This window comes from Mus musculus, chromosome 3 (assembly GCF_000001635.26).
Source record: "Mus musculus strain C57BL/6J chromosome 3, GRCm38.p6 C57BL/6J".
In the NCBI taxonomy this organism is placed as follows: domain Eukaryota; kingdom Metazoa; phylum Chordata; class Mammalia; order Rodentia; family Muridae; genus Mus; species Mus musculus.
Window position 1 is genome coordinate 138,299,102 of NC_000069.6, and position 71,658 is coordinate 138,370,759.

The following is a 71,658-nucleotide window of genomic DNA, read 5'->3' on the forward strand; positions in this document are numbered from 1 at the left end:
TAACCAGTGCCCATGAGGGCTCATAGAGACCAACCAAAGAGTACTCGGTGGCTGGGCTTAGCCCCCCTACACATTTGTAGCAGAAGTGCATCTTGGTCTTCATGTGGTACCCCTAACAATTGGAGCAGGGCCTGTCTTGGACTCTGTTTTCTGCCTTTGGATACTCCTCTCTTACCTGGACTGCCTGATGGGGCATCAGTAGGAGAAGATGTGCCTAGTCCTGATGTTCCTCCAGGTTGGGATTGTATGCAAAGTTAGGTTCCCCTACTCTGAAGAGAAAGGGAGAAGATAATAGAAGAAGAATTTGTAAGAGTGGTATTGGGACAAGAGGAGGAAGGCCTGTGATCCCAATATAAACTATATAAAAAAAAATTATTGAAAAAAAAAATCAAAGAGATGTGTACTGAAATAAATAAATAAATAAATCTGTCTTAAAAAATAAAGTAATAAAGTTATATCCTTCAATTATGAAGAAACCTCCTTTACATGAATATTCAAAATAGAAATAAATAATTTGAGCCGGGCAGTAGTGGCGCCCGCCTTTAATCCCAGCACTCGGGAGGCAGAGGCAGGTGGATTTCTGAGTTCGAGGCCAGCCTGGTCTACAGAGTGAGTTCCAGGACAGCAGGGGCTATACAGAGAAACCCTGTCTCGAAAAAAAAAAAAAAAAAAAGAAAAGAAAAGAAATAATTTTACATTTATGTGGGATATAGAACTGTCTGAATATTAGATGTGCATAATCTTTTCTGTTTTGAGTTAGTAAGTAGCAATGTGCAGTCAGATTCTTCTGTGCCTTCCCACAAGTCAAGAGCCTAATCCCACGTGCCGTCTACACCTCTACATCCCTGTCTCCTTTGTGTCACTGAAAAACTTCACTCTCTCCTCCCTGAAGATTTTTCTTACAAATTGAAAGTGATGCTTTCTAAACATCCATGCTTTCACAGAAAAGTGAAATTTGTAAAGATTGAAAACCAAAGACAGCTACAAGAGGTTAATCATATGAAATATTTTCTTCAAGTGCACATTAGTTTTCTGTCTCCAAGTGAAAAGTGCGTCATCCAGTTAAAGGTTACAGAGCACGCCTGTTCATTGCCTTTTTTAGGTCAAGAATCTGGGCATGGTAGAACTGGTTTCTTTATGGTCTCGAGGTGTACCCTGAGTGGCCTGGATTGCCTCCTAGAGCTCAGGATCTCCTGCAGCGCACTGACACTTGCCAGTTCAGTTAATAACAGAAACTGTGGGTGTAGACTTATCCAAAGCAGAATTTGTTCACTATGTCTATGTTGCTCAGAAGCTCCAATTCTCTCGCTGGCTGTTAACCATGGAACATACCTCAACCTGCTTGCTCCGTTGCATAACTCCTACACGGCCATCTCGTGGTTCCGCTGTCCATCCTGCCTGCAGGGACACAGTCTTATATCATGTAATATGGTCATGGCTGTGGGAATCTTAGCAGCATTTGGCCCAAAACATAGCCTAAGACCCCAACCCCACTTAAGTGTGAGATGCCACAGGGGCACCCGTACAGGGAATTGGAATCCTGGAAGTCATCTCAGAATTCTGACTTCCACTCTGTCTTAGCCTGGGTTGCTATAACAAGAACAGCATATGCTGTGTGTATTAAAGGAAGACATCTATTTCTCACCATTCTGGACACAGGTTCAAGGTGCCACCACAGCCAGTGTTCACTAAGGCCTGGCCTAAATGTTGACAGAAAAGAGATCAACCAGTTCTACTCAGGAGGACTAGAGTTCCTCCCAAGATCTTAATCTCAAATTAGGAATCAACATACGAATTTGAGCAAGACACAACCATGTTTGGTTTTCAACTCCAGGGACAAGGGGCCGAGGTGCATATTTTATATAGCAACGCAGACCTGCCCTCCAGGTTCTCCCAGCATCCCTCAGTCCCTACCTGGCATACCCTGCCCCCAACCTTCCCTATATAATCCAGGCATTTTTGTGCTCTCTCTCTCCCTCCCTCCCTCCATCCCTCCCTCCCTCTTTCCCTCTCCCTCCCTCTCTTCTTCTCTCTCCTCTTCTACCTCTTCCTCTCTTCTTCATTCTCTTCCTCCTTCTCCTCCTCCTCTTCTTCTCTTCTCTCTGTGCATGTGCCCTTTCTCTCTCCCTCCCCTCATCGCTTTTCCCCACAACAACTTCCCAGGCTTTGATTCTGGGGTCCCAGTGAACTCGCCAACCCAAGAGCAGCTTCCCAATAAACCTGCCTTTAATGTAATCTAATCTGGCTTGAATTGGCTCAGTTCACCAGCAGAGGATTGACCTATCAATTTCCATAGCCCACTCTTGACAAGAGGATGTGTGAGGTATCTTTACCATCAAATTCTCACAGACGATTACAGACTATGGTCAACAGCAGCTTGAGTGCCTTACATTGAGTGTCTTTCATGGGAAGACGATGTAATACTGTTTTTCCTATGGGGAGAATGGTTGAAATAGGTTAAACAACTGTATTTATATGTACATGTATTCCAACCTAGAAACTACTGGTTAGTTCTCAGTTGGCTGTTTTCACAGAAGTGAGTTGTGTGGTTGGAACACCAGTAGCTTCATGAGTGGCGAAACACAGTTATAGGAGTAACAGACATAGGAGTGCAAACGACAAGAAACTGTCCGTGGTCTGAGAACGTATTGCTTTGATTCTTTGACAATTTGTGACTTAACTCAAAGTGGGAGATTAACTTCAATAATCTTACACACTTCTCCTTGTATCACACCACTAGTCAAACTCTGAAAGACATGCAAATTTTGCTATAAACAAATAAAACCAACCAGATGATGTAGCATAAACCTGCAATTCCAGGACTCAGAAGGTACGGACAAGAGAATCTGAATTTGGGGCAAAGCCGGGCTATATCGCAAGGTCCTATCTTAAAAAGAGAAGAGACAGAAAAGGAGATAGGGTGGGTGTGGGGTGGGGAGACAGGGACGAACAGAGGGGAAAGGAAGACCGCATTGTGCAAAGGACAATATTTGTAACATCTGATTGGTGAATCTATCTCTAATACCTACATGTTTGTTCATCTAGGACAAAAAAAAAAAAAAAAAACCAAACCCTAAATAGAACTGAAGCTCCTTGTGAAGGGAAGTCCGTGTCTCAGGAGCATAGAAAACGGTGTGCTGAGCCCTGGCAATGAGAAGGGCCACATCACCAGTCGTTTGCTGGCCCTTGTTCCCACAGACATGTGACTCAGCACAGGTTCTAGCAACCGCTTAGCAATAGTTACTAAACTATAAAAGCATGCATGTCCACTTACTTCCCCAGCAAGGTTACGCTCGGGGAATAACTCTATAGAAATAAAAGTATCTACGGAAACAGAATAAAGCACAAGGCTATTCACTTCAGCTGTTTGTTTGTTTTTGTTTTGTTTTGTTTTTTTATAAAGTAAGAGTGATCCTTGAACAGCGTAACCGGAAGAACAAGGAATTCTAACTTCCTGTCCAGAACGGCCAGGGACTCTTCAGACAGAACAACCTATGTCTTGAACTCTGGTAGGGTGACTCTGATGCTTCCCCAACCATGCATGACCAGGTTCGAATGATTCATCGGATCATCCAATTCTTGTGAAAGTCGGAACAGCAAATAAAAACTCCCATTTATTCCCATGTAGCTTCGTGTCCTATGGAGAAAGGTACAGAGAGATGAACAGAGTGTCCGCACCCCATGGAGAAGAGTGAAGAGACTGAAGGGACTTCCTACATGCAGCTGTTTTGTGTCACCTCTACAATGGCATTCCTGAGGCCATCACTTAACGCCTCATAAAGAAAGTGCAGAGGAACAAAATAAAAGCTCCACATGTCAACACTGTGAAATAGCTTTGAGACACTGTAATTGCTTTTTGGGGGTGGGGTGAGGAGTGTTTTCTTTTGTTGTTATTTTCATCTTCTGGCCAAATAATTGTCAAAATAATATTAACACCCTCCCCCAGATGTCTAAAATCTCAGGGGAAATTGTCAAAAATATTTTGTCTGTGTATCACATCCCTCTGAATCATAAAACTGCTCTTCTCACTGAATCATTTAGGAACCCAAGATTATCAAAAGCAGATGCGTGCACGTCTTATGTTATATATGTAGGTACATATTGAACATTTTCTCACAGGCCTTATGAGAAAACATGATATTGTATTAGTCAAATAGGTTTTTGGATTTTAGTTTTATAAGATTAATACAAATGAACTTTTTTGGAGTCACCAGGATAGTTCTAGACTCTGTCATTTTCTCAGGTCGTTTTATATTTGGATTTTCAATTGCTCTCTTGAGCCCCCAAATGCCAACATCTGGGAAGGTATTTTTTTCACACAAGCATGCACAACACACACACACACTCACACACACAAACACACAAACAAAAATCAACTTTAAAAGTGTCTGTAATAACTCTGGCCAGCCCAAGAAAACAAACCAAAATGTACCGCTGCTTGGATTTTTCCAAAAGTAGAACCCACCCAAAAATGCACAAATCTTGCAGTTCTACCTCCCCTGGATCCTTCATTCAGATCAGCCCTTCCCTCCCTGTTCCCAAAGCACTCAAACCTGACAGGGCACTTTCCAGACAGGCCAGCATTCATAAATGTGTGTATCAAAGCACCTTTTCTCCAAAGCCACCAGCTTCACCTGGGGCAAGCATGTGTTTGCGCATGCTTGTGTGGGTGGGTGAGTGTCTAGGCCAGAGGACAACCGCAAATGTCATTTGGTTCTAGAATTAATGTGCCTTCACAGGGAGAAATCACCTTGCACCCTTAGAGATTAATAAAGGAAAAAAGCTCTTTCATATAGCATACATCCATCTCTGGCTAATGCTCAAAGAGGAGCCAGCCATGAGGAGAAGATATTACTAATTTATATACCTTAGGCGTATGCATTTCACAAACACTGTCATCCTTAAATCTCTTTTATGCCCTGGCCCCAGGTTACACTTTGAACCATTTACACAGAGACAGGAGACTGCAAGTCTGGCTACTTGGGCAGATGGGAGATTGACACAGCAGAGAAACTGCCAGACTTGTTTCTTAAGGACAGCAGCTGTGTTCTTTTCAATAAGTTGTTACAGGGGCACATCCTGCCCACCTGGCAGAATTATACTTTCCCTGATAAGAGCATAGGACTCTTAGTGGCAGAACAGGACTTAATGGTTGCTATAACCCTGCGCTGACCCCTTGAGCTGCCCTTGGAAGTACGCTCTGTTCTGTAGGGACAGGCCTAATAGCAGGTTGGAATGCAGGGCTATCTCCTTTCCTTCTGGGAATGGAGCCTAACTGGAGGTAAATATTGGTGAGCAGACACTAGCTTCCTGCTGTCATAAGTTTTGCTTCTCTCTAACAGGCCTGGCTAGCACACTACCTATTTCCGGGGCATTTCGGAGCCAGGGTTCTCTTAGCTAAATTTAACGTTGTGAGAATTAATGGCTTAAGCAAAAGTATTAGTAAATTCTGTCTAGCACTAATTCTACCACTTTCAGTCTCTCCTACAGCAGTCCTTCTGGAGTAGCCCACCTTGGTGTAGCCTCCCCCAGCCTTGAGCAGGCTGATTCAGACCTTGCTACTACTGTGAATGAGATCACCTAGGGTGGAGCCTTCCGACATGGTTCTATTGTTCTGTCACCTACTGCTGCTCTTCTCTGCTGAGACGCTGAACTTGTCTTCCTGAGATATTCCTGAGACAGCTGACAGCCTGTGGAATTGGCGACCTAATGCTAACAGCTCTGACAGACTGGTGCTAACAACTTAGCAACAAAGCATCAAGAAGCCTGGTTGGGGGTGGGGAGGGGATGGGCTTTCCCCCTTTACAAGCACAGACTGCGAGTAAACATTGGGCCATGATCAGAAATTTGTCTTGGTCTCTTTACTTCTCTCATGGTTCCCTCCGTTACATCTCAGGCCTCCCACTCAGGAAACCAGTTCGTGTGGCTGCAGGCGACTACACCTTGGTTTTTGAGGTAGGATCTCTCACTGGCCTAGAACTCATCAAGTAAGTTTGGCTGACTAGCCACTGTCTCTCTCACACTGGGATTACAAGGACAAGCGACCATGTTTGAGGGAACAAGCCCAGGTCCCAGTCCTTGCACCACAGCAAGTACCTGACCGGTAAAGCCATCTCTCTGTCCCCAGCTTCATTTTAAAGATACTGCCTGCAGCTAAAATTTATTGGTGGTGGTGGTGGGGGTCCTCTGAGATGGTGCCATACTCTGTAGATCACATTTATTCACTGAGTTAATGCCGCACCACCACCACCACCACTGTAACAAATCCCCTAGACAACTGAGAAAGAGCAAAGGTTGCTTTCAGCCCGTGGCTTTGGATGGTTTACACCAAAATTGACAGGCTCCATTGCTTGGGCACGTCATCACTCAGAATGAAACATCACTCAGAATGAAAGAATAGGCTGTACCTGGGATCCCCCACTACCCCAGGAGGGCACACACGGCCCCAGCAGCTAGACCCTGCCTGATAATGTTTTTACCACCTTCCACCTTCCAGTAGTTATCCAAGCAGCGACTCAGCAAGCACCATGTGCCATCACAGACCATTCCAGATGGCGAGAGAACGTTCCTGAAAAGAAGCTGTATGTGCCAGGGCTGACTCAGTGAGGGTAGAGGCGTTAGAACGCTGCCAGTTCAAGGCCCAATTTAAAGTGTATTACAGGGATCTTTAGCCAGCCAGATAGCCATTCCTTGTCACTGTGTGTCAGCCCTAACATCAACAGAGAAAAAACTTTGGAATGTGCTGGTGAAGCCCTATGCCCCATCAGTGGGAGGTTAAGAATGCTGTCAAAGGACCCCCGAGACCTGTCTAGCTGGCTGTGACCTGCATCTCTGCATTGCACACCAATGAGCTTTCAAGTTGCCTTGATAGATCTGTGACTTGATTTATCCTGCTACTATAAAACCTCATGGAACTATTTCCATGCAGGAACCTGCAACCCGGGCTAACCTAGCCTTGTGATACTGGGCCTGGCTCTCTCAGATCTGGCTCTCGAATAAACATTTGTCTTCCCTTTGAAGTGAAAGCTTTGTTTCTATAGCAATGAGATTCAAACCCTTGCAGGACAGACAGTTCCTTGAAGTGGTTCATTTATCCATCCTCCATCTTACAGGTAAAGAAACTAAAGCAAATAGAAGTTAAATAAGAAATCTCTGTTCGCACAGCTAGTTAGGAACCCAGTCTGTCTGATCCACCCAGCTGTCTTTGACACATATGGTGTGGATTGAAAGTTGGCATGTAATGCAAACAGAAGAAAACAGCTCTGAACTGACTGACCTGAGGGGAGAACGTGAAATCCACGAGGAAGGAGATAAGGATTTTTATGCTGGCAAATATTTAACCTAATGTAAGCAATATGTGACCTAAAACTGGCTGCTGTAAGCAATGCCAAGGTCTCAGCTACTAAGTGAGCACGCTTTGCAAGGAGACGTGACACTTACGGATGAGCACTGCCGTGCTTTAGGGGCTCCAGAGCACGCACGCTGCAGACTGGGTTGTCTTTCCTTTGTGCAACCTCCAGGAATGCAGAGAGGGCAGAAATCCCATGCCAGCTCCAGCAGAAGTTGATTATCCAGAGTGTAAGCAGATCATACGGAGAAATACAGAGTTGCAGAACGGCTCGCTGTGTTCAAGTTAGGGATGATAAAGATGTGCTGACTGGCAAAAGGAATCATATTTAATATAAATGTAAATAGTGGATTAATTCAGCAGATGGATTTCTTTACCTTTGCTAGTCCCCAATAACCACACAGAGAAACTAAGATTTACCTCATACTGTGCCTCAATTTCTGGGCAATATTGATTTATATTAACCCCCTAAGCTAATTACCTCCCAGTCGTGATATCATGATTCTTGCATATGATTATTGATCTGGCTCTTTGAGCTTCTGATTTTTTCCCATGATGTCTTTTCAGATCCTCTCCTCCTCATAGCTGATCTGAATCTCCCTCCCTCTCTCCCTCCCCTGGCTGTCAGAAGTTTCTGTCCTATTCTCTCTTCTGCCTAGTCATTGGGTGATCAGCATTTATTGACAAGGCAGAGAATAGATGGTAAGAACTGTTTACACACATTTCAGACAGGAGATTCTAGACATAAGCATTATAATCCAATGTCCATATTAAAACAAGATATCAGAGCAGAGAAATTAGCATTTAACTAACACAAGGATAATCTTTACACAATGCACAAAAACATTATGCCTACGCTGACTTGTGGCAGAGACAGTTAAAAAATTATGCAGCATGTAAATCTGTAAAATAATTTACTGAGGTTTTATTCCAAGCCAAATGTGATTGGATTAACATATGTTTTGTTTTTAAGAGTAACTAATTGTGAAGTTGTCTTTATATGAGGAAGTTAACATCTATTAGGACTATTCTTTGAAGTCTTGAAAGTGCACATTGACAAATGGTTTTCTGTGAGTGTTTAGTCTCTAATGACATTGAATGGATTCTCTGAAATTTCTTACAGAGCCATCAATGCACATCGGGTCAAATATTAGAAATGCCATAGCTGCACAAGTTAAATACCATAAGCTATGTGTGAAATTCTGCATATGTATAAAATGTGAGATTACCCACATTACAGTACCATGCAGGGTTTTCCCAGAGCTTCCATATGTAGCAGATTCCCCATGCTGAGGGGATGCTTGTATGCTACAGCCAATGGTAACTCATGAGATTTGCACTAAAAGCATACATTGCACTTTGACTTTATGTACAGACATGCTTGTGAGCAAACTATTCACATGTATATCCTCAAAGCTCAGAAATGGGTTTTGCTGCTCCAAAGACCCCACGGCTTCTCCAGCTCCTTTACTTGTTTTGTTAGAAATTAATTTCATAACAAGGACAATTCAAGTCAGAGTGCCTAGGGGCCCTGACAAGATCCAAAGGCACAACAGGGTGGGCAAGAGCAGATAAACTGTGAGTTGTCCTCAGTTGTCTTGTCCAACTCTCCTTACATAAACACTAACAGGGAATTCTGGGTAAGGTAGAAAAATGAATGGCATAAAGGAATATCAAAGGCCTCAAATCTTGTCTGAGAAGACAGAAGGAAAGGGAATAAGGCAGTAGGCAGTGTGGTGGTGGTGGTGGTGTGTGTGTGTGTGTGTGTGTGTGTGTGTGTGCGTGCGCACACACAGGGGAGGTGATGACATCAGGGCTCCCTCACTCCTGTCTATCAGCTACAGCAAGCATCACTGCATTTTCAGCTAACATCTTCACATCCATTTATTTCTCTGCAAAGAATAGCCATAATCCAGGGCATTGGCACGAGGATCAAACTATTCTCCTCGCTGAAGCAAACAGGCACATAGGAAAGACTGGTGAGCATGGGCTGTTAGCACTACCTATTCTGTACCTTTCATGTACCATTTAAAGGGCACCTTTGGATAAAAGTAGGAATAAGACTTTGGAAGATATAGTCCAGATTTGTGGGTCGTCACATGGGAACACGCCTTTACTCGGAACCCCAGTCTCTGTATCTGTAAGGCCCAGGATTGTTATTTTTTAATCAGTTTCAAAACGTGACAGAAAGAGCTCTTTGCAGGTTGTGCTATGAATAAATTGGCAAAAGTCAATCAGCTCCTTCAGACACTTCTGGGCACACTGAGCCCCGTCAACCCCACCCCCATGGGAATGCTTCAGTTGCATTGTGACATGGAAGTAGGAAGTGACATGACTTGACATATTTCACTGATGCTCAAAGCATCTAAGTCAAATTAACTGCTAGACGCGGTCACCATGCAAGTTCTCGAAGGAGGGATTCAAACCTAACACAGAGAGGAAGAGGAAGAGAAAGAAGAAGAGGAAGAGAAAGAAAAGGAGGAAGAACATGGTGCCATTTGGTTTTGACTTTTGGGTCTCTAAACTCCAATTTAACCCAGAGGACAGTGTTTCCATCAGAGACCGCGTGTGCGCGCAGGGTTGGGTGAGCTGTAAACACAGAACAAAACCTGCCCCTGAACCATTGGGGAAGTGAACAGAGGGTGGCAGACTTGGAGAGAGAGAGAGGGAAGCATCCTCCAGTTGGACAGAGAAAAGAAGCAGAGAAACTATAAAAAATATTGAGACTGATCACATAATGGTTTGGTTGAAGCAAAAAATGGGACCCAGCAGTGCAGTGGTTTGAATACAGCCAAGCCTCCAGAGATGAGCCGGTTCAGTCCCTAAGGTTTCCTGGTAATGGCAGCCTGGGTGAGAAATGGAACTTGACTACAACAGCTAGAAGTGAGATCTGAGGCCATCAGGGTAGAATTTCCATGCTTGAATCCTGATAACATTGTAAGGAGAAGGTGACATTCAGACAGCAAATACATATCTGCCCCCTCTTTGATGTGATACATATGGCTCAGCAGATAGGAGGGTGAGGAGAAGAGCCGGTGGGGTAGGCCTTTCTCATGCAGATCACGGCAAAAATAGACCTCTTTTCTCTCTAAACAAACTCGTCACATGGCTTTTATTATAGTAACGGAAAGCTAGGTAAAGCAAGGACAAACTTAGACTGTATAAGCATATGCTGTATGCTTTATTGACATGTAGGGAAGCTAGAGCTATATTGACATAAACTGTACGTAAGTAACAACTCCTAGGACTGCATTAGAAAACACCAGGAATATACATCTTTGAATAAGAATTATAACAGCTTGAAATTCAACTTAATCTCATTATTTTATTGTTTTAACTATGTGCCTTTTTATTGCTTCTTTCTTACTAAAATACTTCATTGATTCTATAAGCCAGTGGTTATTTTGCCTCGTATCAATTGAGCATTGCATTACTTTCCAAGAGTTATGCAAAAGTTGCTTCTACAAACGTGTCTCCTCACGCGGACCTCTCTACACCTTGGCACACTATCTTCTGGAAAGGACACCGTGTACATTGATATGCGGTGCAGAGTAATCAGACTTGGCCTCATCTATTTGCATCTACAGGAAAGGCAGGCTTTCAAAGCAAGGCTTGGCCTTTGGTTGTCTTCAGTGAGCGAGAACTGGCTGAATTGCTCTGAGCACCCCGCCCATTCTCACCTTCTCAGAGGCATCCACATAGCTGCCCGTGATGCTTGCCAAGTTCTTACCCAACCCCACAGGTTTTTCTAGACTTCACAGGGGCAAGAGAACACCTGATCCTTGTGAAGAGAGGACAGCCTTCCTTGCATTTTGTGCACTTAAGAGGAGAGAGATAAGAACTCTCTGAATGAAGTTGTTAAATTTAAAAATCGGGTGTTTTCTCCATGGCTGTATTCCCCACCACAGGGCAGAAAGCAAGTCGGTGCTGAGGAGGAATGAAATGAATGCTCTGAGAGACACGGTAGTGATGCTGATGGTGATGATGATAATGGCGATAAATACTTACACAGAGACCTACTACGTATGAGGCAGGATACTGAGTACCTGTGTATGATAACTGACTTGGTGCTTGGGGGAAAACCGAGGAGGTGAGGTTACTTGGTTATATTAGCTAATATAACATCATCCCTTCATTGAGAGGAAACCTGGTGTTGTAGTTCTTATGTCTTAATAAGTTGGAGAAGAAGGTAAGATTTGGACCCAGGTCTGTTAGCACTGGCATGGCACTCCTAACTACCTTACTCTCACACCAGAGAGCGGAAGTCCTGTCAAAGCCAAACGGGTTCAACTCCCAGGGGCATTTGTGACCTTGCCTTTCAGCGTGCATCCCTTCTAAGGTTCCTGTGAGCCAAACACTTTGTTTTTTCCCCTAAGTTTATTGCTGCTGGGAACAACTTGACTAAACTTGACAGAAACCCAGTCCCGGAAATCACTGGCTCGTTGGCACTTATCAAAGGAGCACACTGACTGGGCCGGGAGCACACTGGCTGGGCGGGGTCGGAGGGAGCTGTCAGGAGTCCACCTTGAGTACCAAGACTCCTGGCGTCATCTCTTAGGATTCTGAACCTTGTGCCCAGTCGAGCTCTAAAGTTAGAACATTTGGTAGGAAAAAAAAAAAAGTAAAGACTAAAAATTTCCCAGGTGGGGCTGGAGAGCCGCCTCCATGGTTAAGAACCCTGGTTGTTTTTCCAGAGGACCCGCATTCTATTCCAGCCCCCAATGGTGGCTCACAACCCTCACAACTACAGTTCATGGGGATCTGGTGCCCTCTTCTGGCCTCCAAGCGTACCAAGCACTCATATAAATAGAAAGACACGCAGGCAGGCAAAACACCCATACATATACAGATTCTTAAAAACAAAAAGCTGAGACAAAAGGATGGACCATCTAGAGACTGCCACATCCAGGGGTCCATCCCATAATTAGCCTCCAAACGATGACACCATTGCAGACACTAGCAAGCCTCTGTTGCAAGGACCGTGATATAGCCGTCTCTTGTGAGACTAGGCCGGGGCCTAGCAAACACAGAAGTGGATGCTCACAGTCAGCTATTGGATGGATCACAGGGCCCCCAATGGAGGAGCTAGAGAAAGTATCCAAGGAGCTAAAGAGATCTGCAACCCTATCGGTGGAACAACAATATGAACTAACCAGTACCCCCGGAGCTCTTGACTCTAGCTGCATATGTATCAAAAGATGGCCTAGTCGGCCATCACTGGAAAGAGAGGCCCATTGGTCAGGCAAATTTTATATGCCCCAGTACAGGGGAACGCCAGGGCCAAAAAAATAGGAATGGGTGGGTAGGGGAGTTGGGGGGGAGGGTGTGGGGGGCTTTTGGGATAGCATTGGAAATGTAATTGAGGAAAATACGTAATAATAAAAAAAAAAGAAAGAAAAAACCTTAAAGTTCCAGGTGGTGTCACAAAACCCAGCAAGACCCCTATAGGGTGGAATATAGGGTGGAAAGCTCACATCTGGACACTGCCTCAAGGTGTGGCCTTTCTTAGTAGGCTGCTGCCAATCACATGGAACTTTACTGAACAGGGTCAATATGTCAATATGTAGGACCAAAGAGGAGGAACAAGGATGCAGAAGCTGTAAGAATGGAGACACTTACAAAAGGCCCTTTACTGAGTAGGTTTCCGTCTCTCCCTCCTGAAAAGTCTTTCTTGGACCATTTCTAGGTATATGAAGATGATGCTTCCCCACTTAAACCGCTGTCATCACGATGCCTGCCTAAAAGTATCCTTTAGGTCAGATTTTACGGCAGATAAACCAGACTTCTCTGCCCTAATCCCAGCTCTGGCCCAGGAGGAAAAGGCGGGTCCTGAGATCTTCTGAGTAGGATGTTCAGATTGATCTCTTGCTAGAACATCTCCACACCTAGAAACCTGTAACTGCCTCTACAGACTTCTGTCCCCAGTGGCTCTCTCAGCCCTGCTTCCTGAGACTGAGCCCCACAGTATAGCAGTGGTGCACCTTGAGAATAACAGGCTCTAGGTATTAGCGAAGAGATGACAACGGGGGCCTCATCACAGAAGTTCCCGGAGCATGCTGGGAATATAGGATTTCCAGATGTGAACGGGAGGCAAACACAGCAGCAGCCAGACCTTGCCCGCAGTTGGATTATGACCGCCTGCTCTCATGTTTTCAGTTTTCTGTTCACAAACTTTGAACATCTCTCCCTGCCCCCATCATCAGCATGGCCTCCTTATTTCACTTCACCTTGATTGACTTGGCCACCTGTTTTGGATCCACACCCATTTCCTGCTTTTATGTAAGCTCCCCCCCAACAGCCACAGTTTGACCTGTGTGAGACTCTTTCATAACCTGTGACTTCATCTTCAGCATTCCTCATTGGCACAATGCATTTCTCAGGTTAAATTATCATTCATAGGGATGCTTGTACATTTTCATTCCTCTGACTACAGGCAACCCAGGCTTAAAAGGTATTTGTTGTTCGTTTGGCAATAGCATCTATCTAATTGCCCTTCCAGAAACCCTGTTGGCTGATTAGCAGGCGCTGTCTGGCGTGTTCCTTCTATGCATGTCTTCCTGCAGTGTCTCTTAGCCCCATTGCCTCCGCCTCCTCTTCAGGCTGACTCTGCCCCACCTTGGCTGTCAATCTCCTCCTTCATTGTCCTTTCCTGGTCTTCTGTCCCCTCATACCATGGCTGTCACTCTATTTCCTCCTTTATTGTCCTTAGCTGATCTTTCATTCCTTCCAGCCCTCCACTTGCCCTTCTGGTAGTCTCTATCTTGATAGGGTAATTACTTTTAATGGCTTTCGGTTTCATGAACCCTATAAATACTTGGCCCAAGTTTCTAAGCTTCAGAGTCAAAGCTTATTCAGAGAAACCACAAAGGACACACACGAAACCAGGAAAGTCACCATGAATACCCTGGGAAAGGTAAGTGAGCTGCTCTGTGATGGCCCCATGTCACCTTCAGATTCTGTGCTCTCTGAACAGATTATTGTCAAGTTTTTTTTTAATTTTTTATTAGGTATCTTCCTCATTTACATTTCCAATGCTATCCCAAAAGTCCCCCATACCCACCCCCCCAACTCCCCTACCCACCCACTCCCCCTTTTTGGCCCTGGCGTTCCCCTGTACTGGGGCATATAAAGTTTGCAAGTCCAATGGGCCTCTCTTTCCAGTGATGGCCGACTAGGCCATCTTTTGATACATATGCAGCTAGAGACAAGAGCTCCGGGGTACTGGTTAGTTCATATTGTTGATCCACCTATAGGGTTGCAGATCCCTTTAGCTCCTTGGGTACTTTCTCTAGCTCCTCCATTGGGGGCCCTGTGATCCATCCAATAGCTGACTGTGATCATCCACTTCTGTGTTTGCTAGGCCCCGGCATAGTCTCACAAGAGACAGCTACATCTGGGTCCTTTCAGCAAAATCTTGCTAGTGTATGCAATGGTGTCAGCGTTTGGAAGCTGATTATGGGATGGATCCCTGGATATGGCAATCACTAGATGGTCCATCCTTTCGTCACAGCTCCAAATTTTGTCTCTGTAACTCCTTCCATGGGTGTTTTGTTCCCAATTCTAAGAAGGGGCAAAGTGTCCACACTTTGGTCTTCGTTCTTTTTGAGTTTCGTGCGTTTAGCAAATTGTATCTTCTATCTTGGGTATCCTAAGTTTCTGGCCTAATATCCACTTATCAGTGAGTACATATTGTGTGAGTTCCTTTGTGATTAGGTTACCTCACTCAGGATGATGCCCTCCAGGTCCATCCATTTGCCTAGGAATTTCATAAATTCATTCTTTTTAATAGCTGAGTAGTACTCCATTGTGTAAATGTACCACATTTTGTGTATCCATTCCTCTGTTGAGGGGCATCTGGGTTCTTTCCAGCTTCTGGCTATTATAAGTAAGGCTGCTATGAACATAGTGGACCATGTGTCCTTCTTACCGGTTGGAACATCTTCTGGATATATGCCCAGAAGAGGTATTGCGGGATCCTCCAGTAGTACTATGTCCAATTTCCTGAGGAACCGCCAGACTGATTTCCAGAGTGGTTGTACAAGCTTGCAATCCCACCAACAATAGAGGAGTGTTCCTCTTTCTCCACATCCTCGCCAGCATCTGCTGTCACCTGAATTTTTGATCTTAGCCATTCTGACTGGTGTGAGGTGTAATCTCAGGGTTGTTTTGATTTGCATTTCCCTGATGATTAAGGATGTTGAACATTTTTTCAGGTGCTTCTCTGTCATTCGGTATTCCTCAGGTGAGAATTCTTTGTTTAGCTCTGAGCCCCATTTTTTAAAGGGGTTATTTGATTTTCTGAAGTCCACCTTCTTGAGTTCTTTATATATATTGGATATTAGACCCCTATTCGATTTGGGATAGGTAAAGATCCTTTCCCAATCTGTTGGTGGTCTTTTTGTCTTATTGACAGTGTCTTTTGCCTTGCAGAAGCTTTGCAACTTTATGAGGTCCCATTTATCAATTTTCGATCTTACAGCACAAGCCATTGCTGTTCTATTCAGGAATTTTTCCCCTGTACCCATATCTTCGAGGCTTTTCCCTACTTTCTCCTCTCTAAGTTTCAGTGTCTCTGGTTTTATGTGGAGTTCCTTAATCCACTTAGATTTGACCTTAGTACAAGGAGATAGGAATGGATCAATTCACATTCTTTTACATGATAACCGCCAGTTGTGCCAGCACCATTTGTTGAAAATGCTGTCTTTTTTCCACTGGATGGTTTTTAGCTCCCTTGTCAAAGATCAAGTGACCATAGGTGTGTGGGTTCATTTCTGGGTCTTCGATTCTATTCCATTGGTCTACTTGTCTGTCTCTATACCAGTACCATGCAGTTTTTATCACAATTGCTCTGTAGTACAGCTTTAGGTCAGGCATGGTGATTCCACCAGAGGTGCTTTTATCCTTGAGAAGAGTTTTTGCTATCCTAGGTTTTTTGTTATTCCAGATGAATTTGCAGATTGCCCTTTCTAATTCGTTGAAGAATTGAGTTGGAATTTTGATGGGAATTGCATTGAATCTGTAGATTGCTTTTGGCAAGATAGCCATTTTTACAATGTTGATCCTGCCAATCCATGAGCATGGGAGATCTTTCCATCTTCTGAGATCTTCTTTAATTTCTTTCTTCAGAGACTTGAAGTTCTTATCATACAGATCTTTCACTTCCTTAGTTAGAGTCACGCCAAGGTATTTTATATTATTTGTGACTATTGAGAAGGGTGTTGTTTCCCTAATTTCTTTCTCAGCCTGTTTATCCTTTGTGTACAGAAAGGCCATTGACTTGTTTGAGTTAATTTTATATCCAGCTACTTCATTGAAGCTGTTTATCAGGCTTAGGAGTTCTCTGGTGGAATTTTTAGGGTCACTTATATATACTATCATATCATCTGCAAAAAGTGATATTTTGACTTCTTCCTTTCCAATTTGTATCCCCTTGATCTCCTTTTGTTGTCTAATTGCTCTGGCTAGGACTTCAAGTACAATGTTGAATTATTGTCAAGTTTTAATGACAGCAATACTCAAAGTTTTCCAAGATGTGGAAAAGCTTCCTCCACTGCTTGGAGAATGAATTTCTGACACGTTTACATGGGATCATTTGCTAATATTGTTGCAAAAATCTTTAAAATTTTGCCTACCATTTTCTCTGGAAGTTTAAGGGGCTGATATGCTATCTGCTGTGCTATGGAGGGACCTTGATCTGGAAACAGAGCCCAGTAAAAGTGTCCCTCCTGTATGTTCTTAGGAACAGGTTGACAGCATCATGGTGAAGAGAGCCTGGGTGGAAGCAACATCTGTGGAATATTAGGGAGCTGAAGTTACAATGTGTTAAATATTAGGGAGCTGTGGTTACAATGTATTAAATATTAGGGCGCTATGGTTACAATGTATTAAATATTAGGGCGCTGTGGTTACAACGTATTACTCAGTGAACCTTAAGTGGTCAGTAAAGATCACCTGAACATTACTCATCATGTTACACAGAACATCAAGCCTGTGTCCAGAGTGCTCAGTGTGGTCTCATAAACCCACAGTGCACACAGAGAGTTCCGGTTAAAGAACTTGCCCTCTATTGTTAGCAGTGGGGAGAGCTGGATGCCAAGTTTCCCCCCTTTGCTCCCCTCACACTTGTCTGAGTTTTGAGTTATGTGTAAATTGCTTTCAAAATAAGGAATTCTTCCCCTAAAAGTTACCTTTTATGAAACTTTTGAGTGAAAGCACAATTATTCTAATTATATTGTTCTCAGACAGAAGTACTATTTTCTATACCTTTAGTTGGACACTCTTGTGACACCTTTTTCTTTCCTTTATATGATAAACTCCTGTATTTTCTCTTCCACTGGAGTCTTAATTCCTCAGAGAAACAACAGATTTACTCCACTTTCAATTACCAATGCAGAAGTTCTACCTACACATGGAACACATTTCAAGTTATACAAAGTTATACGAGTATTGCCGGGGACTAAATCTAAAAGGGAAGCTAGTCTACTCATTGAAGAAGTTGCTGTAAGAATGCACATCCAGGCCAATAGAAACAGCCTCAGAAGAGGAACCTGGAAAAATAAGAATGTGTTCTGCAGCAACAATTCTAGTGAAGGAGAAAAGAAGAGAATGGTAATCCATGCTAGCCTGGGACAACGCATTCAATTCTAGCTTCACATCATACAACACAATAATCATCCGTTAAACATGAGTTAAGTGATTAAAAATCAAACTGGAAAAACTTCAAAGAGAGGATAAGAAACATTTGTTACAACACAGAGAAATTTTAGACTGCAGAAATGGAATAAATTACCAAAGGAAGAGACTGCTATAAACAAACATCACAAAACATATGCATAATTTCATACAACACTGATATGAGCAAAACAGCAGAGGAAAAAAGTGGGTAAGGTCAGTAGACAGGCAGCAAGTCACTCCTTTGATGTTTGAAGATACATTTGCATTAACAAAAGCACCAAGATGCCAATAGTTCTGTAAACACAGGACCAGGCCTTTCACAACTCTTCTAACTGTACTGAATACCCACACCCATACACTGAACAATACTAATGAAGATACCAGGTTTTTCTGCCTGTCCAATATTTTGTTTTACAATATAGTCAATGCTAAGTAAAATGAAATACATGATAGCATAGACTATTTATTATTCTGGGGAGTGCGTCAAGGGATTTAATCTTTCTGGACAGAGATTTGGAAATCAGCACAGCACTAACAATGATTCCATTCTTCCGAAGAAATTTTCACTTAAGGAAACAAACTAACCCAGAAAACAAAACAAAACAAACAAAAAATCAAAACAAAAAACAAAAACATGAACAAACATGTTCACTGCAATACCCTTTGTAAGATAAAAGCAATAGAAATACTCCCATATCTAGGTAATTATTAAGAAAATTAGGATATACCCAAATAAAATGGTTGTAATCTATGACTACAACGAAGTTCTTCAACGTCAAGAGAAATTCTTATAAACCTGACAGTGGTGGGTAGAGGTTCAGTAACTACTGACTGTTTTAGAAAGAAGACAAGGATGAAGTGAGAGGAGGAGGAGAAGAAGGTGGCAAGTGTCCTTATATGAAATGATGTCAGAGCAATTTTAAATTATTAAAATTTTTAAGTAAAAGCATTTTGAAATATCTAGAGGAAATTTGTTAAATTCACAGAAGTTTACTTTTGAAATGCAGGACTTATTTGTATTCATTTACTTTTGGCTCTCTCCCTGTGACTTTCATACTTTGACAAATAATAGCAACTGTGATCAGAAAAAAAAATGAAGTTTATTGTAACTGCCATCTTATTTTGCATCTGTTAGACAATCACATGTCGGGCAGCCATTGCCTGGGCAAAAAATTCTCCTCTTTCAATTGAAGAAGTGCAAGTTGAGCCACCGAAGTCTGGAGAAGTTCGTATTAAGGTAAGCTTAAGTCAGCCAGCCTTCACTTTTCAAGATAAAAGAAAATAATGAATGCTACACCTTAAAAATAGATGTAGGGGCTGAAGAGATGGCTCAGCAGCTAGGAGCACTGGCTGCTCTTCCCGTGGACCTAGGTTCTGCTCCCAGCACCTACAAATGGCAGCTATTTGTAACTCCAGCTTCAAGAGAACCAATGCCCATGCTGGCCCCCACAGACACAGTATGCATATGGTCCAACAGCCAACAGTGCAGGTCAAACACATAGACACATAACATAAATCAATCTGTTTAAAAACATGGGTAGGCATAGACATGTACAAATGACAAGCATTTTTGCATATCACTCTCCCCACCTTTCTTAATAAAACAAAAAGATTTTAAAGTAAATAAAGAAGATCGTTGAATAATTAGAGCTAGTTGCTTGTTTGAGACAGAATCTCAATATACAGCTCAGGGTGTCCTCAAACTCACAATCCTCCTGCCTCAGCCTCCTGAGACTTCACGCTGTAAGCACATGCCACCACAGTCCAGGACAATTCCTTTTTTAAAAAAAGATTTATTCTTTAGTTTATCACTTAATTGTCAGTCTAAAAAATATGCTTATATATGCATGTCTATATGTGGGTATGTGCACATATTCTTAATAACTTTAAGCATTGGCAAACATGTTACCTAGGATCATTGCTACAGTAACTCTAACTTAAACTGTGTATTGTTATAGGCCTATGTATTTTTCAGTGTTATCCAAAAGGCTTTTTTTTTTCCAGTCTCAGTGTCTTTTTTCATTGCCCTGCTCTCATGATTTAAGCCTACACACTGTATTAGCCTCTAAAACCCGTCTGGAAAAAGACACTGGGAGGCAACTTCATCTTCCAGAAATAATGAGGACTGAAAGATTCATGGTTTCCAAAACTCAGCAGATACTGCACAGAGCTTAGACAATGTCTAGAAAAGCAGGCTCACCAAAACTCCCTCACCACTTTCCAGTCAAATGTTTAACCTGTCATCTCAAATTCCACAAGGCCATTTAGTATTAAAGATTGGGGATATGTTGACTAGACTCCAACAGCCTGTGGTGTTAATTTTCTCTCACCATTACTAGATACCTAAGATAATTAACTTAGAAAGACAAAAGGATCACTCTGGGTTACAGAGCGTTCAGCCCAGGATCTGTTATTCCTCATTGTGTTTAATCTGGGATGAGGGCATCTCAGCTCATCTCAGCAGAAGTGCCCAGCTCAGCAAACCCACTCATGTCGCAGCCAGAGGGCAAAGGGACAATTCTCTTCAGAGGCATTCACCCAGTGATCCAACAGTCCCCAGCTAGGCCTCCTGCCTGAAAGTCTCAGCCCCTCTCAGAGTATCTGGGGCCAGCCCTTTATCACATGGGCCACCAGACCAATATGTTTAACCACACGATAACACACATTAAATTCACCTGTTTATTTTACTTTTACACAGGAAATTCAATACTAGATACATGGAGTACAACAACTTCAAAAAGGTACATAACTCTTGCCCATAACAGCTCAACAGCGTAGGGCAAGATTCGGAATGGAGGTCAGGGGTTACAAGAGGAACAGAGAAAAAACAAACAAACAAACAAGCAACAAGCAACAATTTAATGTGTTGGCAAGATACCAGGAAAGAAAGAAAGAAAGAAAGAAAGAAAGAAAGAAAGAAAGAAAGAAAGAAAGAAAGAAAGAAAGAGAGAGAGAGAGACAGAGAGACAGAGAGAGACAGACAGACAGACAGACAGACAGACAGACAGACAAGAAGGTTCAGTGAGTATTACTGCTAATCCAGAGGACCTGAGTTCAGTTCCTAGCACCTAGGTTTAGTGTCTCAAAATCGCCTATAACTCCAGCTCCAGGGGATTCCACTCCGTTTTCTGGCCTTCACAGGCAGACATATTTGTATGCACATATCTCTACACAGATAACGCATGCACACATATGGTTAAAAATAAAGCTCTTGGGGGCTGGAGAGATGGCTCAGCAGTTAAGAGCACTGACTGCTCTTCCAGAGGCCCTGAGTTCAAATCCCAGCAACTACATGGTGGCTCAAAACCGTCTGTAATGGGATCCTATGCACTCTTCTAGTGTGTGTCTAAAGAGGACAGCTCCAGTATATATATATATATATATATATATATATATATGTATATATGTATATATATATATATATATAATCTTTTTAAAATGATTTAAAAATAAAACTAGGAATTTTTAAATACTAAAAAATAAATCTTGGAGGGAAAGAGAGAAACAAAAGGGCAGATGAAGGATGGAAGGCAAAAGAGAAAACTAAGGAACTCCCACTGGTAAATTACCAACACCGTGGCCAGCAAGTGTGAGAGAGACGCTGAGAGAAAAATGAGCGTGACAGGTGTGGCAGGGCACATGGTTCAATAGTGTCCTTGTGTTCCTCACAAACCCGGGCAGTACTCCGTGCATACTCTTGTGTTGAGCGCAGTTGAGTCCCCAATGCTTCCTAGTTACCTGGTTGCTGCTCTTAGGCTGCTATCCTCCTAACTCATAATGACTATAAACAAGATCAGTCATAGACTGCCCCACCAGGTCAGAGACTTCAGCATCAAGCAGGAAGCATTATCACATTGAACCCTGGATATAAATCTAAGCTAGTGACTGGATATGCCCTGTATACCCTTCTAGCTTCTTCTAGGAACCATGGTCACAGACAATCACATATTCTCATTTGCTGTACACAACAAACTTACAGGGACATGGAGTCTCCTCTGTATATAAAAAGCATTTCCAGCCTTTGGTAGTATCTTGAAGCCATTTTAACACAGTGAGGACCCAAAACCTGGGCATTTCTCTCTGGCACATCTTTTCTCCCACTTGCTGAATGCAGACCTGGCTTTTCCCGGTGTCCTAGCCAACACTTCCAGCAGATGACAGAAACCCACGGACTGCTTTTCTGCATTCTTCTAGGACCTGGAAGACATAGGCTTTTGTGGATATGACACTTCATTTGGAAGGGCTAATATAGATGGGTTAGGCAAACCAGAGACAAGAGATCTTAAGTAATTATCTAAGAAGTTTTCAAATTTCCCAGGGACAGTTAAATATTGCAATACTAGCTTATTTAACTTACCCTTATTTTACAATATTGTCTCTTCCCCCACTCCTATTATGTAGCCCTGGCTGGCCTAGAACTCTTTATGTAGACCAGGCTGGCCTTGTACTCATAAAAGATCTGCCTGCCTCTGCCTTCCAAATGCTAAAGATACCCTGGCTATAATGGAACTCACTCTGTAGATCAGGCTGGCCTCAAACTGAGATCCACCTGCCTCTGCCTCCCAAGTGCTGAGATTAAAGGTGTGCGCCATATGCCCAAAGAAAGCCTTAAAGAACCTTTTAATGTACAAGTTTAAAATTTTGAAAATTGATTTACCCAAAGCATTGAACTTCACAATATTGTACCTAAACTTCTATGTTTCTTGATAATGGTGGCTATTATTAATATTTCCCCAAATGAAAACAAAACCTTTTTGTTTCAAAAAATCTTTATTGCATGAATAATATAGACTATATTTTAAAAGACTTAAGTTAATACAAGGTCTGAGCATGAAGCTATGTGACATTGGAGAAGTCATTCTAAGCCTCTGGGTACCCCTTCTCCCATACCTAGATTGCGGGTAAGTCTTTCTCTGAACTTAGTGTCAACCATAATAAAAGAAGCAATAATAAATTAGCAGTGGTCAGTCCAAAGATGCAGCTTATTGGGAGAAAGGGCTTCAGGGCCATGTTCTGGCTTCAAGGTTGCAGGGGCGGGATGTTACACAGAAACAATGCAGTATACGGACATGAAAAGAGGGAGCCTTTAACAGAAACAATCCGCTAAATGGAAACATGATGGAGACATAAAGGGGAGAGATTTCTCTTTAGAGCCTGAAGCGACACTTCATCAAAAGTAAAAATGAGAGAGCTTGGAAGAGAAACAAAGAGCAACCATGACAGGAATGGCAGGGAGGCCAGAGCTGCCCCACAGGGAGCAGTCTTTAGGGTACTCCCCAAGCAAAGACCCCTGAGAAATCTCTGTGCCAATCCCCCTAACAAAGCAAAAATCTGGCTTCTATAAGTCTCGGGGTAAGGGGGGCTGATGAGGAGTTTTATATCACATGATTTGGTTCAACATGGTGGACAAGACAGAGAACACAGAAGGACTGTGGTCTCTACACTCAGTCACAGCACGGGCTGCCTCTTACCTCTGTCACAGAGAGAGATGCAGGGAGGCACAGGCAGGGTCTCTGCAGGCAGTGGGGTCTGCCCTTTTGAAAGGGATCTCTCTTTTACTGGCAGGTTTTGTTTTAACACCTGAGTGTTGTTTTAGAGACAAGTGAGGTCATTTGTATCAAACAAAATTAAACTGAACATTCAGCCACAAAGGCAGGAGGAGTTTGAGGCCAGCCTGGTCTACAAAGTGAGTTCCAGGACAGCCAAGGCTATACAGAGAAACCCTGTCTCCAAAAAACTTAAAGCAGTTGCCTTTTGGTCACTGAATTTCTATGCAGATGATCTCGTCAGGGATCTGTGGTTCTGATGATCACGTGCTGAAAGGAGAACTCGTGGTGAACTTTCCTTTAATTCCGGGTCATGAAGGAGCGGGAATTGTGGAGAGTGTTGGTGATGGAGTTTGCTCCATGAAACCAGGTAGGAAATGGGAAACTTGCGATCCACGGAGGAGGTGCTCTGCCTGCACTATTGGTATAGACAGCAGAAAAACAAGTTAGGTTTGCCTCTAGGTTCTTCTAGTTGACGAGGTATCATGTCATCAAATGAGGCCAGTAATCCAAAGAGCCACCATCGCTGTCACCTCTTTTCTGATAAATATACGGTGTGGAGAACAGTTCCCGGGTCTCTACCCAAAGCCAACTACCGATTGATATAAGAGCAGAGACCCTCTAAACAGGTTGAAAGATCCTTAGGCTTAAGACCTTCTTATGTTTTGATTTCCCCAGAATGTTTTAGATTAGTGTTCATTCCAAAGTTGGAGCTTTTGACGATTGAGTGAATGTTTTAGTCAACTAGAACGCACTGCTTGGAAGTCACAGGGCAGGATGATGGCTCCATGTCAGTGAGTCTTTCCCAGCTGTATCTTCAAGGATCTTGACGTTACTATTCTTAGCATGCCCACAACAATCGCAGTGAATGAGCAATTGCTCATCGATTATGGCGACTTAGAAACACCATAACTTGGGACCAGCCGCAGATTGAGAACTTAAGAAAATGCATAGCAAGGCCATTCATGGCCGTCAAGTGTATTCACAAAAAAATGGATAGCAATTATGAGATGCCTACTGTGGATCGAGGAAAAAGCACAAGAGTAAAGGGCTGAACATGCATCTCCCGGAAGGTGGTTTAAATGGGAGAGTTTATAGTCTACCTGCTCTTCAGCCAGATAGATGCAATGGGGGATTTTGTGGGAGCCAATCATGAACACCAAAGGAAAAGGATAGTTAGAACCTCTTCCGGAGATCTCGCATCTAGAAACCTGTAGAGTCAATAAAGGTAAGATGTGCTTTACCTAAACTTAAAGAGATTTTTAATGCCATCTTAAGGAACTCTCCTACACTATAAGCCTGGCTAAGGGCGCCGTGCAGAGATGTCACGGTCGACCCTGACCGAGTCTTCTGTAGTCTGTGAAGATTGAGTAGGTTAAGCTTCTTCCCACCCCCACTCAGTGTGACACTATAAACCTCGGGATGTGAGCTGATCCAAGATTCAAACTTGATCAAGATCCTCTCCAGAGCTCCGTGGCTTTAAAGCTACCTTTCATAGTCATTGTTCCAGGAAGAGTGAGAGACAGAAGCATTTTCCCCCCTGAAGTCGATACAGCTCAGAATTCCAGTGAGAACCAGTGTGGAGGCCTGCTGAATATCAGTGTGGACCCGGGCGGGGGTGGGGGTGGTTTGGAGGGGGCGCAGTGTCGGTGGGAAGACTCAGGAGGAAGCTCTGAGAAGGCTGGGTCACTGTGAACAGGCTACAACCAGCAAGGGGATGGATTTGTCTTTTTGACGACTGCATTTTTTAAAAAAGATTTATTTATTGATTATATGTAAGTACACTGTAGCTGTACAACGGATGGTTGTGAGCCACCATGTGGTTGCTGGGATTTGAACTCTGGACCTTCGGAAGAGCAGCCGGGTGCTCTTACCCACTGAGCCATCTCACCAGCCAGACGGATTTGTCTTTTTAATGGAAAGCAAAAGAATTAAACCAGATGACTCTGAGGCTCCTTCCTGGTTGTATTCTATTTTCTAAGCAGTCCTACAGCTATCTACCCAGCAGGCAATGTCTCCTCATCTTTAACAATTGATAAGGATCCGAAAAGAGGTAAAAAGACCTATGCTTTAAAATAACGCAAGACGTCACCCTGGCTGCTGTCATCTGTCCGTAGCATGTTTTCAAGAGAATGGGTAAGATTTTATTGTATTTTTATTCCATCAATAATTTGAAATGTATTGGTTCCTCTTTCCCCTCCCCCACAGGAGATAAAGTCCTCATCCTCATTATTCCACAGTGTAGAGAATGTGACGCCTGCTTGCACCCCAAAGGAAATTTCTGCTACAAGCAAGAGTTAGTAGATTTGTTCCTAGTCCTTTGATCAAATGGCTCACATGGAATGTGCCTAATAGTGACCACTTCTTTCTTTTCAAATCCTCATGATTGTGCCTGTACGTGGGTGTCCGTCTGCGCCTCTGTGGAGCAGTGTTCTGCCTTGTTCTGGGGTGATGCTCGACGGGACCTCCCGGTTTTCCTGCCGAGGACAGAAGATTTATCACTCGTTCCGAACAAGCTCATTCACAGAGTACACTGTGGTGCCCGAGATCGCCGCGGTAAAAATTGATGACGCAGCTCCTATGGATAAAGTTTGTCTCATAAGCTGTGGCTTCCCTACTGGCTACGGGGCTGCTGTTAACTCTGCCAAGGTGAGCATGGTATTTGCTGTTAGTTCACAAAGCTGGCCGGACTGGCATTGCTGCTTAAACAGAAACGTAAACTGGCATCCCTCAGAAACCTCATAATGCGGGTTTCTGTTCATCAGGAAACCAGTGATGTCCCTTTTTCGTCCCCAGTAGCAAAGCGTATCTCGTTCCTTATTGACCCAAACAGCCTGTATCATTTTAAATTCCCCACACTAACTCCTGCCTCTTTTAGCCCCCATCTACCTCCCCTAGAAACCTACCCCAAAAAAACCTACAAGGCTTTTGCCACTTTGGCTGCCCTCCAGCCCCCAATAAACCTCTTTCTACACATGGAGTATTCTAGTTCAGCCGTTTGACAGCATCTCACTTAAATTTGTGTTATCCATATATTACAGTTATTTGCACATGGGGCAGTGGCGGGAGGTGGAGGTGGAGATGGGATGGGGAGTGGGGACTAGGCTGAACCTGTCCAAATGATCAAAGTAGCATACCTAGGTTTCGAAAAGCTCACTATTTTTTTTTTACTCGCTGTTATTTTTTTTTTTATCTGCCTATGCCCAGCTTTGAAAACTAATACAAACACATTTTATGAATCTGTAGGTCACCCCTGGCTCTACCTGTGTGGTTTTTGGACTCGGAGGGGTCGGCTCAGCTATTGTCATGGGCTGCAAAGCCTCTGGTGCATCTAGAATCATCGGGGTTGACATCAATGAGGAGAAGTTTCCTCGGGCAAGAGCCTTGGGGGTCACCGACTGTCTCAACCCTAACAAGCTGGAGAAGCCTGTGCAGGAGGTTGTGATGGAAATGACGGGTGTCGGTGTTGACTTTGCCTTTGAGGCCATTGGACTGGTTGATACCATGGTGTGTTTACTGGGCACAGTGGGGATGGGGGGCATGCATAATTTTAAACTCTCTGTGCCCCAGATGAAAAATGGAATATAAATTCACTCCACAGCCTTATTTTATTATACAAAAACACTGTGTATGAAGAGATACAACTTTTTTTTTTTTTTTTTTTTTTTGAGACAGGGTTTCTCTGTATGGCCCTGGCTGTTCTGGAACTCACTCTGTAAACCAGGCTGGCCTCGAACTCAGAAATCCGCCTGCCTCTGCCTCTCAAGTGCTTAAAGGGATTAAAGGTGTGAGCCACCACAGCCCGGTTATTGTATACCAAATTTTTAAACACGCAAAGAGCCATAAGATCAGTAATTCTCTTTTCTCAATTCTAGTTACTTATACCTGAATAAGATCATTATTGGATTCACGTATATTTATCTCCGTGTTCTAACAAAATTTGAGAAACTGTCAATTCCTATACCTCCACGTGTCAAGTTCTATGGCTACAGGAATTGATGAACTAGGTGCCATTCCTCTGGATCAGATGGTTTAAAGAAGAGAATGTATACACTCATTACATTGAAATGTGTGGCTAATTCCTAGGTCTAAGACTGAAGAACGTTAGTGTAGGAATGTAGGTGACTGAAAAGAGGCCAATACAGTAAAATTTGAGGGAAAGAGAAAGAAAACTGAGGTAAGAAGGCAATAAATTTAAAAAAAATGTGTGCCTATGGATCACTGGAAAATTCATTTTTTGAAAAAGTGAAGCTTCCCTAAATTTCATCTATACTTACTATGCTCTATTCTGTTTTGTTTTAGCAGAAATTAACTGAGCAGTAAAGCATAGCAAAGAGTCAGACAAACAGAATGCATGGCCTTCACAGCAGTTGATTGAACATGCCTTTTATTCTTGTACACTGGTGTTGCTCTGGGGGTCTTAGGGATGATAAATGATTCAATACATAGAGCAACCCTGCAAGGAAACAGTGAGCAAGAAGTTAAAGAGATTGCCCGAGTCCCACAAGTTGCAGAGTTGGCATCTTTTATTTCTATGCTGTGCTGATTCTCTGAGGAGACCCCACGACCCCAGTGGCGAATGGAGTTGAATTTGAAGTAGCATCTATCCAAGAGAAATTCAAAGTCCAGAGTATCCAGGACTCTTTCCCTTTGTGGGCAGCTGGTATGAGCACATAGGGTGTGCTAGCCGTTATCATTGTTTTCTCAGGTTGCTGCTTGGAACTCCTGCAACAACAGCTATGGCGTCTGTCTGATCGCTGGGCTCGCTCCATCAGATGCACAGTTATCCCTTGAAGCACCCAAGATTTTGTCTGGGAAAACCCTGAAGGGCGTGTGTCTGGGAGGTAGGTGGGGGAATAGAAAGGTGTGGTCACTTAGCTTCTCCCTTCAGGGGACCAGATATCTAGGGTAAATGTGTCCAAATACTCCTCCTGAAATGAGTGTAACAGTCTTCAAATTACATTTTTTTTTAATTTGGAGGATGCTGTAGTATGATATAGGCATGTGTATGGATTCATGTGTCTGTGTGTGTATGCAGGTTCATGTATGATCATATATGTATAAGGTTGTGTAAGCATGACTATATGAGTGTACATGTGAAGGCCAGAGTTTGATATCAGACGTCTTCCTCTGTCTTGATTATTTTTGGACACATCGTCCCTCACTATGCCTGGAGTTCAGCAATTGACCAGTGAGTCCCAGGAATCCTCCTGTCTCCGCTTTCCTATGCTAAGATTACATAACTACCATGCCTGCCTGCTTACTCTAGGTGCCGGGGACATGAATTCATGGAAAGCACTTTACCAAACAAGCCATTTTCCCAAAACATCAAATTAATTTTAATTAGCGAAATAAAACACTGGAGGTGTTGAGGATTATCATTGTTCTCCTAGAGAAATATTTTTGTGACAATTAGAATCACTTAATCAATATTGGTTCTGCATTGATGGCTTCAAAGTTTATTGTGCTATTTTACTAGTAATGTCTCAGTGTCTTAAGTGTTGTTGTACGCATTTAAACTGGTATTTTTAAACAGATGTGTCTATAGTTCCAGAAAGAAAAAAAAAACCTTATTTCTGATCAATATTGATCAGATGATTTGAAAAACTAACACGTGCATTTCTACCCATGTATCTAGTGGTATGTGTCAATGCCACTGCCATGCGTGTGGGCAGAGAGGGCTCTCGTGCAATCCCCATGTACGTAGATAAAGTCTACATGTCATTCCTAGCATGTGGATATAGCAGATTCTCCATACATCTCCATGCACGTGAATGAAGAGGACCCTGTGCCAGTTCTAAGCGTGTGGATAAAGAACATCCCATGCCATCCCTAAGCATGTAAGAGGAGATGGTCTCGTAATGGTAATCCCAGTGTGGGTTGATAAGGTTTAAAAGACTGCTTTTCAGTTCAGGAATATGAACATTGACCCAGATTTTACTTAAAAGACGACTAAGTAACAGAACTGTCTATGGTAGCCACATTTAAACAACATTTGTCACCCAATGGCTTCTCGGGAACAAATGCTTTCTCTTTCATGATCAAATGATAAGATGGGTATCTTACCATCTATCATGATTCACTGATTTTTTTTTTATTCTTTTGGTTGGTTGATACTTCTCATTTTCATTACGTTTATTTTATGATTACTTCTGTGTTTGAGTGTGTGTGTGTGTGTGTGTGTGTGTGTGTGTATGCCAGGACACACACAAGGAAATCAGAGGATGACTTGCTGAAGTTGGTTCTCTCCTCCCGGCACGTGGATCCCAAAGATCTAGTCAGGTTGTCATGTTTCTACACAAATGCCATTGCCCACTGAACCATCTCAATAGCCTGGTTGGTCTTGGGTCTTATTATTAATAGTATATTAATAATATATAAAAATAATAAACTTTTTGTTTTGCAGATTATAAAACCAGAGACTGCATACCCCAAATAGTGACTGATTATCTCCAAAATAAGATTAATATAGATCCTTTAGTGACTTATCAGCTGCCTTTTAACCAGCTCCATGAAGCCTTGGAGCTGTTTCATTCAGGAAAAGCGTGAGTTTTGTTCAATGGTGTCCTACATTCTGAGGAAATGACTAGTCAGATATTTCATTAAGTGGGGGCGGGGTATGAACTTGAACCCTTAGTATCTTTTACACACATCTACCTGCTTCCTGATGTCATTAACATAGGAAAAGGCTTACCTACAGGGCATCTGTTTAGGAGACATCTACACAACCAACTTCAGAATTTCAGAAGGATACTAAAGATAATGGATTTTTCCACACTGGTCAATAGTGTATATTTTCCTGGTTAGAGAAATTACCTAAAACAACTTATTTGAATTTCTGGAGTCAGGAATCTTGCAAGAAGTCTAACAATGGCTTGAGACTCCTGCTAAGGGCACAAATTCTTACACATCTTTTCTGAATGATGCTCAATCCACATATCGGCACAGCTGCAGGTCCGCTTCATTTGCTCCTTCAGTACTAATCTGCTTACATGTTCTTTTAATGCTCAAGAATTGATGGCAGACTTGTGTGAGAGATTTCCTGGGGACTTGTATTAGACACACACACACACACACACACACACACCCCTACTCACCCCAGAAAGGGAACATTTTTATTGTGGTTCCTAACAGGGGCACAGGGTTATTCACAGGAACAGGGATGACTCTCAAGCAGCTGCATCACAGAGAAGCCCCCTCAGCATGGGTGATGATCCACAAGGACTGCATCCCTGCAGCCCTCTGCATTGGCTACAAATAGTTCTAACTGTCCCAGGGTCTATAGCTGGGCTGGTTAGACTCCTCTTGAACAACTGCTCACTGTTTCTATAGCAGGGCTACAGAATCACGCAAGCAGGCTTCAGCTTTCCCTGACTCTGTGTGGCTTGTCTGCCTCCTAACTTTCCTGCATCTTTTTTCTCCCTCTGGGAACAAATGTTTCAATTTGGAGACAACTGACCATCAATTGTCTTCCAGGAGTGCTACAAGTGTTGCAGAGTCAGTGTAGAGCAAGTTACAAACAGTAAAGAACCAATCAAAGCTGCCCTGAAAGTGCTTTTCTTGTTGTGCTTTTCTTGTTTCACCTTGAAGCAGGTCTCTAGTTCATCACACGTTCCCACCCAACCCTGCCTGCATACTTCATTTGCTTAATTTTTTAAATGAAAACCTTCACATGTTTGCCCTATTTTTCTTTGTCAAATTTTCATTGAGTATGTCTACCCATTGAAATAAAGAACAAAGCTCCAGAAAAACTTATCTGAAGTGTTGAAATTATTATTACGTATGGGGAAAGGCATCCATCAGGCAGTAGGCATATTGCAGGGTGAAAGGAACCAAAGAAAGCCATCTTTTTCTTTCTGGTCCAGACATTAGGCATGATGCTACAGCAGCCGAATGTTGATGGGAAGGTTCAGTGAGCTCCCGGGGCTCTCCGGTGGTTGTGTGGCCACAAGGAAAGGTGCTAGAAGAGGGTGCCTCCTTTTCTCTATGTGCTGGACTCCAACCCAGACCCTGTCCAGATGCTAATGTCTTACTTGGGTGAACTAGAGCAATAGTTGAATCGAGGTGGGAACAGGTGGGCATTGAGAGTCCTTAGGGTGCCGCATGCAACCGCTTTGCTGACGTCACGCTTCCCAGGCATCTCATGATTATGTAGGGTGCCGCATGCAACCGCTTTGCTGACGTCACACTTCCCAGGCATCTCATGATTATGTAGGGTGCCACATGCAACCGCTTTGCTGACGTCACGCTTCCCAGGCATCTCATGATTATGCTTTTCTATTTCAGCATCCGTTGTGTTCTGCTCTTCTGAGATCTCAGTGATAAAGAAGAGCTCGGGAGCAACCAGAAGGGCTTTCCTTCCTTCCTGTTTCACCTCCCTGAGCAGCGGGAAGAGACAGAAACAGAGTGCAGCTGTTCTCCTGAAACGAGGACTTCTAGACCATACTGATAATAAAATAAGTTGGAAGAACGAGTGTTGTGTAACTCACAATATGTGACCTTAAAAAAAGAAATGATGGCATCTTATTCATGATAGTATTGATCATGTCCACAACCCAACTGATGTCCGCCATAAGTACATGAAAGCAGTCTTCGCGTCCCGTCTTCTAGGTGCCTATATACGTGCAAACTTCCCAGCACCTTTCACCCCACTCTTGAGTTGATGTGCTGATGTTGCAGATTTGCCGTTGTGCTGTGGAGCCATCATTAGTGAGAGGCATGCTCGGATGCAGTGAGTCATCTTCTATCCCTCAGCATCAATCACTGCTTTTACTCACCGAGTAGTGAAGCATGGCTCCCAGCTGCCTGTTTGGGAAATTTTAAAACTTGCAGTTAAGGGAGAAGGTACAGGATCTTCTCAGAGGAACATAGCCACATCTCTAGCTCCTCCCCACCCCACCCCCATTTCTATCAAGCCTTTTTTCCTCACCAAATCCAGTGTAGTCATCTCATTTGGAATTGAGAGACTCAAAAGAAAGAGAATGAGGCTTAGCTCTTTTTTTTTTTTTTTTGGGTAAACTTTTTATTGATTCTTTGTGAGTTTCACATCATGCACACCAGTCCCAATCATGTCCCTGTCCCCTCATATCTGTCCTCTGCCCTTGAAATCTCCCCTGCAAAAGAAATTAAACACACACACACATGGACACACATGAACATCATTAAAAAAACATCTCATTGTGGAAGTTGTAGTGTGTCATAGTGTGTCCCACAGTATATCCCTCTGTCTATACATCTTTACTTGCAAATGTCATTGCAATGAGTCATTGGTCTGGTATGAGTTCTCTGGCTTCTATGACACCATCAATATTGGATCCTCATCAGAGCTGTGGCATGGAGGTCCTGCAACTTTAGATCAGCAGGCCTGGCCCTTTTATGACTCACAGATGATATAGATTTGGGGGTGAGCCAACTGAGAGCCCTAGATCTGGGCCAGGGCGGTAGCCGAGCTGCTCAAGGCAACAGCTCTCCTTACTTGTACCACCAGGGCAAGCTCTCCAACACTTCTCTGCCTAGGTCACCCAATGTCACCACTGGGCAGAAGGCAGGGTCAGCTCTCCTGCTCTCAAGCCCTAAGGGCTTGCTTACCTGCACCCATGCCTCCAGAGCCAGCTCCACTGTGCTGCCTGGTCAAGGTGCAGGGCTACTCTTCCAGGGCTGCCACTGTTGAGGGGTTGGGAGAGCTCTCCAGCTCCCACACCCTCAGGCAGGCTCACCCATGCCTTTGCCATCAGGACTGGCTCCACGGTGTTGCTCCAGTGAGTTGCAGGGCCTGTGTTCCCAAGTGTTATAACCTGTGAGGGGCAGGGCTAGCTCTCCTGCTCTCATGACCTTGGGCCCAGGCCCATGGACCACCACGGGTGGTGAGGGGCAGGTGGGGAGTGCATTATCCCTGCACCAATTCCACCTCACAGCAGACAAGTGATGGGATGAGCCCGCCCATGCTCATACTCTCAGCAGCTCGCCCATGCTCATACTCTCAGCGACCCGCCCATGTTCATACTCACCCATGCTCATACTCTCAGCGGCTCACCCACGCCCTCTCCACCAGGGCCAGTTCCACTGTGCTGCCCCAGTAGGTGCTTAGCTCTTCTCATTCATGGCTTTTCCCTCATACTGTCTATCTTTACCTTCACTCATTAAAACTCACCCAATCCTTTGGCTTTTGAAACACAAGTCCACAAGGAAAAGTCCTCTTACATTTTTCCTTCACTCTGCTGTAACTCTGCTAGTTTTAAATTGGAATCCACTATTTTGTAGATACAGGGAACTATGTGTAATGTTGCACTTTTAACTTTTCAAAACAGCGTTTTGAAATTGTATTTTTAGGTTTTTAAATTCAGTTTGGTTTCCGGGATACGGTGACTCTTCAGGAAAGAGATATGGAATGAATAGACCACCTCCTTCTAACACCCCCAGACTCTGGCCAAGGTAGAACCAGAGACATGTGGACTGAAACATCTCTGCTTTCTTCAAAGGCCCAGCATGCTGACATCCAGGAACATTTCAAATTAGCCAAGAAAGAAAACTGTCCACTTTCCAGGAATTCAGAATTAATTGTCACCATAGATCAGAGGGAAAGAAACTTAATTCCCAAAAGCCTGTTTTATACACTGTAACTGAGATGCTAAAGTATGTGTAATGTAAATCTCTGATGTCTTCTGACTGAAAACTTGTGTGTTGTAGGATAACCCAAATTCTTTTTCTTAATTCAGTATGCAGGTACTGCCATCTCTCCTTGGTTTTGTTTTGTTTTGTTTTCGCTTCCAAATATTTACACTGAAAGTGTTGCTGTCTTTCATAAGTCTGTTCCTCTACCTTCAGCTCCCAATCAAAACCCACAGAAGACAGTGAGTAGTAAATTCACCTGTCATATTTGCCTTTCCAATGCCAGTAATGATCATGAATTCAGCTCTCAGCGGGGTGGTATTAATCAATTGAATAAAAAATTAAAGAATTTATACAAGTGACTAGACAACTCTTCTTCTTCTTCTTCTTCTTCTTCTTCTTCTTCTTCTTCTTCTTCTTCTTCTTCTTCTTCTTCTTCTTCTTCTTCTTCTGAACTGGAGGGAATAATTAAGACAAGAGAATGGGGGCAGAGAGTCAGGTCCAGAGAGCCTTACACACAAAGGCTGCGAAATTAGCCCATGAGAAATGCTTCTTTGCAGAGAGGAAGGCTGGAAATCCCGAGCTAAGGCTGACTAGACTTGGCTGGAGCCACTGGGGCAGGCGCAAAGGTGCTCCACTGTATTGGCCTGGAGCTTGTTTCATTAAAATCCACATCTGGGAGAAAATCTAAAATGCTAATAAGGAACAAAGTTGCAAGACATCACATATAGAACTAACTAGACACGGCAGCTTCAACACATAGAACGAGCTGATGAAGGCGCAGTTATGCAAACAATCTGTAAAACCTGCTCTGTGCGTCAGAGGGAAAAGCCCCTGCATTTGTGCTGCCACTGCTGTTTTTCACTCTGGCCTCCTGCTCCACTGGAAATGGGTGTTTTCCTAATACGCTTCCATTTCTGCTCTATCCACAGGTCTCTGTTCAGTTCCTCATTCTGGGACACAAGACCGTGAAACTCTTTCAGAGGTGCCCATAGAACCCCGATAGCCGCCTATGTCAGTTGGTGAACTAGACAAAAGGTTAGGTTTTAGTTTTCTGAACTCTTAACCTTTTATCTCATTCTAGGGTGCCTGAGAGTAGCCACTCCAAATTGTGAACAAGGTTAGGCTACACACTGTTAGGGGAACATCCGCCCTTGAAGAGTCTGGTGACTAATCTAGGTGTGAGATAAGATCAGGTGCCCCAGAGGCAAGAAAACACTTCTGCTTCCAAACGCACATTGTAAAATCACACCTGCCCACATGCCACAGCAGGTCCTCAAAGACTACCAACCTCAAAGAACTCTTCCTTCTGTGCTCTCTGTCCCAATGCGCATGCCTTCCTCTGCTCTGTCCCAATGCGCATGCCTTCCTCTGGCTGCCCCTCCCCTTCCTCCCCCTCCTCTTCCTCTTATATCCCCTCAAGAGGATGACAGACTTGGGCACAAAGAAGGAAGGAGGCTATTTGGGTTCTCAATGCTGCTCAGAGGCCAAGAGCTCAGGCCTCAGTCTCTGGGTAGCACAGCTACAGAAGAAATCTGGTGTCTCAAGAGGTGGTCACGATAACTGGGTCTCAGCAGTGATCCCAGATCTGGGGCCATTGCACTGCCTTTACCCTGGGCTCCCCTGATTTGGAGACTCACTCACTGTTCCACATTCTCAGCCCTCCTCCTTGACTTTGTTGGGGACCTCCCCACTGTTTTTATGTCCCTTCACTTTATTTTCAGTTGCTGTATCATTAGTAGATACGGGGTTCAAGAAAAACAAACTAACCCGATTATTTGTTCTTTTAATTTGTCTTTGGGGCAGCTGGGAAAAGAACAGAGCCCATTCATTCAGGATGTTATTTAGAGCCTCATGGGAGAAGCCTTCCGAGATAACTAGGAAGTAGTCTCAGAAGATGCCCATAGCAGGGATTTGTTTCCCAGTCTCAAAACCTTACCATACGACATAGTGCCTAGAGAAACGACACGAGTATGACTCAGGATGCACTCAGTTCTCCAGAGGCATTTGTAGCATGATGGATTTTGGGGTTGCCCCAACACACCAGGTTTTCTGGGGGCCTCTGTACATAGATGAGAGGGTCTTCTGCACTCCAGAGGCCCTCAGGTTCTTGTCAATCCCCAAGGAAATTCAATTCCTGGCTCCCTGCTACAGTGTTACCTGAAAAAATTGACTGTGTTTGATCCCAAATAAAGGGTAGAAATACTATAACTCCATCCTGCCACTATTCGGGCTGAGAGGTGAAAGTTTGATCAAAGGATGGAAGAACCAATATTTGGTCTTGCCTATTTGTTACCCTAAGGAAAATCGGGATATGGAAAGAAGCTAGGAGACATGCACCTAGATAGTTTATTCAGAATCCCATAATTTGCTGAGAGCACAGACCCTTTTAGAATAGGAGCCTGGGATTACAACACCACAAGAAGAATCAATGATACAGTATGATGATCAAGAGCTGCCTCCAAAGATAAGATCAAAGAGGTTACACAAGAATGGGAGAGAAACCCTGCTCTATTTCTCAATTGACTAGTTAAGGCCATTAAAGTTTTAAGGTTATCTCAGCTGGCACCACTTGGGCATTTAGCTCTTTAACAGGGAAAGAAGAGAATCTGAACAGCAAGTGTCAGTCACCCCTTGATAAACACACAGAAAGCCTATATATAGCTTTCACCAGGGCCTTCCTTACATCTCAAAGATACACAAGTGTAAGCTTCTATTTTCTTTTTGCTGAACACTATTTAAAATTTTTAAATCATATTTCATATATTGCACTATACATTTCACATTTAACACTATATAAAATGAATTTAAGTACTTTTAATTAACACTATATAAAATGAATTCAAGTACTTTTAAACAGAAAAAAAAGGGTGGAATTTCTTATCTAATGTAATTGTGTCAAGTGTGAGAAACAAATGCCTCCTAATGAGCCCCTCCGTTAGGAGGAACCACCTCAGAATCACTTGACAGTCTGTGGAAAGGCAGTGTCCTCACAGTGCCTGGCATCAGATGCTGCTTCTGCAGCCTCTCATTACTGTACTGTGAAGTGAGAATCCACCCCCAACTTCCTTCAAGGTCAAACTTTGAACTTTGCAAGGAGAATGCTCGCTTGACACAACTTCCCATAATATTATTAGGCAATTGTTTTACTAGCATCCTTGGCGCCTACAAATTGCAATTAAAATTGTGGTGAAATGCCTTATCACTGCATGAGACAGGAAAGGGCTTTAGCCTTCCCTTAGTGCACTTTCCTTTGTTGTGTTTGGCTATCATCTCTTGGAGGACTGCTCTTTTCAGAAGGGAAACAAAGGGGAGAGGGAAGGTCAGGGTGAAGGGGAGATGGCAGGAGTGGAGGGAGAGGAAACTGTGGTCTGTGCTTATCCTATGAGAGAAGAGTCCATTTTCAATAAAAAGAGAAAAAGAAACATGTTTGCAGGTGCTTGCAACTTGCCAAGCACTGCACTGTGTGGAGAAATTTATACAGAGTCCATTTCTCCCAACAGGAGAGAAAGAGTCCTAAGAGTGGGAAAAAGAGTCAGAGACACACCCACTCCCACAGTTAGGAGTCTCACAAAAACACCAAGCTAACAGCCACAACATATATGCAGATAGCCTGGTGCAGACCCACGCAGGCCCCACACATGCCACTTCAGATCCCGGGAGCCCACATGTGCCCTGTTTAGTTGATGTCGTGGCCATGTTCTCCTGGTGTCCTCCATCCCCACTGACTCCTACAGCCTTTCCTCTCTCTTCTGAGGAGTTCCTGATCTCCGAAGCGAAGGACCAGATAGAGATCTCTAATTTAGACTCTCTCTCTCTCTCTCTCTCCAAATAATGTCTATCTGTGAGTCTCTGTATTTGGCTCCAATCTGCTGCCAGAGAAATCTTCCCCGATGATGACTGAACAAGGACTAGTCTGTGAATTAGCAGAATATCGTTAGGAGTCATTTCATCAGTTTCTCATTGTAAAATGAGATCAGTTGTATTTGGTTCTATGCTAGGTCTCTGGGTTATCCAGTCTCCAGATCCTGGGTATCCACGCAGTGTCAGCATGGCTTCCCTCTCATGGTGTGGGCCTCACATTTGAGATTCCTTGACTGAGAATCCTCTGTTTAGGTCTGTACCCCTTTTAAATTGGATCGCTGGGTTTTTTAAAATATCTAGCTTCTTGGAATTAAATTCTTGATAACAAATTCCTTGAGCACTTGGAGGCAGAGGCAGGCGGATTTCAGAGTTCGAGGCCAGCCTGGTCTACTGAGTGAGTTCCAAGACAGCCAGGACTATTCAGAGAAACCCTGTCTCAAAAAAACAAAAAACATAAAACAAAAAACAAACAAAGAAACAAACAAAAACTACAAATTCCTTGATAATCAAATTTCTTGATAATAAATTCTTATTATTTTAGATATTAGTCCTCTACTGGATGAGAAACTGATAAAAATATTTTCCCATTCTGTAGGCCGTGGCTTTGTCTTAATGACAGTGTCACTTTTCAGGTTTCATGAGGTGCCATTCATTAATTTTTGATCTTAAGCGCTTACACTGCAGAAAGTCTTTCCCTGTGCCAATGAGTTCAAGGCACTTTCTCTTCTATTAAGTTCAATGTATCTGGTTTTATGTTGATGTCTTTGATTCACTTGGACTTGAATTTTGTGAAGGGTATTAAGTATGGTTCTATTTACATTTTTGTACGTGCAGATATCCAGTTTGAACAACACTATTTGTGGAAGATGCTATCTTTTTTCCAGTGTGTATTTCTGACTTCCTTATATAAAAAAACCAGGTGTCTATAGGTGTGTGGATTTATGTCTGGGTCTTCAGTTCGATTCTACTAATCAAGGTGTCTGGTTTTTATGCCAATACTATGCTAGTTTTGTTACTATAACTCTGTAGTACAACTTGAAATCAGGGATGGTGATACCTCCAGCAGTTCTTTTCTTGTTTAGGATTGTTTTAGCTATCCTGGGCTTCTTTGTTTCTGCATATCAAGTTGAGAATTGTCCTTTCAAGTAAACATGCGTTTTATATCAGAAAAAATGGAATAGCTACAGAATATATGGGGAAATGAGGTATCAAATCTGTACAAGAAAAGCTGAGTTAAGAACCCTTTAGCCTAATGTTGCTTCTTTTTACTAGTGGTTGTTCATTGTACACAATTATGGGTTTCACTGTGACATTCTTAGACGTGTGTATGACATGTTTTGATATGATTCACTCCCATTACCCTCCCCGATCCCCTTCCCACTCCTACTGTCTTCCTTTTCCCAATGAGTCCTCCACCTGCTTTCAACACTCTTTCTTTTGGTTGAGATTCTGTAATGAGAGAAACCACACAACATTTGTCTTTTGGGGTCTTGATTATTTCATTTAATGTGATGATCTCCAATTCTATATATTTTCCTACAAATGATATAATTGCATTCTTCTTAATGCCATAATAATAGATAGATAGATAGATAGATAGATAGATAGATAGATAGATAGATAGTAGATTAGATGATATAATAGATAAATAGAGAGTGATAGATAACATGGTAGGTAAGAGATAATTGGTAAATAGATGAGTATGATAGATAAATAGAAGACAGATAAATAGGTGAGGATAGATAGCTAGAAAGATGACAAAAAGGCCAACAGACAGACAGACAGACAGACAGAAGCATAGGTAGATGATAGATTTCACACTTTCTTTATCCATCCATCTGTGGTGGGTGTCTGGGCTGACTCCATATCTAGAGTACTGTGCACCTTGGGAAACACGGGTGTGTTGTAGTCACAATCCTTGAGTATATCCATGAGCAGGAGAGCCAGATCACCTGACAGCTCTTTTTCTAGTTTTTACAAAGCCCCTTCATAATGATTTCCATAGTGAGTACACAGATGTACATTCCCACCAATAGTGAGTGCTGGCTCTACACCCAGAGTGTCCTTGCTGCAGTTAGCTTGTGATTTGTCGTCTCGGTGAGAGCCACTCTGACTGAGGTAAGATGAAATCTTGATAGAATTTTGATTTGAATTCCTTGATAACTGAAGATAGTGAATATTTACTCATGTATTTAGTGGTCATTTGAGTAATTTTTCTTTTGATAATTGTATAATTCTTCTGCTCATATATGTATTGATTATTTGGGTATTTAGTTTTAAGTTCTCTATATTTTGTAGATAGTAATCCCCTGTCAGCATAGGTTTTTCTCACATTTTACATGTCAAGTTTCTATACTGGACAATTCTCCAACTCCTTATAGACTCCACCTTGGCCTCTTACAATCTAATTCAGTTCTGATACAAACTACCTAAAGTTAAACACAAAGCCCACAGCTCGGTTCCATGAAACTGCCTCCCATGTCAGATGCTAATCAAGGCCAATGGATGGCCAAGGTTACTCCTGTCATTGACACTGTGAAACCACCTGATTCAGTGACCTTTCCTCAGGTCTAATATTTTGCTGTACTAGCTCACAGAACTCAGAGAACAACTTCAGGTTAATTAGAAAAGATATTAAAAAGATATAAAAATAAATTAAAGGATGTAGGGCAAGATCCAAACAGTTCCTGGAAACATGGGACTCTGACCTGTTAAATTGAAGTTTGCCCTCCCAGCACATGGGTGTGTCCACCAACCTACAAGGTATCCCGACCCACAGGAATCGCCATGGCATAGACATGATAGGAACATTATCTGATTTCTCAACCCTCTCTCCTCCCTAGAAGATAGCAGGTGAAACTGAGCATGTCAAGTCCCTAGTCATGGCTTGGTTTCTGGTGACCAGCTGTCCTGCTGAGACTATCAGGAGTCCTGCTGAGCTGCCTCAGTGGAACAAGTTCTCCTGTACCCCATTCTCTTATAGCCTAGCATATTCAGGGACTGAGGAGTTCTATGCATGTCATATTCATCACTAAAAAAATTCCTGAAAGTCAGGAGTGCTGTGTTAGGAGCCAGAAACAGAGACCAAATGTGTGTGTTTTACTGTGTCAGAAATCACAGTCAGGAAGTGAAGGAGAAACAATACATCTAACTATCCCTTCACTAAGGAGTTTTTGTACAATACATAATTAAAGGAATTGTTTTGATTCTAATTGTGCTATGCTTATCATTTTAACTAGACTGAAGAATTGTAGGCACTCAACCTTTAACTTGTTGTTATGGGAGATATTTTAGAGCTGTAGCCCTAAGGAACTTATTATGCATCTATTTTGATGGCTAAAGCAAGGAACACCACGTTCTCCTCTATTTCATATTTGGTAATTTCTACTACAGACTAATGGCTTGAATGACCAAGAGCAGTGTTAATAGAACACCATGACCAACAGCAGTGTTATAGAACACCATGACCAACAGCAGTGTTACAGAACACCATGACCAACAGCAGTGTTATAGAACACCATGACCAAGAGCAGTTTAAGGAAGAAAGCATTTATTTTACCACATGATTCCAGAGGGAGAGTTCACCATGCTGAGGAAGGCATGGTACGGTGGCAGATGCATTCATGAAGCTGATAGAGGGAGAGGAAGAGGAAGATGGAGACAGAGACGGAGATGGAGACAGAAACACAGAGAGACAGAAACACAGAGAAAGACTCATGGAGAGAATAGGAAGCAGTGTGGGATCATAAACCTTCACACACACACACACACACACACACACACACACACACGTACAACGTCCCCCAAATGTCCCCACCAGCTGGGGGTCAAAGGTTCGAATTCAGGAGCCTCGGAGACATTTCTTATTTTAACTACCACACGTATGTATTCATACTGAGTTGAGTTTCTTGCTTCTACAATCAGTAAAAGAGGCTTCCTAAGATGCAGCAAATGCAACCATAAGCAGCCTAGCTCCAAATGCAGGCTAGCCTTCAGGTGGCAATCCAGCTCAAAGACATTAGCCAGAAGGCAGCAGTTCAAAACAGAAGTTTGGGAGCAGTCAGCAGCGTAACACAAGACTTCAGGAGTGTATGTAGATCAAGACTTCAGGCGTGTAGATCACTGCTGAACCCCGTGCTTGCGGGAACCAATGGCCACCTGCTACTCTTAGAGGCTAGCTTTTATTTTTACATAAAATTGATTCAAATGTGGATAGGTCATGTCACACATGCACCAGGAAGGAAGGAAAAAGATTACTGACAAAATGGTACTTGCTGGGAGAGCAAGACAGGCTCTCAAGAAGGGACATAAGTGGTTTGAAAGCTCACGGTGAAGCCAGGCCAGCAACATTAATGGAGACTGCTGAGATTCATCGTATAGTCAGAGAGAGGGCATGAAAGGAGCGGGAATGGCGAGGACATGACAGCTGCCACAAATAGCCAACGTAAAGTCCGGCTTCATTACAGCCACTTCCTGTGACCGGAAATACTGCAGGAGGGAGAGGAAGGGCTGGCTAACGTCAGGATGGAAGAAGCGTCATGTGTCTGGGAAAGCTGAAGCCTACAAGGTTCTCCATGACCTTTCCCAAGGGTCGTGGAAGCAGTTAAGCAACTGCTCAAGAGAGACTCTGACCAGCAAGGCGCAGAGAGGTCTCTGAGACTGTGGAACTCCTGTGCAAGCCATGCGGAGCGTTCCAGAGATTCAGCCGGGTGATGATGATGCGGCTGCTTTGAAGCCATCCTTGCTCCTGCAAATGATGCTTCACCCCTGTTAGGAGCCCCAATAAAAACTCAGTGGTTCAACAAGTTAGACTCCGGTGCAGTCGTTACTTCAGTCCGCCCTGCATTTACTCTCTGAGGTGAGTAGATGTATGCTTCATGCTGCTCTAGCAAATATTTGTCAAAAAATAATAATAATAATTGCTTTTCATTGATTGTGCCAGTTTAAAACATAATGTATGTGTTTTTTGATGGTTCTTGTTTTCTCGCTTATATTAATGCTTGATGTGTTTTTCTTTCAAGGTGTTAAATGTGCAGAGCTTGATGTGTTTTTCTTTCAAGGTGTTAAATGTGCAGAGCTTGGTAGGACACTCCCGTATACGTGGCACTTCGGCAGGTAGAGGCAGGTAGATCTACTACAACCTGTTTAATTTCACTCTCTCGTACACCCGCCCCACCTGAACACCCTTTATCAATCTGTACTTTTCTTTCTAATTTTTTCTCATGCCTCATAATTCCCCCCACCCCACCCCAGCCCATCCACAAACTCAGGGCAGCTGAAACAGGAATCCTTGTTTGAACCTTGGGACAAGCTAAACCTATAAGTCTTTAGGAAGTTTGGTCTGCTCGTCCAGAAAGGAATGATTCAAAACATGTAGCCTAAAAGTGGTGTTCAGTATCAGAAGACAGGATGTGCAAATGGTTCGCTGCAGAAACTTTTCTTCATCTCTTTTCTTCTAAAACACCCACTCCCTTTCCTCTTTTGCTTCTACTCCACCATCTTTCCTCCTCAGCTTTCCTCGCCGGCTTCTTCCTTCTGTTATCCTTCTCTCTTTGGATTTTTTTCATTTCTCTCTTTCTCTTCTCCTCCCTCCCTGGTTAGTGCATAGCATAGCGCGGCTGAGTCACTGTGGAGTATAAGAGAACATTTGTGCTCAGTCCAGCAGGTAACCGCTTGAGACAGAAGAGCCCTCCAGTCTAAACCTTCCAGAAGCAAAGATGGAACAAGCCAGCCTCGCCACAAAAACATCCAGCAATGTAAGTCAGGGTTTGCTCTTGGAACATAGTCTCCTGAGTGGTTATCATTATATTATGTGTGTGCGTGTGTGTGTGTGTGTGTGTGTGTGTGTGTGTGTGTGTGTGTGTGTTACTATTTAAGGCTCTGTTGAGAGCACGCTTTACACAAATGAAGAACTATAATTTGCAAGTCAGTTTTAGAATATTACTATCAAAATTACAATAAAATAAGAACTGTTATTAATTAAAGAAAAAATGTAGAAACTTGCCCAAAAGGGGAGATACTACGATCGCCGAGGTGTTTTTTCTGGCATGAGGCTCCTCCACTGCACTCCACATATGCTGACCCTTATCATTTTCCTAAATTCGAAAAACTACATAATTTGTAGTAGCTGGGGGCTGTGTTTCCTCTTCTCCCTTATTTTTGTGTTGAAAACTAAAGAAACAAACAACTTAGTCAATCCTGAGAAGTTAAAAAATGAAATATAATGCTTAAATTTGTATCTTCAAAATATCTACTATAAAGGAAGATCAATACAGCAAACGGAACTGTGTGGAGATTTACAGGCTAAACTGAATACATGCTATAGGGTGGGAGAGGTCACTTGTAAAGGCAAATTAAATGATGTAGGTCATATTTCAATAGGACAGACTTTGGTTAGAAAAATAAAATGGATAATGATTCTTGTTTTACTTCCAAGGTAATGTTCATGTTCTCTAACAACATTCTTTGCATGACAGATTATAATCTTCTCTAAGTAAGTAATTAATATTAGAAACTGTAATGCAGACATTTAATTCAGAGAACAGAATTGGATTTCATGAACCAACATTAATACGCTGTGACATTTTAAATACAGATAAATCAACTAAGAATTCCAATCAGCTCTCTGGAGCTAAAAGAATGTGTAATACCCCTGTATATGTGCACATTTAAATATACAATACACATATATGTATAGATGTGAACTCATCTCCCATTATAACATTTTATTTCAATTTTTATCTAAATCAGACAGATGTAAAATATAGATGTGATTGTTTCCAATGAGTAAGTAGATTATTTCACCTCAAACAGACATTAGCAAGATGGTTGGTTGGACAGTGAATGCAAACTGAACGCCTCATCTCACCTGTTTGTAGCTCATTAACAGTCAAACTACTTTATGACTTCATTTCTGTATGCATATAGGTCATCAGATGCCGGGCAGCTGTTGCCTGGACCACTAATGCCCCGCTGTCCATTGAGGAGGTTGAAGTTGATCCACCAAAGGCTGGTGAGGTTCGAGTTAAGGTAAATTAGATGGTCTGTTGAGTAGGTGTGGGTTGTGTATACGTGCATTTGCAATGATTTTATAATTTAGGAAATAAACACTAGTCTATACTAAAGTGAAGACTTCCTATGATTGATTCCTAACAGATTGATATTAGCATGTAGTAATAGTCAAGTGGGTTGCTGCATTCTGCTAAAAATGTCACAAACTTAAGATATATAAATACCAAGTGGTCAGTAATATTTTTTTAAATACTATTGCTTTTTAGACTTAACAGTAAAGCTGGGGAGTTGGTTCTGTGGGTACAGTACTTGTTATGCAAGCGGGAGGCATTCATTTGTAGCCAGGAGTTGGTGACAGGAGAGTCCCCAGAACTATCTGGCCATCCAGGGTAGCCGAAGGGATGAGCTTCTGTTTCAGTGGGAGACCTTGTCTCAAAAAAACAGAGAGAAACAAATGAGGAAATAGACTTCTGCTTCTGGCTTTTGCATGTGTGCACACATACAAGCACATGCACACATACGCGCACTATAAACACACATACACACAGGAAACTGTCTTCTCTCTCTCTCTTTCTCTCTCTCTCTCTCTCTCTCTCACACACACACACACACACACACACACACACACACACACACACACGGATAACCTCGTGTATATATACACACACGGGAAAGCTCATGCATACATGTACACACATACACATAAATTAAGGTCTGTGCAAGTCAATACAATTATTGGTTCTGAAACCTCCTTCTCCCACAGTTACTGAGCTATGCTAATATATAGCCAATTGGTAGCTATAGAGCTAGGCTGATATATAGCCATTTGACAGCTATAGGTGTCCTCCAAAACTTGTGCTGAAGTGTAGTTGCCAATACAATGGTCCTACAACAATTCCTCTGAAAAGTGAGGGTGTAGATCCCACTTTGCCTTTGCCCTCATGAATGGATTAAAGCTGTGAGTGTAGGAAGAGATTACTTACAGGCCCCTAATAAAAGTGTGACTCTGCACCCACACAACTCTGAATCACGAACATTCACCTGCAGTTGACCCTGTTGTCACAGCAGGGAGGCCCTTGTTGCATGAGAGACATCATGTTCTCAGATTCACCAGATCCCAGTTGTGAGCCCAAGAAACTGATAGTGTGAGACTGACACTATCTGTGGTACTCCATGATATCACTAGAAAATTGCCTTCCCCAGTGGGAGTAACTAAGGGGCCTGGACTCTCTCTCCCACACTGGTCCACCCTGGGACTCTCCACTCCAGGTATGACAGATAGATGATACCAGGAATGAATCAGCCACTTTCCTCTCCCATTCTCATTAGTTGGAAAACGTTTGCAGTAGTCGGTGCCAGGTGAGGACTGAATCTGCTCCAGCAGCCATCACAGAATACTATCATCTATGTGCTTTAAATAAGCTTTGTTTTCTCACAGTTCCAGAGTCTGGAAGTCTCCCAGATGAGGGTACCAGCATGACTGAGTTCTGGTGAAAGCTCTCATCTTGGCTTAGATGTTCATCTTCTTGCTGTGAGTGTGTGTGTGTGTGTGTGTGTGTGTGTGTGTGTGTGTGTGTGTGAAAGAGAGAGAGAGAGAGAGAGAGAGAGAGAGAGAGAGATAGATCTGGGTCTCTCTCTTCATAAAGATAGCAACCTCACCATGAAGCTCTGAATTCAGGACTTCATCTGAGGTTGGCTACCTCCAAGGCTTCCACCTCCAAATGCTATTATACTAGGGGCTGATTGGAATCACCATATATAAAAGGTACACAGTCCAGTTTATAGAAAGAGCCCATGTTCCCATTTCACTGCGCATAGGAGAGAGATGTCACTTTAGGGGGATATGTGCCATTACCACAACTCTGCTACACTACATAGATGCTCTAACCCTGGGAAGAGGCAAGTAGAGGGCTGAGCATTCCACAGCTCTGCTAATGGGGCTAGCTTTGTATGGGAAAGAGTGTGGCAGGACTCATATCTTGAGAAGTAATGAAAAAAAAAAAGAACTACTTGGGTCTGATTTCTGTTACTATAATACAGCTGTGTATTTGAAGGTTGTTTAACTGACAGATTCAATCTCAAAGGTGTGTTGCTCATTTGTAACTGGCTTTCAGTAAGGAGTGCATGCTCTCACAAGGAGGTGGGGAAGAGGAGGGTTTACCTCTCTTGGTAACTAATCCAGTCTTGCTAGACCTAATTTTTCCCATGAGATTTAATTCAGTCTCCTTTTAAAAGCTATATTTCATTTTTAAAGTGTGTGTGTGTGCCCAAACATGTATGTGTATCTGTCTGTCTATGTCTGTGTCTGTATACACTCATGTGCCCTTAGAAGGCACAAATGACATCTGATACACATATGTCTAGAACTATAGACAGTTGTGAGCTCCCTAACTTGGGTGCTAAGAAGCAAATGCAGGTCCTCTGCAGGAGCAGAAATCATTCTATGTGTGTGTGTGTGTGTGTGTGTGTGTGTGTGTGTGTGTGTGTGTGTGTGTGTGTTTGTTTGTTTGTTTGTTTAAGACAGGGTTTCTCTGTGTAGCACTCACTGTCCTGGAACTCACTCTGTTAGACCAGGCTGGCCTCAAACTCAGAAATCTGCCTGCCTCTGCCTCCCAAGTGCTGGGATTAAAGGCGTGCACCACCACTGCCTGGCCAGAAAGCATTCTTAACTGATGAACCATCTTAACAACCCTCTCCATCTAGCGAACCTCTTAAGAAAGACATTGAGCCAATCATGAGGGTCTTGCACTAGACTCCATCCATCAAAAGCATTGCTAGCTGTCAGTACTCATTACGTTGGGGACCAAGAGCCGAGAATGTGAACCTCTTAAGGGGCAAACCACACCAAATCCACATCAGAGATCTTGGTGATAAGCAATCAAGAGAGATCTGGAAACTCCGTGAGCAACACAGGAGCAAGCTCAACCCAGAGAACCGAGCAAAGAAACAATAGTCTGTGCTAAGATCTCTTGAATTCCAGGAAATCTAAAGCTGTGAACCATTTGAGGCTGATTTCCCCCTGAAGACCAGCCAGAGTAGACATTTGAGAACAGCAAACAAATAAACTAAAGTATCCAGAGAGATGGGAGTGTAGGTCAGCTACTTGGACCAAAGGCCTGAATAAACAGACCAAGGAAACAGATAAATCTCTCCCATCCCCCAAAGAGCCCAGAGGAAGAAAGGAAATAAACACCAATGTGAGCAATCGGATTGCCAAAAGAGAATAGTAGTTTTACAAAGAATTTGGAAAGCTCCAAGGATCAATTGCTGCTAGCCAGAAAAAAAAAAAAAAAAAAAAAAACTTGGTACTGTCAATATGTTCCAAGTGAAATATACAATCTGAAACTGATGGGACTTGCCTCCAAACCATCCCCCTGTGGAATCTCTCTACCCTGGAGGGAAACTAACTGACCTTTGGAAATTGGAACAGCTAGAGAAAAGAAACAGTGGCATGAAGAAAAGGCAAGAAAGTTGTTTGCTGTAGAAGGGCCTTTGAAGACTCCTTCAAAGGCCTTTCCATTTCCCTCCCCACATGTTACTTTGTGTGAAACAGCAGGCAGGATGAGGAGCTTGTACAAACAGCCTTTGGAATGAGCCTGTTTGCTTGCTATGGGAGGCAGGGAGAGCATTGCAATTTCACCCAGGTGTCCCTCAACTATGTGAGGTCGCTGTCAAAACAGACTCTAAAGTTCCCAGTTGTCTGCTTTACCACAGCCCATAGAATGTTTAACTTTGTAGCAAAGCACCAGACAGAATTCAGTGATTTTGTCATTAATATGGCAGTCTGGGCAAAACCTTGAAGACAAGAGGAGTAATCACTGTATTCTTTGGGCACAATAAAATCACGAATGTGAAACTATGTAGCCCAGCTTTAGGGAGTGTACTCTGCCTCTAGACTTGAAGATGTACCATATTTTTCTCTGAAAGACTCAATAATTTTATAACCAGGTATTTTTAATACATGCACACAGTATATTTTGGTCATATTCACTCCACTCTTACCTTAACTCCTCATGGCATCACCGCCCACCTCCCCATCCTCTCCCTGCATCATGCCCGTTTCTTTCTTAACACCCCACAGGGTCAGGTTTATGCTGCTCCAATGTGCATGGTGTGGAGCCATCCCCTGGGGCACAGTTGACCTGCCAAGGATCATACCCCTAAAGGAAACTGTCTCAACTAGGCATGAAGGCGTGTGAACCCTGCTTCCTGGGATGTTAAATGGCTTGACCTTGTGCATGCAGCCACAGCTGCTGTGAGTACAGTGGCGGTGATGTCCAGGGGACACTGTTTCTCCCTGGTCTTCCTCAATCTCTGGGTTCTCACAATCTTTCCAACCCCCCTTCCAAAATATTGCCCAGCCCTGGGGAGCTGGGTGACACTGATGTCCCATTTATGGAAAGATGTGTAACACACACTATCTGCACCTTAACCAATTGTGGGTTTCTTCATTAACTGTCATCCACAGCAGAAAGAGGTGTGAGTTGCAGTAATCTACGAGTCAATTTTTATGTCTTTCGAGGACAGTTTGGTATGATGTCTAGTTAGCAATAAAACAGTAGTAACAGGTTTACCTCTGGAGCCTATGCGCTCCCTCCCAGTCATGGGTTTTTGGCCAGAGTTATGGTGCCAGGCACATTTCCCATTTGTGGAGTGGGCCTTAAATGCAATCAGAAAGTGGTTGATCAGCCCCATAGCATGTCACTACGACACCCATGGGCACATCCCACCAGTCTGGTCATTGCTGCAGCTTGCAGAGTTCAGAGGTAAAACTGTTGGTGACTTTTTTCTCCCAGTTCCACACATAGAGCCCTCCAGTGCTACAAAAGTAAGCCAGCGGGGAGAAAGCATCCCAGTTAGAACCAGCTTAATTTCCTTCTCCAGTTAAAGCATTTCTTCCCTCTCCCACTAGTGGCTTCTTTTCATTTTCCTGATGTGTTAGTTAGGATTTCTATTGCTGTGATAAAACACCAGAATCAAAAGCAATTTGGGAAGGAATGGCTTTATGTCATCGTCCCACTCTCAGATGACACTGCATCACTGAGTGAAATCGGGGCAGGAATTAAAGGCAGGAGCTGAAGCAGAGGCCACAGAGGAGAGCCACTTAGTCACTCGCCCCGCCCACTAATGGCTTGCTCATCCTGCTTTCATATACATCTCAGGACCAGCCCAGGATTGCACTGCCCACAGTATACAGGACCCTCCCACCTCAGTTACCAAGACAACACACCCACAGACTTTAATACACAAGCCCATCTGTTGAAAAACATCTTTTTAATTAAGATGTTCATTTCCTTGTTATATCTAGGTTACATCCAGTTGATAAAAACCAACCCATACACCCAACTCTACAACTTTCCATGTTAAACATGCAAAACTAAAAATTTGGTGCCAAGATCCACATATTAGTGAGAACACAATGAGTTTGTTTTTCTGACACCAGGCATTTTATATCCAATTATTTTTTTTCATCTCTCAGATTATAGCCTCTGGGATCTGTGGCACTGATAATCATACCTTAGAAGGGAAAATGAAAACGCCATTTCCTGTCATCCTGGGCCACGAGGGAGCTGGAGTTGTGGAGAGTGTTGGACCAGGTGTAACCACTGTAAAGCCAGGTGGGTAACGAGGCATGATACTGATGCTATCTAGGGGTGCAGGAATGGGTTCAGCTTCTCTGACAATTAAAACATTAACAGTCAGGAGAACGGTGCTCCCAGAAATCTCGGGGAGTCCCAGCAGAGCCGTCATGTGATACCTGAGAAGTCAGGGTCCCTCTGGATATGTTTAGTTTTATTATCAGAAAAAATTCAAGAGCAATCGCAAGCAAGCATGGGGACAAAGATTGGACTCAAATGGAAGTGTGAAGACAGTTTATTGGAGCCTAAAAGGGAAACCGCAGGTCAGGCAAGCTGGGAGGGAGAGGAGGAGTGGAGAAGAGAAGGAACAAAAGTCAGTTTGCTTGTGCTGAGGCCGTCTGGAGGTCAGCCTCCTGGTCGCAAGTCAAGGAGGAACGCTTTAGGATAAAGAGCAGGGAACCCTAACGCATTAAAGTATCGAGTGCATGAGCATGTATAGGCTATGGGTGGCCAGCATCTGAGAGAAAAAGAAGAAATAGTCAGGTCTTCCTAGGCTGGCCTCAGACCCCAAGTCTCAGGATGGGTTAGCTGGTAGGGATAGCATTATCTTTCAGGCCTTCTGGAGAGGAAAAGCATATTACCTTTGGGTGAACCTTTGGGTGCCCTGTGTATTAGCTCTTGTAGGATCAGACAAGGGCCTATCTCTGTATAGAGGCAGATTCCATTCTTTACAATATAGCCCCAGTTCCTTTCCTAATTCCTACTCTGATTCTTCCCCCAAGGTAAAATAAAGATCTCAGAACTCAAGCCAGGTGTGGTGGTGCATGCCTTTGATCCCAGCTCTTGGGAGGCAGAAGCAGGCAGATCTCTAAGTGTTAGAGGCTAGCCTGGTCTACAGAGTGAGTACCAGGACAGCCAGGGCTAAAATCCAAAAACAAAACAAAACAAAACAAAACAAAAAAATTTAAAGCTCATCACATATTGACAAAACCATCAAACTTCATCCAGACATCAGATATCGTACAAGATATAGGCAGCCTGGGATCCAGAATCCCAGACTGAAGGCGGAGTTCAGTGGTGTGACACTTGCCTACCATGCACAAGACTGTGTTCCTCACACCAGTCTATTGGAAATTAAACTAAGAATTGCAATATATACAATGTATCAGAATATTGGTAAACATAGAATTTGTGTGGTTACAGAGCCCTTTTACACACACACTATGTGTCCTAATCTTTTTAAGTGTGCAGAGTTGCATCGTGTGTAAGAATTTCTTCTAGAATGGATATTTACCTCCCCCATGCTCCAGACCTTCAGGTTTCAAACACTTGATAATGTCATTATGATTATCATTGCCATAGATATTTTTGTTTTCCTTCATGTGTACTGTGAGCATGCTATGTCAGAGAGATGGGTGAACATATTTGTTTCTTTCCACAATGTCAGAATATACAGAATAACAATATGTTCACATGATATAGCAGTTTTCTTGGCAGCAATTTGCTAGACATTGTTGCCTACCTTGCTATCAAGCACTGGCTGTTGATTCCCGTCCTCGTTACTAATCTGAACTCTCTGATGACATGTTACACATCACACAGTAAATGCATTTGTTTGTGTGTGGAAGAGTACGGACTACAGAATGAGTAGATATGTAGGCTGCAGCAGCAAGAAATTTCTAGGGACCTAAGAGGCAAAGCTGGAAAACTGAAGGAAATGCAAATAAATAGAGGCTTTGGGAAGGGTGAGGTCTACCAGATGGTGCACTTCCTGTGTTCTCTTGGGAGCAGAGTCATCCCTCTCCATTCTCAAAAAGGAGTCAAAAGCTACTTGTAAAGTCACGTCTTTGGGGGCAATCAATCTGAAAGCCCCGTTTTATAGAGGGCCTCAAGGCAGGACACAGACAGATCTCAACCATGTATAAAGAAATAGATACTCTGAAAAAGATCAATTACCTTGTTTACCTAATTTAGCTAAACAGGGTTAAAGGCACAAGCTGTCTTTTCTCAACATTACAATACCTCATAATGAGTACTGATTTTAATTTAGCTCATGTATAATTCATTCTTCCAATAAATATTGAATTCTACTAAGGTCTAATTCTACGTTTCTCCTGGAACATTGGGCCAAATAGAAAAGTCTTTTATATATCATCAATATTAAGGTCACTCTTACATTTAACTATCTCTTACCTTTGAACCTCAATGTCATGAGATGTAAATACCCAAGTTCTTTTTTATCTTGCAGATCTATTATATTAAAATTGATTGTTTTAATCTCATGGTGAAATGATAGTTAACTTCAAGTAAAAGACTCCATGCAACTCTTCTTATGACAAATTGATGACACCTGCCAAAAACAGTTCCCAGTAGTATTAACTGTACTTCAGGCCTGTCATGACTTTCCCCATAACTTTCTTTATTCTTTTTCTTCAGGAGATAAAGTCTTAATGTTCCCTCTTCCGGAATGTCGAGAATGCTTCTACTGCCTCTACCCTAAGGGCAACTTCTGTGAGAAAGAAAAGTTAGTTTCAATGTCTTTGACTTCTCACCTCATTCCCTTTCCTCACACAGGGTTTGGCACAACCCTGATAATGTCTGGGGTTTTTTTTGTTTTGTTTTGTTCTTTTCCTGTTGTTGTTGCTCAGTATTCTCTCTCCAACTGGATTAATGTTGGATGGAACCAGCAGATTTACCTGCAGAGGGAAGAAAATCTATAATATAATGGGGACCAGCACGTTCACGGAATATACTGTGGTGCATGAGATTGCAGTGGCGAAGATCGAGGCTGCTGCCCCTATGGATACAGTCTGCATCATGAGCTGCGCGGTGCCGACAGGCTTTGGAGCTGTGTTTAACACAGCTCAGGTGAGTCATCGTTCTTCCTGTGTTCTTTCCAGTGACTGCCTACATAGTCAAGGAGGAGCCACATAGCTGGAAGGCTCCTTCATCATGGACAAAACCGAAGGGTTTTCCCCCTCTCTTTATTCCCTACAAATACAAAATCACTATTGAAAGTCTAACAAAGGTTTATCCTTTAAAAATACAGGTCACCCCTGGCTCTTCCTGTGTGGTGTTTGGACTCGGAGGAATTGGCTCTGCCATCGTCATGGCCTGCAAAGCCTCTGGAGCATGTAGAATCATCGGGGTTGACATCAATGAGGAGAAATTTCCTCGGGCAAGAGCCTTGGGGGTCACCGACTGTCTCAACCCTAACAAGCTGAAGAAGCCTGTGCAGGAGGTGGTGAAGGAAATGACAGGGGTTGGTGTTGACTTTGCCTTTGAGGCCATCGGACTCATTGAAACCATGGTGTGTGTCTTGGGTACAATGGGGGCATAACACACTAACACATTAGCTTCAGAAAGAAGGAATTTTCCTGTAATTTGTTTTATTTGGGAGGAGTGTTGCAAATTGAGCCCAGAGCCTCTAGCATACCAAACATAATTCTATACCTCTGTAGTCCTAATGTAGGGCTATAAATTTTTCCCTAGCATTTTTGAGCACACTGATATGCCTTGCATTGTTCTGAGCTACTAGCCTATTCTATCCTATTTTTAGATCACCTTTCTAGATAATTAATAACACTATCTTCATTTTAAAGATTAAAGATATTAATCAAAGTGAATTTAAACAGATCACTCAAGGTATCATAGCAAACATACTCCATGCTATTTGATCATAAAATGTCTCCCTGATTCCCCCTGAAAGTACACATTGTCACTGTTATCAAGTTCTAGGACACAAACTGTGTACCCTGTCACGCCTGGCCACCTATTCTCAGTAAACCAATTCAAAAGGGCAAATTAAAAGTAGAAAACAGAAAAGGCAGATTTATTCAATGTGGTCACACTGGGAAGAGGGACAAAAGGACCCCAAATCCATCTTCTAGGTCCTGAAATGAGAGCAAGGTTCAAAACAGATACACACATCTAAGCAGTCCTGGTCACGGCGTGATCTCACCTACCCTGAGCCAATCCTTGTCTGGGCTTCAGTCTCATCCTGTAAGGAAGTCTAACAAGCTGTTAGATCTGTGTGAAATCTTTCTCCAGGAGACAAGTTTCCCCTCTGGCTGGTGCCCTTCTCTTCTCCTAGCATGAGATTCATGAGAAAACACCCATTTCCTTGAGGTTAGTTGTTTCAATAGTCTGCTTGTCTGATGGAGAGGTGCACAGGCCTCTTTAGAACATCTTCACTCCTATCGGGCCAGTTACAATTTACATGTATGTGTAAATGCCACTGAGATATTAACCAGTCTGTTTCTGTGTTTAGGTTGCGGCTTTGAAGTCATGCAATAGGAGCTACGGAGTGTGTGTGATTATGGGAGTAGCTCCGACCGGTTCCCAGCTCTCTTTTGACCCATTGGTACTTCTCCCTGGAAGAACCCTAAAATCTTCTGTTTTGGGAGGTAGGTCTCTCAGTTTCCTCTCTCTTTTAGAACCCTAAATCCCCCTGCATGCTCTTTGGAAGGAAACAAGGAAGGAAGACCGGAAGAAGTAGAAGGCAAGGCAGTGTATCAAAAATGATAAGGTGAGGTGGGCCTGGAGTCTCTTGCATACAAGCCAGCACTCAGGATGCAGATGAGGAGGTCTGCCACACAGTCGAGGCCATTCTAGACTGTACAGTGAGGTCCAGGCAGTCAGGTATACACAGAAAGACCCTCTTCTAACTTCCAAATAGGACAAGTCTATCTTCCCGAAAGCAGTGTGCCCCTGTAGAAACAAACAGAGTACCAGTCCAACGCTGAAAAGACATAGAAGATGTACTCGGTGACAAGCCATGGATGGCCTATGGACCACTCCTCCGTAGAGAGGAATATATCAACAAGCCATGGATGGCCTATGGACCACTCCTCCGTAAAGAGGAATATATCACTGATTTGGTCCCTGCGTTCTCATCTTTATACTCAGACCACTTTTCTATTTTAAAACAAAACAGATCATTACAATGTGGGTCACAATTCATCCTCTCTTCTCTAAATACCTCCAGATTCTATTCCATCACTGGTCATACCCCATATGCCTCCCAGCCTAACATGTCTCGGGGAACACGTGCAGTGATAAATGTTCTGAGGCCATATTGTCTAATGCAGTGACTTCTGGTCGCATGTGGCTATTGGCTACTCAGAAGATGGCTAGTGGGACCCGGAGGATGATGAGTCAGTTGTGTTTCACTCTTCTTTATTTAAATTCGAAGAACGACAGTGGATGTCACAGCACATGCCTCACTGCACGTGCTAGGAACACAGAGGGAAGTCGATTTCTGTGAGTTCAAGGCTACCTTGATCTGCATAGTGACTAAGTTTCAGGGTAGCCAGGGTGACATACTGAGACCTTGCCTAAAAAGTAAGGAAATAAATGCAAGCAATCAAGTATGACTAGCATTGCCGTATTATTAGATAGCACGGCTCATATTATCTTATACCCTAGCCTTAACCAGAGTACTCAAGCAAGCCTGAGGATTGATGAGTGGTCATTGGTGATTGATTAATGATGGATTGATTGGTTGATTGATTGATGGTTGTTAATTTAAGGTCTGGAATCGAAAAACTTGGCTTTTGGCTGTCAGAGTTCTCGATGGGCACTACCCATAAACAAGTCATTCATTCTCTTAATCCCAGTCCAGGGTGAGCAGTAGCTTTTCTTATAGAGTGAGAACTAAATGAAAAATATACACATTAAAGCGTTTACCAGTAAAAATAAGCCATCAGTTGAGGTATTGGTTATGGTAGCCCACAACCCAAGAAAACCTGAGGCCCAAGACTGCCAAAGATAACCAAAGTGGCTTGGCTTTGCTTTGGTGGCAATGTGTGTTTGTTTGTTGGCTTGAATCTCTGGGACCCTCTCCATTATTCCTTGACAGGCTTTTGTGTAAGTGCAATATGAAGTTGGATTACTGCCCAGCTTTAACAGAGAGAATGTTTCCACTGACCAGTCTTCCACTATAAAAATTTCATCTTTCAGACACTCAAAACTTATCTAACTGTGTAAAACTTCCCAAACTAACCCATGTAAAGAGAAACTGAGTGCTGAGAATAGCTATCTATCCTTGTCCATTTTCTGTTAAGGCTAAGAAAAACACCTGTGGGTAGTTAATGTATAAGAAAAAGACGTTTGTTTTGCTTTTGTTAAGATTTTTTTTTATTCATTTTTCTTCTTATGTGTGAGTGTTTTGCTGCATGTCTGTATATGCATCATTTGTGTGCTTGGTGCCCTCAAAGATTACATGGAAGAGGGTCTCAGAGCCTCTAAATCTGAAGTTACAGATGGTCATGAGCAACTATGTGAGGGCTAGGAATTGGTCCCAGGTCTGCTAGAAGAGACACTAGTGCTCTTTAGTACTAAGCCACCTCTCCAACCGAAGTCAGGATATTTTTATCAGAGCAACAGAAAAAAGAATCTGAAATTGACATCAAATAGGAAGAGGGGGGATTTGTATAGCCAAGATGACCTCAAGTGTGTGGCATAGGATTCAGACCCATGCCTGTGGCTGTCGGGTACAGCCTTCTGGTTCAGCACCAAGGTCTACTCTGCAGCAGGAGCAGTACCCACTCAGCAAGAGAGAAGCTGGGAAGTAAACATCAGGGGAAGGATTGCCTGCCGGGCTCTCACTGGGCCAATGGCTCTTCCTGTCCCAAGACAAGGTTCTCTGCTGCCCTCCTCTCATGAGACTGACATCGTCCAGGTTCTGTAGTTTCTTTTCCTGTCAGGCACTATGCTACCTTAGAGGCTTTTCCTTGCTTTTAGGAGGACCCTAGAAACCCAAGCAACGGCTGCAAAAGTGAGAGTGTTTCTCTCCAGGTGTCTGGGTTTACCAGTTTTGTGCCTGGCTGCCCTATTTCCAGATTTCAATTTTGTACCTTTATTTTCACCAGCTACCAATGTCAAAATCTACAGTTTATTCCCAAACCTTCTTGCTGTGCTGTGTGTGTCTCCTGGTGCTATTGACGACACCAAGTGTGTAATGGCGTGAGAGCGTGCTGTAGAGGTACACCAGATACTCACCCTTGGTTCTCAGTTACCAGTGAATAAAACTAATAAACTTAGTCCCTTTAAAAGAATTAATAAAATTCCCAAACAATAAAAATGTTATGGAAAAAAAGGAATTATTTCATTATAGATGAAAGAAGCTATAATAGACATAGTCTTGTTTTTCCAGTTTTATGCTAACCGGTTTCTAGGCTAGTGAAAAACCTGCATACCAACTGGTTGTGCACTCATCAGTTATTGTATTGTATCTGTGATATGGATGCTTAATGTCCCTCAGGTATGTAAGTTAAAGGTCCCCAGGATGGTGCTACTGATATGTTCTGTGGTCCTTTCGGAGGTAAGTCTTCTGGGAAGGCCTTAGGTCACTGGATGTACGATTTCACATGATTCTGTGCTGGTGTTTTTTCCTCTGTAAAAGAAAAGAACAGAAAAAATAGACTCAATGCAATCATGCTCGAAGTGCATCAGCCCATGGCTCTCCATTGTTCTCAGGACACTAACTACTTCCTATAATGTTCACCCCCCAGCTGATTTGATCTGAGTTAATCTCAGAATCTTGAATGAAGTGAGACTGGCAACCCAGATCAATGAGCTAGCGAGGGTGCAGGAAATGGTCAGTGCCCTGAAGACAAAGAAGAGCTTTAGCTACATGGGTTATAGCCATGAGGGTGTCAGGTAGGAGCGCTCTCCTAGGGCCCTGGTAATCATAATTCTGTCCATGACTGGATTCTTCTATGGAACAAACTGCTTTGACACTTGGATAAAGAATCAATGGGGTAATGAATGACTTACTGCACCCATAAACACATTGATAATTGTATAAATTATTAAATTTATTATAGATTATTAATTATAATATTATCACTGGAATCTTCAGTCAGATTTGATATGTTTCACATCCTATTAATTTTGTCCTTTCCTTCTACAGGGTATAAAACCAGAGATGACATCCCTAAACTAGTAACTGACTACGTTCAAAAGAAAATTAATATAGATCCTCTTATAACCCATAGACTGCCTTTCCCAAAAATCAATGAAGGATTCAGATTGTTGCAAGAGGGAAAATGGTAAGTATTCATGTGAATGGGGTGAGTGTGTGTGTGTGTGTGTGTGTGTGTGTGTGTACAAGACATTCCTGGGTGTGGTGACATACATGTGACTTCCAGTCAAAATCTTAAGAAAAGCCCTCTATGCTCCCATATAACTTTCCATTACCCTCATGATGACTTGTGACAGTAAATGGCAATTAACCTGCCTGATGAGTTTTTGAATATCACATTTAGATCTCTAACACCAGCCTCAACTGCAATATGTCAAGTGCAGGCATTGGTCAGGAATAAGCTTTGGCTTAAAAGAACAAATAAGTAGGAAGGTAAACGGATAAAAGCAAACTTTCCACCCATGAGTGCTTCCAAATGGTGGGTTCAGAATGCTTTATCTAGCAAGGCGCTTGCTAACAGGGAGCACGGTGTCCGGTACTCTTCCTGATGACTATAGCTTGGCAGTGATTGAGAGCGTAGTCCCACAGGTGCTGAGAGAAAGAACAAAATGGCTAGCATTTCCATTCAAACTGCAACTCAGTGATTGTCTTCCCACGGCCGTTCACAGTTAGGAAATAGAAAAATGTTATGGAATTACTACTCTAGCTCCCACCAGACTAGGGAGGAGTCACCTGAGGAGTGGCAAGGGCTCATGGAGTAAACTGTACCCATAACTGAGGGACTGATTGCTCGGGGCTGTCTGCTGCTATCCTTTATGATTCTTATTGCTCCCTTCAGATCTCGTAATTGACAGTCCTCTGCTGGCTCTGATTACAAATATTTTCAGTGTCCATAGAGGGGCAATGAAGGAGTGAGGAAATGGAGAAGGGCAGGCAGTCTCTCTCCTCAGCTATGTGTGCTCTAACGGCTTTGGGCTACTTCCCTTAGTCACATCAGCGTTTACTCTTGTTTCAGCATCCGTTGTGTCCTCTCTATGAGACCCTGATGGTGACCGGCACACGGGCATCTCAGCAGTGCTCTTCTATGCTTCTTTACCTCCTTGGAGATTAAACTGCAAACTATGGAGATCAGAACAGGAAACACACACACACAATTTTAACGAATTAAACTGTTAAAGAAAATAAACTATCTCAAAACTCTTGTCTGTATGTCAGGCTAACTATCGACGGGGAGGAAAGCAGGAATTGATTATCTGTAAGACACGAATCCACACTTACAGGCCCACTTTAGCTGTGTTCTGTTTTGCTTGTATCTAAAAGCTACTTAGAGTACACCCTCCACCATTCCAGCTGTTTATGCCAGCACCGTAAACGAGCACATTTGTGTCTTTCCTCAGTCTCAGTATTTGTTGAGTAACAGTGAGCTCACAAGGGACCGAAGTCCCAATGGCAACAATTTGTCAGATACATCAGCTTTCCTTGATAGCCCTGGCTGAGGTCAGCATAGGCAGTTTTACTGCAATTTTAGTGATTAATATTAATTCTCAGATCACATATTACACATCACACCGCAAGTGTTTGTACATATGATATATGTAAGTTATAGAATGTCTTTCATGAGTTGAGGGGCCACAGCAGACATCAAGAGGCTTTAGAGGTCCTGAGAAGCAGGGAAACTAGAACTAAATCTGTACTGGTGACAAGCCAACCTGAGCTGTTGCTTCTCTAGAGGTCCTCTGCCTTCCTAGTGCTATGAACCTTTAATATAGTTCCCCAAGTTGGGGAGACTCCGAACCACAAAATTATTTTCACTGCTACTTCATAAATGTAATTCTGCTATGAATCCTAATATAAATTCTGGTGGTCTTAGGTGACTCCTGCGGAAAAGTCATTTGACACTCAAAGGTTGAAAACCACTGTGCTAGAGAGTTTGCTGAGACAATTAGAGTGTCAGGCTTCGGGGTCAGAATTGAGACCAGAACAGAGACAACAAGGCAGGACCAGGGTGGATAGATGGATGGCAGATTGCCTTAGCTAAGGTTTCTATTGCTGCAACAAAACACCATGACTACAAAGCAAGTTGAGAAGGAAAGTGTTCATCCAGCTTACACTTCCACGTGGCTATTCATCACCAAAGAAAGTCAGTACAGGAATTCAGTCAGGTCAGGATTCTGGAGACAGAATCTGATGCAAAGGCCATGGAGGGGTGCTGCTTACTGGCTTGTTTCCCATAGCTTGATCAGCCTACTTTCTTATAGAACCCAGGACCACTAGTCCAGGGATGGCTCCACCCACAGTGGGTTGGGCCCTCCCCCATTGATCACTAATTGAGCTTCTTCCTCTCTAATGACTCTAGCTTGTGTCAAGTGGATATAAAACCAACTGAGACATGGTCTAGACAGGTGAGTGGGTAGGTGAGCAGGTGGCACACATGAGCACACATGTCAACAAGAGAGACTGAGCCAAAGGCCCTGAGATGGGTGTGAGTCTGCCTGTCAGTCTCTTGATACACATACCGAGTGGTCAGTGAGTGCTATTTTGATCTTCGAGCTAGATGTTACCTCATTATAGAACTTGGATGAAAGTGTTCATCCTTGCCTTGGTCTGGTGTGGCTGGTAAGTTCTTAGGCCTGCTTTTCCTGGGTGATTTTAGTATTCTCCCTGTATTTCATGCATTCCATGTCTCATAACATCTTAGATCCTTTCAGTGATGTGTGTTTAGTGTTGTAATGAGCCATAGGTCACTTGCACACACTCTGGAGCACCTTCTAGTGGCTGTGGTTAGTTGATCTCTAGGCCAATATGTGTGTGTGGATGCTCCAGCTTTCTTCTTGGCTGACTTTGCCCACTCCCCCCCCCCCCATATGCCATTTTTTTGTAAGTGTTTGACTGAGTTCTTCTCATCTTTGTCCATATTCTTCTACTTCACTGGAGTCCACAACGGAGTAAAATGTAAAACAAAGGAGAAAGCATGCCGTACATTGTGTTCTCTCACTGCTTCTTGATTATAGACCCAATGTGACCTTACATTCCCATTGGCATGACCCCCTTGAATGACTAATACACCCTCAGACCAGGAGCCACAATAAGATCTTCCTTTAAAAAAAATTGTCACAACAATGAAAAAAAGTAATACATACATGCATTCAGTTTCATAAAAGAAACACTAATGGACGTTGCATGTAGCCTTTTGATACCCAGCCTGAGCTCTGGGAATCTACCAGCCCCCACCCAGCTTCCCGTGAATCCACAAATAAAAGACACGTGAGCATGTCTGTGCACACACAGTTGTTTGTTTTTCAACTTGACTTCTTGGCACAATTTCTGGGTGCTACTATTTGCCACCTGGAAAAGTATGCCCTTATCAATACTTTTAGTTCTGCACCTCCCACCGGTCCTAAATTTTAGTTGCTAAACTCCCCCTGACCACCTGCCTATAGAAGTGGCCTGTGTGACCATTCCCTTTTGAGATCTCACATGGCTGGTCAATTTAACTCCATCAGAAGCCTGCCCTGAACTCTCCTCTCCTCCCTTGCATCTCTCTCTCTTGCCTCCAGGAACCTGGAAGTCCCACTTATTCCTTCTGTCCAGCAATTGGCCCATATCTTTCTTTACTGACAGATCAAGACCAATTGGGGGACAAGACCTTAGCATCAGCACTGCCCCTACAAATGGACACAAAGGCATGGATTCAACACAATAATAGTGGGTAATGTCAATAACCTATGCAAATAAACAAATAGATCACCCAGACCTAAGAAATAAGAAATAAAACTTCACCATAGACAAGTCAAACTGCATCATAGAGAAGTTGGGCTTAACAGATATCTGCAGACTATTCCTTCTAGCAGCTGCAGAAAACACAATTTTCAACAACCCAAGGGACTTTATTTAAAATATTTACATTTTTAGCCACAAAACAAGTCTTAGCAAATACAAAAACATGGAATAACTTATTGTGTCTTATATAAATTGTGGGCTAAAACAAGATAGATCAAGCAGCCTTTATTATCTTGAAGACAGATGCACCTTCTTTCAAGGACTGTTCTCTGTGGAAACTGAGGCCAGTCACCTGTAATTAAATATTTCCATTTTCCCCCAAATATATAAAAGTCAAGGATATTTAGCTTGCAATGGAAACACCAGCTGGAACACCAGGTGGTAGTTTCTCCCCCAAACATTTTCTCTTTTTTTTACATTTGTTTCCCATTTTGGCGTTAAGTCTCTTGATAACTGCAATATTATATGTTACCTGATGATGTGTGGGCTTGGGATCAATGTTTGTGCTGTCTATTGGAGGAGTTTCCTTGGCTTCACCCTGAGAGTGTCTCAAGACTGTGTCTCAAGATTAGCCTGCATTTACCAAAGACTTAAGATGCACGGTGATCATCTTTCATATGTATCATTAGAGATGATCAGGTAAATTTCCTTTGCTCCATGAGCCTTCACACATCCTGGGGCTTCCCCCTAACAACCTCCTCAAGAAAATTGGCCACTTAATTGTACCATGTTGGAGTGGGACTTTCTTAGACCCACCAGCGGTATAAATAATGAGATAGGAAGCTTCTAATTAATATAATTTAAAACTTAGGCCTTTTGCTTGGCCAGTCTCCCCAGCCAGCTCATCTAAATGTTTTAAGAAAAGCCAGCTCCCAAATATTTTAATTGTAGCAAGGAAAGTCACTAAAAAGGGATTGTAAGCAAGGGATTCCTAAAAGCAATGCTATTTTTTAGAAATAATCTAAAAAGGGGTCCCCAGACTTCTGAAATATGCAGAAGGTGTGGCAAAAGCCAGCACTAGACTAGCCAGAAGAACAGGGCACAAGCAAGGTGTCAGGAATGCCACAAGAGGCCTCAATGCAATAAAACAAAACTGCTCTGGATCTAAACATTAATAACCCAGATATCAAACCTGTGCAGTTCCAATAGATAAAACAGAAAAGCCAAGGAAGATTGAAAACAAAAAGTATTCTGGCAAACTGCTATAAATGATAAGAGACCAAAATTAAAATCATAGTTAGATGAAATTAAAATTGAAGGATTAATGGATACAGGAGCAAATCCAAAAATTCATAAGATTCCTAGAACTAACTTGGCTACTTCAAAAGATATCAACACATCTCCTAAGAAATGGGACATTCATTGTCTCAGGTAAAACAAAGTCTAAAACGGATTAAATAGATAGGAACAAAAGGTCAAATATAAAAATTAAAGCCTGAATAAAAACAGTCATACAAAGAAAAAATACAAGGTTAAATCAAAAAGGTTAACATCCTCCTAGGCCTGGGATTAAAGTTGACAGCTGTCTTAGGGTAGGACTTCCTTCCATATTCTCTACATATAAAAAACTCTCGTAGCATCCCCCAAGCCCAGTCCACAGAACAGGATTGCCCTTTCTATTAAAAGATGTCCTTAGCATGGATTCTGCACTGTGTGAGGTTTGTTTGCATTTTTTTGAGACTGAGACAACAGGAACAAAGGTCCCCAGCTAGGAACTCAACTGAGTCCCTGTCAGAATGGGAACTTCAAAGTCTGTTCTGGGAATCAGACCTGGCACTGAAGAATCAATCGCTCCATTTTCAACATTCTGGGTGGCACAAGGGACAAAAATCAATCAGCTTAAACAGAATGATTTTAGATAGACACTTTAGATAGATTACAGATTCATATAGACAGATGATAGATAGATAGATAGATAGATAGATAGATAGATAGATAGATAGATAGATAGATAGATAGATAGTAATAGACTTATAGAAGCTACATTACTGGTCTCTCTTTTATTCCATGTAGTTTTATATCACAAATAATCTAAGACTCAATGATTACCCTTGGATTACAAGTATATTTATATATACTGTGTATGTATGAAAAATGACAAAATCAGTCCATGAGTGGGAAAAAAAGATTAGTCTTCAAACTGTCAAACTGGGATCAAAAACTCAGGTGACAGCACATACTGGCAAGGATGTAGAGCAAGGGAAACACTCCTCCATTGCTGGTGAGATTACAAACTTGTATAACCACTCTGGAAATCAATTTGGCATTTTCTCAGAAAGTTGAGAACAGTTCTACCTCAAGGCCCAACTATAACACTGCTGGGCATATATCCAAAATATTCTCTACTATGTTCATAGAAGCTTTATTGGTAATAACCAGAAATCAAAAACAGCCCAGATGCACATCAACTGAAGGATAGATTAAGAAAATGTGGTTCGTGTATATAGTGGAAAACTACTCAGTTCAACTATTAAAAGCAATGATATCATGAATTTCGCAAGCCAATGGATGAAACTAGAAAATATCATCCTGGGTGAAGTTACCCAGACCCAAAAAGACATATATGGTATGTACTCACTTGTAAGTGGACATTAGCCATAAACTACAGAACAACCACGCTATAATCCACAGACCCAAAGTAGCCAAATAACAAGAAGGGCCCAAGGGAGGATGAATCTTCCTCAGAAAGGGAAATAAAATAGATATTAAAGGGAGAGATCTGGACGGGGAAAGGAATGAGGATGAGGTACAAGGAGAGCAGGAGAGAGCATGGAAATCAGTGGGGGGAGGGCATCTCTAGGATGTGCCAGAGGTCTTGGACTAGGGGAAGCCCCAGGGAGTCTATGGGGGGGGTGACTGAGCTGAGACTCCTAGTCAATGGGGCATATGGAGCCTGGAGTGGCCACCTTGTGTAGCCAGGCAGGACTCCCAGTGGAAGGATAAGGACAGAAATCCACCCACAAAACCTTCGACCCAAAATGTATCCTACCTACAAGATATGCAGGGACAAGGACAGAGCAGAAATGGATGTGACTGGCCCAAACTGAGATCAATCCCATGGGCAAGAATTAATCCCTGGCACTATTAATGATACTCTGCTATGCTTGCAGAAAGGACCCTAGTATAACTGTCCTCTGAGAAGCTCCATCCAACAGCAGATGGAAACAGATGCAGAGACCCACTACCAAACATTATACAGAGCTTGGGGACCTCTGTGGAAGAGTTGGGGGAAGGACTGAGGGACATGAAGAAGATACTCTATAAGAAGACAGTCAACTAACCTGAACCAATGGGGGTTCCCAGAGACTGACCCATAAACCAAAGAGTGAGCATGGGCTGGACATAGACACACAGGCACATACATGCACGCACACACACACACACACACACACGTATTTATGTAGATATGCAGCTTGGTCTTCATGTGGGTTCCTCAACAAGTGGAGCGGGGGTTATACCTGAATCTGTTGCCTGTGTGTGGATCCCATTCCCCTAACTATGCTGCCTGGCCTGGCCTCATTGGGAGAGGAGGCACCTAGTCCTATAGTAACTTGATGTGCCAGGGTAGGGTGATACCCAGGGGTACCTTCCCCTTCACAGAGGAGAAGAGGAGGAGGAAATGGATGGAGGAGCTGTGGGGGAAGGACTTGGAGAAGAAGGGGAGATGATATTGGAATATTGTACTGGCTAGTTTTGTGTCAACTTGACACAGCTGGAGTTATCACAGAGAAAGGAGCTTCAGTTGAGGAAATGCCTCCATGAGATCCAACTGTAAGGCATTTTCTCAATTAGTGATCAAGGGGGAAAGGCCCCTCGTAGGTGGGACTATCTCTGGGCTGGTAGTCTTGGGTTCTATAAGAGATCAGGCTGAGCAAACCAGGGGAGGCAAGCCAGTAAAGAACATCCCTCCATGGCCTCTGCATCAGCTCCTGCTTCCTGACCTGCTTGAGTTCCAGTCCTGACTTCCTTGGTGATGAACAGCAGTATGGAAGTGTAAACTGAATAAACCCTTTCCTCCCCAACTTGTTTCTTGGTCATGATGTTTGTGCAGGAATAGAAACCCTGACTAAGACAAATATAAAGTTAATTAATTAATTAATTAATTAATGTAAAAAGAAATTAAAAGACACATATAAGACATGATAAATGAATTATGTACATGATTGTGGGCTGTGTCATGTATTGATGGAAGAAAATGATTCTGATGCCCCAGGAGGACCAGTCTGCAAGTACAGATACTTGCCAGCAAGCCCGAGGACCTGAGTCAAATCGCCATGTGATGGAAGGAGAGAATTGACTATTGTTGATTGTCCTATGACTCTCACTCATTCATCACGGTACATGAACATACATGCATGTGCAATACACACAATAAGCAAATTTATTAAAAAAAAAAAAAGTAAAACATTTGCAGCTCGGGTCTGTCGATCTCTGGACCACGCCTCAGGAACACTGATTTTCCTGAAGACAGACAGAAACGTCAGAACATGACATCAGTTGGGCTCACGTGGGTGCCGTGCTCCTGAGGATCAGGGGAAGAAGGAGTAAGGAAGCAGCCTGTGTGTCTGAAGGGTGGCTCAGAGTTCAGTAGGCAAGACAGCTGTGGGACAGCTCCGGTCAGGTCAGCACAGAAGCAAGAGGTCAGGGGAGGGCACAGACAAAGTGGGGGAGCAAAACACAAACCAGGAAAACTGAAGGGTAATAGTCAATATAATGGAGTGTAGGGATACACATTCTTGAAAGCTGGGGTGAATTTGGAGGTTGATTTTGAAGAATTTAGAGAGTTTTAGATCAGGAAAAGTATCTAACTTAAAAAAAAAACACTAAGGAAAAAAAAGAGAAAAGTTGTTTTTTTTTAAGAAACTATTAGGAGTAATGAAGGGACTCTGGCCAGCTTGAGCATGGCAAGCATGGGTCAGGCAGGCCTTGCCCTTCGCCCCCATTTCCCTCTGCCCTGCTAAAAACCATTAGATTCCATTCCTAAAGCTAGTCACCAAGGCCTATACCCTTATTTGGCCACTTCCTCCTCCTTCTGAGCCTAACTACCAAGATCCAGCTACCAAAGTATTGAAGTCCAGCAATCAAAAGCCCCCTTTGGATCACGTAATTGACATGCCCAATTAAAATTAAACACCTCATTCTAACACAGGGTTTCCTCTTGTACCTTTATAAGCTGTCATTCTCCTATGTGCCACATTTGTCTTTCTATCCTTTGGATAGAAAGGTATTTCTATCTATATGTCCCCTCTGGGGGCAAATACCTCTCCCCATTATTATGAAATACAATGCACTGAGGAGGTACCTGGTAGGCCCATTGCCAAAGTATGTCCCTGAGATAAGGGAAGTGGTATGAGAGCTAAGGAAGGGAGAGGAGTGAGGATCTGGAGAAGGGGTTGAGTGGACACAGAGAAGGCGGACAGATGGGGACAGAGCTACGAGGGAAGAGAAGGGGCATGCACAGAGAAGGCCAGATAGGTGAAGAGAGCGAATGCTGGGGACAGAGAGAGATGAAGTGGTGGGTAGTCCTTTTATATGAAGCTCATGTCTGGCACACCTGGCACACCTGGCAGGGACAGGTGATGGTGGCAGATGATGACGTAAGCCATTGCTAGGTCCCTGGGAGGAGCCTAGTGGAATCACCTGTAAGTGAGCACCCCTTTCCCTTGTCCCCATTTCTCTCATCCTCTATTGCCATCCTCCCTTTTTCCCAGGGGTTGCTGCCCACTGGCCAAGGACAAGGAAGCAGAGTGGACAAACAGGGTTTCGGGGATCAGCTTCAGAGAGACAGATCAGCTTTATTCCCAGTGAATAAAGGGTTATATAGTTTGGGGGAAGGGGTAGGAATATCCAAGGTGGGCAGAGGTCACTGGCTGAAGGATAAGGTAAGGCATGGGAGGCATTCCAGCAGTGCTTGCTGAGCTGGGTTCTTATCTTGAGAAAGGAAGCTGAACCTGTAACCACATTACGGCTACATGACATTCCACAGCTAGAGGGTATGGGGGTTCCGAGCTCCCAGACAAGGTCAGAGAAGGAGAAGCCCTGATGACAAAAGGAGTCTGCCATTTTGCATGGGGTTCCGGGCTTTCTGGTAATGTCAGATGTCAACCTTAGCAGCAAGGCTTCCTGACACTATCTCCCATGTTGTCTCTTATTCCCTCCCTCTCTGTCCCTCAGGGGCAAATAAATGTCCTTTGTGCTGAGAACTTGGTCTTAGGGGTCCAGAACTGATATTTTCCTTTCAATATTAGCCTAGTGTTTTGAAACAGGGACTGCAGACAACGCTGTGCAAACAGGAGATTCAGTATCAAGATTACAACAACAGTGCAACCAAGAAATAATGAGAAGCCTATCTGCAGATTAGCAACAGTGGGAAGAAGGAAATGAAAGGGAGTGCACAGAGCATGTCAGAGATGTAGAGAGTACGGTCAAGGGGGCTATAGAACCCCGAGGAGGGAGAAACAGGCAAGTGTCAAAGCAGAAGTAAGGGGGCCGTTTTCAAGGTTGAAAAAGGGAGGCAGGGGTTATTTTGTAAACATCGTCTCCTAAAATAGGGATGTCTACAAGCAATTGGCATGTTCAGTCTAAGGTAGGAAGGAAAGGAAGAAGTGAATGGGGAGAGGGGAAGGGAGGAAAGAGATGAGAAATAGGAGGGAGGTAAAAGGAGAGTGAGATGGAAGGAAGAGGGAGGGAGGGAAGGAGGGGAAAAGGGAGGGAAGGAGGGAGGGAGGGAAAGGAGAAAAGAGAAATGGAAGATTGGATAGAGAGAAAGGAAGAGTGGGAAAGAGGGAGGGAAAGAAGGAGGGAAGAAGGTAGAGAAGGGGGAAAAGAGAGAGGGAGGGAGGGAGGGAGGGAGGGAGGGAGGGAGGGAGGGAGGGAGGGAGGGAGGGAAGGGGAAGGAAGAAAGAGAAATGGAAGATTGGATAGAGAGAAAGGAAGAGTAGGAAGGAGGGAGAGAAGGAAGGAGGGAAGGAGGGAGGAATGGAGGGAGGGAGGTAAGTAGGGAGGGAGAAAGGACTACGCCATTACTACGCCTGGAGACGGGCAGTGACTAGGCGTGAGTTCACTCTTGCACTTGTGTACAAGGCTTGTTTACTAGTTAGGCACAGCGGAGGCCAGCGCCATCTTACAATGGCTATTGCTCTCGACTCTCGATTGCTCGCGGCACCGCTCTCCACAGGGACCCTTTAATATAATTCCTCATGTTGTTCAGCCTCTCAATAAACCTGCATTTAATATAATCTAATCTGGCTTGAATTGGTTCATTTCACTGGTGGAGACCCTCAGCCATAAAATTATTTCATTGATACTTCATAATGTTTTGCTACTGTTAATGAATCCTTATGTGAATACCTGATATGCAGGATATCTGATCTGTGACTCCAGATGTGTGATATCTAATACATGAAAGGGTTGGTTAACCCCCAAAGCTGTCGAATCTGAGAACCACTGCATTAGAGAAACCATAATTATTAAAACAGGAAGGTTTTCTTCTTCTTCAAGGGAAGGAAATAATACCTGCTCATCTAGAAAGCTGAAGTGGATGTTGTCTGACAAGCTGGTGATCTTTTCTCCCCCAAATTCTGAGCTTTGTCACTCAGTGACTGGGACCTACCTGTAGAAAGAATATCGTGTGTAGTGTATGGGTGTATCACCTGTCAACTAAAAAGCCTTTGGCCTATAGCTTAGGAGGAAATAGAAGGTGAGGCATCCAGGAGGAAAAAGAATCCTGGGATAGAGAAGGAGTGGGAAATCTGGCTGGGAAGATGTGACAGGATAGACAATGATACCTGAGCACATATAACCAAACACATGGCAGAGTGTTGGTTAGGATAAATGACATATGTTAAGTTATAGCTAGTCAGCGAAGAGCCTAACTAAATGACCAAGGAATTTGTAATTAAATGTTGAGTCTGAGTCTTATTTCTGGGAGCATGGGGCCAGGAGGAAGAACCAGGGCCCAATTTCTACACTCATCCTTATGCAAGAGATACCATGTAATTTGCATACTCAGTCAATAGAACCTGTCTTTATGCTTATTACAAATCCTTCCTCCCTAGACCCTTATCCTGAGTGCTGTTTATCCTTTAATAGAACTTATTCTTATAGTAACAGTCCCAGGTGCTTGGCTAAAGAGATGTACTTTGTAAGAGAGTTTTGATCCAGTCAAGCCTAAAGCCTTGTAGTGATCATTGCCTTCTGGAAACTTTTTCTAAAGTTAAACTGTGTTTAAATGTGTAAGAAAAAGAAACCACTTGGCTGGAGTACAGAAATTTTTGACTCTGCACTGGCTAGAGCCATGCTGACCATTCTTGACCTCACCTGGATTAGTTCCTGGCCAGCTGACTGGACGCTATGGTACTTGCAGGAACCACAACATAACAATTTTTTTTTAACTTTAAGTAGATAAAAATAAAACCCAGTGAATTTCAAATTATAAGGTGACCAGTAAGAAAGTGGAAAAGACAGCATGCATTATTCTTTAGAAGTTGAGTAAATAACCTAATTCAGTAATTAACTACTGAAATCAAGACGGGCTAGTGAATAATAGTATGAGAAGGCGAGAAAGACAGATGTAGCTGAAGGGAACACACTGGCAGGGAAAGGCAGCAAAAATAGGCTAAACCTTTAAAACACAGAATACAGAACTTTCACATGATCAAAATGTAAAATATGTAAACCAGGGTCACAAGGAGGCTCAGCAGGTAAAGGCAATTGTCACCAGGCCTGACCACCTCAGCTAAAGCACACACACATTCACACACAAAATAAGTGTAATGAACAACTTTAAAGATGTAAAGCAAAAAAAAATTAGGAGTGCTATGAGAGAAGAAAGTCACATAATGATGATCTTAACAATGTCTCATTAATTCATTTATAAGCTGTGTGACCTGACTCCAGACCCCAAAGTGCTTATCCCCAGTGACCATCAGAGAAACAAAGGTCATAGAGAATGACATCGCCTTACAAACCTCCACAGTATCAACTTCAAGTCTGGTGACTGGAAGCAGGAGTTTCTGCATCCAGTCACTCAGAGGTCAGCCATTCCGTAAACATGAGTTGCTGTGACCACCACAGTTGCACATCCAGGAACTCCCGTAGTAGGCACAGGAGCTGTCCACAGGATAGAGTCAGAAGAGGACAGCCAGACCACAGAGAGAAACAGCCAGCTGTAGGCAGAACTTTAAAGCAGGATACAGCCAAGGAACTTGGGAGACAGCGAACTTCTCTGCACACTGGCTAGGTTGATGGATACATGATATTTTTAAATGATGAATAAATTATATTTAGAAGAATATTATAAAACATTGACTGTATATGGCT

The 71,658-nt window shown here is 43.0% G+C and overlaps 2 protein-coding genes, 1 long non-coding RNA gene and 1 other non-coding gene across 6 annotated transcripts; 3 read left to right on the top strand and 1 right to left on the bottom strand.

The window, feature by feature from the left end:
* Positions 1-3,391: 3,391 nt before the first annotated feature.
* Positions 3,392-7,930, bottom strand: Gm16559. Its single transcript, XR_376125.3, has 3 exons — positions 7,830-7,930; positions 7,441-7,657; positions 3,392-3,637 (listed from the first exon to the last, which is right to left on the bottom strand). It is a non-coding gene; the product is annotated as a predicted gene 16559 (long non-coding RNA).
* Positions 7,931-14,184: 6,254 nt separating this feature from the next.
* Positions 14,185-32,033, top strand: Adh6a (alcohol dehydrogenase 6A (class V)). Its single transcript, NM_026945.1, has 9 exons — positions 14,185-14,261; positions 19,158-19,259; positions 23,800-23,938; positions 25,777-25,864; positions 25,998-26,217; positions 26,815-27,075; positions 28,277-28,412; positions 29,975-30,113; positions 31,855-32,033. Exons 1-9 carry the CDS (start codon positions 14,244-14,246, stop codon positions 31,877-31,879), a joined length of 1,128 nt encoding a protein of 375 aa, NP_081221.1. The 5' UTR covers positions 14,185-14,243; the 3' UTR covers positions 31,880-32,033.
* A 10,277-nt stretch (positions 32,034-42,310) lies between these two features.
* Adh6b (alcohol dehydrogenase 6B (class V)) lies at positions 42,311-59,758 on the top strand. 3 transcript variants are annotated; one of them, XM_006502558.3, is made up of 11 exons: positions 42,311-42,898; positions 43,101-43,165; positions 43,698-43,796; positions 44,968-45,069; positions 50,531-50,669; positions 53,067-53,154; positions 53,279-53,498; positions 53,680-53,940; positions 54,901-55,036; positions 58,546-58,684; positions 59,573-59,758. In XM_006502558.3, the coding sequence occupies exons 3-11, from the start codon at positions 43,758-43,760 to the stop codon at positions 59,601-59,603; spliced, it is 1,155 nt and encodes a 384-aa protein (XP_006502621.1). In that variant the 5' UTR covers positions 42,311-42,898; positions 43,101-43,165; positions 43,698-43,757; the 3' UTR covers positions 59,604-59,758. The 3 variants fall into 3 exon arrangements, with proteins under 3 accessions (XP_006502621.1, NP_001357786.1, XP_030108194.1); NM_001370857.1 differs by having other exon boundaries at positions 42,538-42,898; positions 43,062-43,165; positions 59,573-59,743; XM_030252334.1 differs by lacking the exons at positions 42,311-42,898; positions 43,101-43,165; positions 43,698-43,796; positions 44,968-45,069 and adding an exon at positions 48,705-49,306 and having other exon boundaries at positions 59,573-59,753.
* LOC115489864 lies at positions 44,037-44,195 on the top strand. The gene has a single exon (XR_003954839.1). It is a non-coding gene; the product is annotated as a U1 spliceosomal RNA (small nuclear RNA).
* Positions 59,759-71,658: the final 11,900 nt, after the last annotated feature.

Coding starts and splice junctions, on each gene's coding strand:
- Adh6a (NM_026945.1), top strand. Junction 25,865..25,997: donor AATTTCTGCTACAAGCAAGA/GTTAGTAGATTT, acceptor TCTGTGGAGCAG/TGTTCTGCCTTGTTCTGGGG. Junction 27,076..28,276: donor TTGGACTGGTTGATACCATG/GTGTGTTTACTG, acceptor TTGTTTTCTCAG/GTTGCTGCTTGGAACTCCTG.
- Adh6b (XM_006502558.3), top strand. CDS start 43,758: ATGGAACAAGCCAGCCTCGCCACAAAAACATCCAGCAAT. Junction 45,070..50,530: donor CTGGTGAGGTTCGAGTTAAG/GTAAATTAGATG, acceptor TTCATCTCTCAG/ATTATAGCCTCTGGGATCTG. Junction 50,670..53,066: donor TGTAACCACTGTAAAGCCAG/GTGGGTAACGAG, acceptor CTTTTTCTTCAG/GAGATAAAGTCTTAATGTTC.